Genomic DNA, 70913 nt, shown 5'->3' with positions numbered 1-70913 from the left:
CAGTGAGCTTCTGCCATTTCCCAATATAAAGTTTCTTTCTGGACAGCAGTTCATTCATTCAAGTATTTCTTAAGCATCTCCTGTGTGACAGGCTGTCTCCTGGCTGTGTAGGATTCAATAAAACAAAACAAAAGCTTTGCCCTTATACAGCTTACATTCCAATAGTCCCTATTGGTTAGAAAAGCATAAGTCTGAAATCTTCAATGTGAGTAATGAAATAAATCATCAAGACTGCTGAGTGGGTTGAGCTGGGATTAGACATGATGAATGTATAAAATCAGAAAGATGCTATGACCTTCTCCAGCAGCGCTCAGAAGCCTGGGAAGAGATAAAGTCGGCAATAGAGGGTTGGAAATTAAAATGAGGAAAAAAAAAAAAAAAACCAGCAACTCTTTGGCTTGATTTTCCAGCAATATATTCTAATCTCTAGAGGTTATTGCCACAACTGTTCTGCTCAATTTTAACACAATATAGCAATGCCCAGACTAATCCAGTGGTCAGCTTTTGGCACAAACAGAAACTAGGAAATGAAAAGATTTTAGTGAGGCCTCTAAGCTTTAGGAAAAAATGGGTGTTATCCAGCCTTTGCCATCCCTAGCATCTCACTCAAATAAGAGCATGTAAAATTAGACAACAGATTCAGAGAATGAAGATGCACAGAGACCATCAGAAAGTGACGGCTAACAGGAAGAGAAGAGAAAGTAGATGAATACCTTGCAAGGCAAATGGAGCTAAGAAATACAGGAGTCGGGGAGCACAGACTTTAACTCTTAAGGGGTGAGCATCCTGATTCAGGCTCCTTGTGAACATTTCCAAATTATTACATGGTGCAATAACTTGACATGATAGAGCCCGGAAAAGAAGAGTTATTTATATTTAGTCTACTTCATTTATGAACTCAAGGATAGACGTGATGTTGTCCTCTAGAGAGAATTCTCTGCCCCACCCCCTACTGCCAATGATATTTTTAAGTTGTCATAATTGGAGAAAAAAACTTAAATTATTATGAATATAAACCACATGATCAGTAGTTCTTAACTTTTAGGGTCTTAGGCCCTCTCCCTATAAAAAGAAGTCATTTATTTACACATAAAGAAAATTTTGCACACAATTACAGGACTCTGATGCCTAGCTTTGAACTTCAGCCTGCAATTTCTGACTTATATGTAATACTCTCATTTATTAGTGATACAAAAAATAATAAATACTGTTACTATTCTTATTCCACTTTGCCAAAGTTAGTGAATCTTCCATGATACCCTCTCAGTTATACTTCTTAATAACAACGAGCTTAAAACCCATGTTTATAAATACAGTGTAATCCTGGTTAATCTTCCCCAGCTCCACTTCATTGCTGAGTAATTTATGCAAGGCTATATTTATTCTATATTTACTCATCTGTTCAGTGCACCACCCTGTGGCCTCACCCACCTGGAGACACCCTGGCCTGATCTCAGCTTCTTCCCATCCTCAGGCCTGTGGACCCAGGTCAGAGCATGCCTCCTGCCCAGGTGCACCTGACTGCTGAATCCCTACTTCCCACCTCTACCCAAATTCCCCTACAGTTTTCCTAATTCCAATTTCTTTATTAAATGTAAGAATAATGTCCTCCTTTATGGAGAGGTACTGTGACATCATCTCTGCCCAGAGTGTACTTGAACAGCAGCCCTGATTGTCCAGGAGAGTTTCCAGGACTCGACAGTCACTGAAAAGCTCTCCGTGCAGCTTTTAGATGACTTAATATCTGCATATTACAGCTCATGTCTCTGCTCTAATGGGAGCCTCTCAGGCTCTGCTCAGAGCCCATCTGCTTGCACAACACACAGAATCCTAAGAAATTCATCAATTTTTTGTTGACAAAGATTAAAAGCAAAATGAAGAAAGCTGGTGTATATGGGGATATGAGTAACACTACATTGCCTGTGTGTGTGTGTGTGTGCACGCATGTATGTCATATTTGAAATCCAGGGAGCATTTCACACATATAGTATATCTCAATATAATGGCCATATTTCACATGCTCAATAGCCACTGTGGACAATGGTCACATATTGGATGGCACATCTTTAGAAAGTTAATCACACAAAGGCCTTATATATAAGGCCTCTTAGAGGAATTACTCCATGAAGAAGTGAATCTAGGAAGGAAAAATGGATATAAGAAGTAAATGTAGAGTGATGTCACTTAAGATAGTGGAGTAGGAGAAAACAGCCTTCACCCCCAAACAACAAAACAAATATAGACAGTTATCCACAAACCAAAATAGCCCTGGGAGGGCTCAAAAGCCCATTACCCAGCACTTTGGGAGGCCAAGGCAGGTGGATCACAAGGTCAAGAGATCAAGATCATCCTGGTCAACATGGTGAAACCCCATCTCTACTAAAAATACAAAATTAGCTGGGCATGGTGGTGCATGCCTGTAGTCCCAGCTACTCGGGAAGCTGAGGCAGGAGAATTGCTGAACACAGGAGGTGGAGGTTGCAGTGAGCCAAGATCGCACCACTGCACTCCAGCCTGGGGGATAAAGCGAGACTCTATCTCAAAATAAAATAAAATAAAATAAAGCCCATTAAAGAATCTGCAGCAACACAATAGAGAAAAAACAAACAAAAAAACAAAACAGAATATGTACACAGAAAGGATTGCTTGTGAGACTGGCAGAACAGAGATGCCAGAAAATGGTTAGAAACAAAGAAGAAAGGCAGAGGCTACTGGCATCAGCCATATGGTAGAAGCCATCCTGTCCTCAACAGCCTGCTTCTCGGGGTATAACAGCATCTTCTGCCCTGATGTTAACCACAGCCATTACCACTGGCAATAAGAAAGAGGAAAAAACTCTTGGGTTTTCCCTGCCCGAGAAACAAATGCTGTTGTGTGCCTTCAAGGCAAAGCCACCATCCCCCCTCTTGGGTGTGACCCTGACACATAAGCCTCAGCTGCCTCATAAGTGACTACACTCCAGACACCAGGCTCTGTGGCTGCACCTCACCCACCCATGTGTCAGACACCAGAGACATAGCCATAGAACAAGCTTACATCCCAGAGCCCAGAATCAAGGTCTCTCTGCACATGTACGTGCCCATCCTCCAGGCACCAGCTCAGCTGCCATAGAGAACTAGGCCCTGCCCTGACCCCGGAGCCACTGTAACTCTGACCATGCCTATGCTCCCATTCTTGGCTGACACTTCACAAGCGCTCACATCTCATATACTGTTACCAATGCAGCAGCAGGGGTGCCTTCTCCCAGGCACCAGCAGACCCCAGAGCCATAGTTCCTCCACACATGTCCAAGCTTCAGATCTCAGCTCTAAAGGCTACTCCAGGGTACCATTCATCAATTCTGATGCTGCTGCCAGTGCAAATCGGCCCACAAGCTGGACCCAGTACCAAAAGAGAACTCCTCTCCACAACTTCCCCAGTTGGAGAAAAAAAGTTGAGAGGATCTTAGCAGCTATTACCAGTGAAACCCCTGACAATCTTCACCACCACTGCAGACATCCACACTGTTGGCCACTTGCAATCTTCAGCAACATCAACACCTGAGCTTACAGAGCTGCAGGGAGACCACACAACAGTGGCACCCTCGCTGGTGTCAGAACTGCTACACAGCATCCAGGAAGTACCTTCACACCTCCAAGTAGAAGAAGATCTTTCCACATTGAAACTAGCCCATAAAGTCTGAAAGGGATTGACCTTAACAAATGTGCAGAATTCAACATAAGGCAGCAAGAAACACGAAAAGCCAAGAATACATATCACCACATATTAGTCCATTTGCATTGCTATAAAGGAATACATGAGGCTGGGTAGCTTATATACAAAGAGGCTTATTTTGGCTTATGGTTCTTCAGACTGTACAAGAAGCATGGCACCAGCACCTGTTTCTGGTGAGGCCTCGGGAGGCTATTACTCATGGCAGAAAGCAAAGGGGGAGCAGATATATTACTTGGCAATAGGGGGAGTAAGAGAAAGATGGAGGTCTCATACTCTTTTAAACAACCAGGTCTCATATGAACTAATAGAGCAAGAACCCGCTCATTATCATAGGGTAGGCACCAAGTCATTCATGAGGGATCTGCCCCCATGGTGTAAAACCTCTCCCAAGGCCCCACCTCCAACATGGTGAATTACATTTCAAAATAAGATTTGGAGGGGACAAATATCCAAAATATATTATTTCTCTCTGTTCCCCCAGATCTCATCATGTCTTGCTCATATTGCAGAATACAATCCGTTTCCAGTAGTCTCCCAAAGTCTTAACTTGTTCCAAACATCAACTCAAAAGTCTCATCTCAGAGTCAAGGCAAATTCCTTAGAGTTATGAGGCTGTGTGATCAAAAATAAGTTATTTACTTCCAAGATACAATGATAGTACAAGCATTGGGTAAACATTCCCTTTTCAAAAGGGAGAAATCTTCCAAAAGAAAGCGACAACAGGTACCATGCAAGTCCAAAACCCAACAGGGCAGACATTAAACCTTAAAGCTCCAAAATAATCTCCCTTGACTCCATGTTCCACATCCTGAGCACATTGGTGCAAGAGGTAGGCCCTCCAAGCCCCGGATAGCTCCATCACCGTGGCTTTGTTGGGTACAGGTCACGTGGCTCTGCTTTCATGGGTTGCAGTAGAATGTCTGCAGCTTTTCCAGGCTGAGAGTGTATACTGCTGGTGGCTCTACCATTCTGGGGGGCTGGAGGGTGTTAGCCCAGTTTGCACAGTTCTACTAGGTAGTCCTCTAGTGGAGACTCTGTATGGGGGCTCCAATCCCACATTTCTTCTCATCATTGCCTTAGTAGAGGCTCTCTGTAGGGGCTCTGCCCTTGTGACAGGTTTCTACCTGGGCACCCAGGATTCCCCATACATCTTCTGAAATATAGGTGGAAGCTGCCAAGTCTCCATAACTCTTGCATTATGCGCACCTGCAGATCTAATACCATGTGGAAGCCCCAAGGCTTATGACTTGCACTCTTTGGAGTGGCAAGCTGTATCTGGGGCTGTTTGAGCCAAGGCTGGAGTCTGTGCTGCAAGTATGTGGGGAGCAGCATTGCAAGGTAAGACAGCACAGGGCAATTGTGCCCTGGGCCTGACCCCTAAAACCCGTCTGTCCTTTCAGGCCTCTGGGCTTGTGATGGGAGGGGTGGCCTGGAAGATTTCTGAAATGCCTTTTCCCCATTTTACTGAATATTAGCACTTGACTCCTTTTTAGTCATGCTAATCTCTCTAGAAGAGTTTGTTCCCCAGCCTGCATGGATCCTTCTCTTTTGGATTCCTCTCCTGAAGATGGTCTTTCCTTCTCTACCATATGAGCAGGCTGAGGAATTTTGCTCCCATATCTGACTGTAGGTTGTTAGAAATAGCCATGCCACTTCTGGAATGCTTTGCTGCTTAGAAACTTTTTCCGCCAGATATCCTAGGTCATCACTCTTAAGTTTAGCCATCCATAAAGTCCTAGGACATGAATAAAATGCAGTTAAGTTATTTGCTAGGGAGTAACAAGGGTGAATTTTGCTCCAGTCCTCAGTAAGTTTCTCATTTCCATCTGAGACCTTGCCAGCCTAGCCTTTACGGTCCATATTTCTGTCTGCATTTTGGTCACAACCACTTAACCAGTCTCTAATAAGTTCCAAAGTTTCCTGTATCTTCCTGTCTTCTTCTGAGCCCTCCAAACTCCTTCATTCTCTGCCTGTTACCCAGTTCCAAAGCCACTTGCACATTTTCAGGTATCTTTATAGCAATACCTCAATACCCAGTACTAATGTTTCTGTATTAGTCCATTTTGCATTGTTATAAAGGAATGTCTGAGGCTAGGTAATTTATAAAGAAAAGAAGTTTATTTTGGTTTATGGTTCTGTAGACTGTACAAGAAGCATGACATCAGCATCTGCTTCTGGTGAGGCCTCAGGAAGCTATTTCTCATGGTAGAAGGTAAAGGGGCATGTCACATGGTGAGAGGAAGCAAGAGATTGTGGGGAGGTCCCAGACTCTTTAACAACCAGATATCACATGAACTAATAGAGCAAGAACTTACTCTATAGTTCTTTACTCATTACTGTGGGAAGGCCACCAAGCCATTCATGAGTGATCTCTCCCTGTGATCCAAATACCTCCGGGCCCCACCTTGAAAACTGGAGATTACATTTTAACATAAGATTTAGAGGAGACAAATATCCGAAGTATGCCATGCCATAAAACAAACAAAAAACCAATAATCTCCCAGTAGCTGACCCAAAAGAAATGGAGATATATAAATTGCCTGACAAAGAATTCAAAATAATTGTTATAAGGAAGCTCAGAGAATTTCAATAAAAATACAGAAAAATAATTCAATTAAATCAGAGAAACATAAATGAACAAAATAGATCAAAATCATATATAAAATAAACAGAGATTGAAATCATATGCAAAAATAAAAATTCTGGAGCTAAAGAATTTGGTGAATGTAATGCAAAGTGCAACAGAGAGCATCAACAGCAGAATTAATAAAGCAAAAGAAGAATCTGTGAATTCAAAGACAGGTTATATGAAAGTATAAGTCAGAGGAGAAAAAAGAAAAAACTTTAAAAATGAAGAAAGCTTAAAGAATGTATGGGGCAGCATCAGGAGAACAAATATTTAAATTATGGGTGACCAAGAAGCAGAAGAGAAGAACAACAACAACAACAACAACAACAAAAACCAGAAAGCTTATCTAAAAAAAATAAAAGCTTCCTGGGGCATAAGGGGCACCAAAGAAAATAAATAAACAAATAAATAAAAGTTAGAAATTTCCCAAATCTGGGGAAAGATATAAATATTGAGGTATAGGGAAGTCAAAAGTCTCCAATCAAATTCAATCCAAATAAGACTGCACCAAGCCATATTATGATCAAACTGTCAAAAATCAAAGACAAAGAGAGTATCCTGAAAGCAGCAAGAAAAAAGAAGCATATCACATATAAGAGGGCTCTAACAAAGCTGGCAGTGGATTTCTCAGAAGAAACCTTACAGGCCAGGAGAGAGTGGGATGATATAGTCAACATGCTGAAGGGAAAAATTCCCTGCAAACCAATAATACTTTACCTGACAAAGCTGTCCTTTAGGAAATGATAAAGACTTCCCAGAAAAGAAAAGCTGAGTGAGTTTGTCACCACTGGACATACCTTACAAGAAATGCTAAAGGGAATTCCTTAACCTGAAAGAAAAGGATGTTAACAAGTAACATGAAAACATATAAAAGTATAAAATTCACTGGTAAAAGTAAGTACAGTCAAATTCACAATACCCTAATACTGAAATGGTAGTGTGCAAATCACTTATACCTTTAGTATGAAGGTTAAGGCTGGGCATGGAGGCTCACGCCTGTAATCCCAGCACTTTGGGAGGCCAAGGTGGGTGGATCACCTGAGGTCAGGAGTTTGAGACCAGCCTGGACAAACTGGTGAAACCCATCTCTACTAAAAATACAAAAATTAGCTGCATGTAGTGGCACACACTTGTATCCCAGCTACTCAGGAGGCTGAGGCAGGAATCACTTGAACCCAGGAGGTGGAGGTTGCAGTGAGCCAAGATCATGCCATTGCACTCCAGCCTGGGTGACAAGAGTGAAACTCCATCTCAAAAAAAAGCAGGGGAGGGGGGTGAAAAGACCAAACTATTAAAAAGAATAACAACTACAACGATTTGTTAAGGGATACACAATATAAAAAGATGTAAATTATTACACAAACATATAAAATGTAGTTGGAGGGGCACTGGAGTAAAAGCGTAGAGGTTTTTGTGATCAAGGTTAAGTTGTTATCAGCTTAAAATAGCCCATTGTAACTATTTGATGTTTTATGTAAGCCTATGGTAACCACAAAGCAAAAATCTACAGTAGATACAGAAAAGATAAAAAGTAAAGAATCAAAGCATGCCACTAGAGAAAACCATCTAATCACAAAGGAAAACAGCAAGTGAGCAAGAAAGGAAGAAAGGATCTACAAAATAACCAGTAAACAATGAGCAAAATTACAGTAGTAAGTCCTTACCTATTAATAATTACCTTGAATGTAAATGGATTAAATTCTCTAATAAAAAGAGTGGCTGAATTGATTTAAAAAAAGAAAAAAAACAGACTCAACTACATGCTACCTACAAGAGACTCACTTTGCCTTTAAGAACACACATAAATTGAAAGTGGAGGGATGAAAAAAGATATTTCATACAAATGGAAACCAAAAGAGAGCAGAGATAGCTATATTTACATCAGATAAAATAGACTTTAATTCAGGAGAACATTGACTACATAAAAAAGAGACTAAGTCAAAACTATAAAAGAGACAAAGGTCATTATATAATGATAAAGGAGTCACTTCATCAAGATGATAAAATAATTACAAATATATATACCCTCAACCTCAGAGCATCTAAATATATAATGCAAATATTAATAGACCTGAAGAGAGACATAGACTGCAATACAATAACAGTAAGGGAACTTAATACCTCCACTTTCAACAATGGACAGATCATCCAGACAGAAAGTCAATACAGAAATATTGAACTTGAGCTACACTTTAGACAAAATGGACCTAATAGACATATACAGAACATTCTACACAACATAAGCAGAATATATTCTCAAGAGCACAGAGAACCTTCTACAAGATAGATTATATGTTAGGCCACAAAACAAGTGTTAACAAATTTAAGAAAACTGAAATCATATCAGGTATCTTTTCCAATCACAATGGCATGAAATTGGAAATCAATAGGAGGAATTTTGAAAATTTACAAGTATGTGGAAATTAAACAACATGCTCCTAAACAACTAGTGATTGAAGAAGAAATTACAAGGAAAATTTAAAAATATTTTGAAACAAATGAAAGTGGAAACACAACATGCCAAAACATATGAGATGTAGCAAAAGCAGTTCTAAGATGGAAGTTTATAGCAATAAATGCCTACATCAAAAAAGAAGGATCTTAAATAGACAACCTAACATCATACCTCCACAAACTAGAAAAAGAGAACAAATTAAGGTTCAAATTAGCACAAGAAAGGAAATAATAAAGATCAGAGCAGAAATAAATGAAATGTACTAGAAAAACAGTAGAAAAGATCAAAGAAACTAGGAGTTGATGTTTTGAAAAGAGCAAAATCAACAGAGCTTTAGTTAGACTAAAAAAAGAGAAGACCCAAATAAACAAAATCAGAAATGAAAGATGAAACATTACAACTGATACCACAGAATATAAAGGTTCATAAGAGCCGGCTATGAACAATGATGTGCCAACAAATTGGATAAACTAGAAGAAATGGATGAACTCCTAGATATATATAACCTAGGAAGACTAAATCATGAAGAAATAGAAAATCTGAACAGAGCATAACAAGTGAGAATATTGAATCAGTAATAAAAAGTCTCCCATCAAAGAAAAGCCTCATAACCTGATGCTTCACTGCTGAATTCTACCAAACATTTAAAGTACTAATACCAACCCTTCCCGAGTACTCCAAAAACTTGCAGAGGAAGGAATACTTCCAAATTTATTGAATAAGGCCAGCATTACCCTGATATGAAAGTCAGACAAGGACACTGCAAGAAAAAAATATATTACAGAAATTCCAGGAGGGTGAGCGAGTGCTGTGCTTTCATGGGCCTCTTCTTTATGAAGCAAAGTGTGTAAAGGTTGCCATAAAGGACAAACAAGTGAAATACTTTATACATTACAGTGGTTGGAATAAAAATTGGGATGAGTGGGTTCCAGAGAGCAGAGTACCCAAATACGTGGACACCAATTTGCAGAAACAGCGAGAACTTCAAAAAGCCAGTCAGGAGCAGTATGCAGAGGGGAATATGAGAGGGGCTGCCCCAGGAAAGAAGACATCTGGTCTGCAGCAGAAAAATGTTGAAGTGAAAACAAAAAAGAACAAACAGGAAACACCTGGAAATGGAGATGGTGGCAGTACCAGTGAGACCCCTCAGCCTCCTCGGAAGGAAAGGGCCCAGGTAGATCCTACTGTTGAAAATGAGGAAACATTCATGAACAGAGTTGAAGTTAAAGTAAAGATTCCTGAAGAGCTAAAACTGTGGCTTGTTGATGACTGGGACTTAATTACCAGGCAAAAACAGCTCTTTTATCTTCCTGCCAAGAAGAATGTGGATTCCATTCTTGAGGATTACGCAAATTACAAGAAATCTCATGGAAACACAGATAATAAGGAGTATGCAGTTAATGAAGTTGTGGCAGGGATAAAAGAATACTTCAACGTAATGTTGGGCACCCAGCTACTCTACAAATTTGAGAGACCACAGTATGCCAAAATTCTTGCAGATCATCCTGATGCACCCATGTCCCAGGTGTATGGAGCACCACATCTCCTCAGATTATTTGTACGAATTGGAGCAATGTTGGCCTATACATCACTGGATGAGAAGAGCCTTGCTTTATTACTCAATTATCTTCACGATTTCCTAAAGTACCTGGCAAAGAATTCTGAAACTTTGTTTAGTGCCAGAGATTATGAAGTGGCTCCTCCTGAGTACCATCGGAAAGCTGTGTGAGAGGCACTCTCACTCACTTATGTTTGGATCTCCGTAAACACATTTTTGTTCTTAGTCTATCTCTTGTACAAATGATGGGCTTTGAAGATGTTAGTGTATAACAATTGATGTTTGTTTTCTGTTTGATTTTTAAACAGAGAAAATAAAAGGGGTAATAGGTCCTTTTTTCTTTTTGTTTTTTTTTTTTTCATTTCAAATTTGCTGCCAGTGTTTTCAATGATGGACAACAGAGGGATATGCTGTAGAGTGTTTTATTACCTAGTTGACAAAGCTGCTTTTGAATGCTGGTGGTTCTATTCCTTTGACACTACATACTTTTATAATACGCATTAATGCTATATGACAANAGTCTTTTAGGAACTGTTTTCAGATCTTCAATAAATTTTTTCTTTAAATTTCAAAAAATATATATATTATATATATTACAGGCCAATATCCCTGATGAATATAGATGTAACAATCCTCAACAAAATAATAGCAAACTGAATTCAACAGCACATTAAAAGGATCATTCATCATTATCAAATGATCTTTATCTCAGGGATACAAGGATGGTTCAATGTACACAAACCAATAAAAGTAACATATCACATTAACAGAATGAAGGACAAAAACCATATGATCGTCTTAATAGATGCAGAAAAGGCATTTGACATAATTGAATATCCTTTCAAGGTAAAAACTCTCGACAAATTAGGCCTAGAAGGAATGTACCTCAAAACAATGAAGGTCATATTTGACAAGTCCACAACTAATGTCATACTGAATGGTGAAAAGGCTTTTTCTCTAGGATCAGGAACAAGAGAAGGATGTTCACTCTCACTACTTCTAATCAGCACAGAACTGGAAATCCTAATCAGAGCAACAGGTAAAATAAAGAAACAAAACACATCCAAATGAAAAGGAAGAAGTTAAATTGTCTCTGTTTGTAGAGGACATGATCTTATATGTATAGAAAACTCCTAAAGATTCCATCCAAAAGCTGTTAGAACTGATAAATGAATTCAGTAAAATTGCAGGATACAAAAACCAACATACAAAAATCAGTAACGTTTCTATACACTAACAATGAGCTATGTGAAAAGAAATTGTAAAATCCCATTCACAATAGCTATAAAAAGTAAAAAAAACACTTAGGAATAAATGTAACCAATGAAGTGACAGATCTGAACACTGAAAACTACAAAATACCCATGACATAAACTGAAGAAGACACAAAAAAATGGAACAATCTCTCATGTTCATAGATTGAAGGAATTAAAATTACTAAAATGTTCATCCCACTCAAAGCAACCTACATATTCAATGCAATCCCTACCAAAATTTCAACAACACTTTCACATTAACAGAAAAAATAATCTTGAAATTCCCACAAAATTGCTGAATAGCTAAAGCATTTTCGAACAAAACGGAAAAACAAAAACAAAGCTGTAGGCATCATAGCATCAGTAGGACAGTAACATCCAAGGTGTGGAGTAATCCCAGGATTGAGAAATGTTTCCAATACAAATGTAGGTCAACTTTAACTTGCCTCTGGCAAATGGGAGCCACAGTTGTAGCTCAAAGTGTCCAGTGCAATTCTATCACATCTTGCTTACTCACTAGCTTGGCAGAATCAACTATTTGGTGCATTTTGAGTAGCGGTTGTGAGTTGTGTTTTTCATTTGTGTTTTGTGTGGGTGTCAAGGGTAGTATGGGGGTTAGTATAGGACCTTGCTACCCAGAGGTGATTTATAGACCATTAGTACCTGCCTCAACTCCAAGGATATGAATATGTTACAAATTCAGAATCTGGAGAATCGCCTCGACCCTACCAAATTAGAATCTGTATTTAAATAAAATCTCCATATGCACCTTAAAGTTGGAGAAGCTTTAAGTTTCTTAGAACTGTTAAGTTTAAAGAGAGAGAAGATAGCTATGTAGTGGGCAGAGTAGGATCAGTCCCTAATTTCTACTTGAAATATCCTTGTCTCAGATTCTCCATTAATTTAGAGATACCATTTCATCCCTTATGAGTAAAGGCTACATCTTTTTTACCCTCAACTCACTTGATCAGCAGCCTTAATTATTTAAACTATGGCCCAGACATACAAATAAAAAAACAAACAAAAAACACGTTGGGCGCGGTGGCTCATGCCTATAATCCCAGAACTTTGGGAGGCCGAGGTGGGAGGATCACCTGAGGTCAGGAGTTCGACACCAGCCTGACCAACATGGAGAAACCCCGTCTCTACTAAAAGTACAAAATTAGACAGGCATGGTGGTGCATGCCTGTAATCCCAGCTACTCGGGAGGCTGAGGCAGGAGAATCGCTTGAACCCAGGAGATGGAGGTTGCAGTGAGCCAAGATAGCGCCACTGCTTTCCAGCCTGGGCAACAAGAGGGAAACTGTCTCAAAAAACAAACAAATGAAACACTCCAGGCATGGATGCCTTAACAGCTACATATATATCACAGAATCTGTGTTTTACACATTAGCAAGATCTCAAACCTTTATGATTCCAGTAAACTTAGGGCTACGGATCCCTGACCACAAAGGATTGGAAGCAGCAAAGTAGGGCAAAGGGAAAGAAGTAAAATATGGAGTTGGGGTGAAGTTTACAATGAGAATTGATGGTAGAAAGAATAGCTTTGACATTTTCATAGTTACTTAGATTTATAAATCTGTACACACATCAAAACAATCACTCAGGTCTTAGAGAAATTGTACTCAACCCTGCCTGCATGTTAGAATCACCTACTTTTCTCAAGCCTCAATCTCAGAGATTCTGATCTAATTGGTTTGGAGTGGGATCCAGGCACAGGTGTTTTATTAAAGCTTCCCAGGTGATTCTCAGTGGTTTAGGGTCAGTCATCATAGGGCCCAGAGGCCTAAACATCTGAGTAGCCTCTAAATAGGCTCTTTACAGCTTGCTATAATCATTGACAATCAAAGACCCCAGGGTTGGTTAGGATGACCTTGCTTACAGGATTTTCTTTTAAGAGGAAAACATTCTATATATTAGAGGTGATTTTGACAGAAAATAAGATAGCCTGGAACTAAATGATAAACATCAATATAAGTCCTGTGTCATAGTTGGAGAAATCTAGAGGGCACTGGTGTGTTGAATCAGACACCCCCTATCTCCTCTCTCCCTCTTGACCCTCCCTCCATGTAGCCCAACATTTACCATGCCCATGAATCACCTGGGGCTCTTGTTCCAATACAGATTCTGACTCACTAGGTCTTAGGGGAGGCTCCAGATTCTATCATTTTTATGAGCTCCAGATGATGCTATTGCAGCTGGTCCAGGGACCACACTTTGAGTCAAGGCCATCCTGATGGCCTTGACTACCCCTCAACCCCTTCTTTGGAACCCAAACAAGAAGAATGGCTTTCATGAATTCCACTGGGGTCCTTGATCCAGAACCACTGTGCCCAAAACTGTTAATAGTTAATTCCCTCCTCCCACTAGGCAATGTTATGGGAGGATTGGGGCCTACTGAGTTAGTAACAGGCTTAGAGAGCAGGCAGTTTGGCCCATTCATTACAAAACTATGGCTCTGAGGCCAAGTTGGCAAAGGATTGGCCTAGTTCACAGGTGACCGTAGTAAAGGCGAAACTAGATCTAAATCAGGACGTGAACGCATCCATTAAGGATTCTGTCAAAATGACTGCTTCCTGTAGCTTTCTGTGTGAAACATAGGGAAATCAGACTAATAAAGACTCAGAAAGGAACATAAAATTCTAAAGCTAGGCTTATGGCCTTTATAGCCCTTGGATGGGGCAGATAACATGCCATGGAGGCTCAGAGACAGCTCTGAGACTATGCAATAGCTACTGTTTCCCCTCTTGTGGACTGTTCACTTAAAAAACCTCTATAAGGGCTGGGCGCGGTGGCTCAAGCCTGTAATCCCAGCACTTTGGGAGGCCGAGACGGGCGGATCACGAGGTCAGGAGATCGAGACCATCCTGGCTAACATGGTGAAACCCCGTCTCTACTAAAATACAAAAAACTAGCCGGGCGAGGTGGCGGGCGCCTGTAGTCCCAGCTACTCCGGAGGCTGAGGCAGGAGAATGGTGTAAACCCGGGAGGCAGAGCTTGCAGTGAGCTGAGATCCAGCCACTGCACTCCAGCCTGGGCGACAGAGCAAGACTCCGTCTCAAAAAAAAAAAAACCTCTATAAGTTGCCCAATGAACTCCACGGTCATCCTTAATTCGTTTTCATTTATTGGAACCCTTTCTCAAATAATTTTCCAAATCCCACACAATAATGATATATATTCCTGCTCAATATTAAGAAGCCCTCATGCAAAATTGAAGAAATAAATTGTTCTTACAAAAGAAGGAAAAAGGAATTATATTCCCAGAACATTCTGCTTACCCAGACACACGGACCTGATTCTTGCTCCATTGTTTGTAGCATTCTGGGTCCTAGGGCCATTGATGTGGCTGGGTCAGTGGCCACACTGGCTCCTGGGTATCCCTTCCCTGGCCACAAAAGTCTGTCCCAGCAGCACTATTTAAACTGGACTTGTTATTTCTCACCTCAAAGCTCTGGCCTGGGCTGAGACCTCCCCAACAGAGCTTATTAGCAAGCTTTTCATCGTGCTCTGAGGCTATCTGGGTCTGGAATCAGCCTGAAACCTATAAGTTTGCATATTAAATATTAACACCACTAAGGGCTACAGTGGAAACGAGGTTTGCTGAGCTTAAGGGCTCTCACTCCACCCCCAACTGCCCTTGACTTTTCTCTTCTATGTTGTATTCCTGGTAAATCCCATAATATCTCGACTACCTTAGGCCACCTCAGCCCCATCTTGGGATTAGGCTGTCTGGATAGGCAAAGAGGCAGCTATCCAGCTGTCAGGTGAATCAGATGTCCTCATCAGATCTCGTAATTTCCACTTTTGTGATATTTCAAAGGATCACATATTATTTTCTTAGTGCCTGGTCAGAGAACCGGGAAAGAGCTAGAAGGTGAGACACCAAACTCCATCCCATGGTGATGTTTGAACCAGGTTGGAGCTGGTTTCACATGTTTTTCATTGTGCATGACTTTCTTAATTGCCTTAGTGGGAATGCATTACTGCAAAATAAAGTGAAATTGTTTTCCTTATTGCTTGTAATTTACAGAGGGGTGGTTTTGATAATATAAACCAAGGACTTTTCAAATCCATTGATTTAAGGGTGGAAGGAGGGGTTTCTTTTTAAGTGTTCATTTTGAACTATGCTTTCACTACTAAATTCAAAGCCCAAGGGGAAAAACCCATGTTTCTCCGTTTTGTAATAGCTATTAGATGTCCACAGCATCATCAGACCTGTGGAAAATGCATGCTTTGTGTATGGAAGACGGCGCGTCAGGAGTTGTCCTTTGCCAAGAAATGGACTCTGACACTCTAAGGCACAGGCTGGAGGAGATCCAGGGAACCCGGGAAAGCCCAGGCCTAACTCAGGCCCGCGTGGGTCTCTTCTGATCCCAGAAGATGAGAAGTGGGTCCTGGCTCTGGGCATCCTGGTGTCGACTGTGAGTTCCCAGCAGAGGCCCATAGTCCCGGTCCGGCAGCCGAGGGAAGCGGCGGGGTCTCCCAGAAGAAGAAAGGGCCAAGGTCACCCCGGCCGGCTCTCCAGCAGCAGCGGAGGGCGGCGGTCGGGGTCGCTGCTGGCCGGGGCCTCGAGGAAGCCGCACGTCAGCTAGGGCTAGGTCTCCGTTCCCAGGCGCTGCCACCGTTCCAGAGAGCAAGTCAGGCCGGGACGTAGCGCCTGCGTGGGACCCTCACTTGCCACCAAGACCCCCACAAACCCCGCCCCATCCTGCCTTACGCCCCGCCCCAAGGTCTTCCTCCCGACCCAGGGGCCCGCCCCAAGGCCGTCCTCCCGCCCCGCCGCTTGGTGGCGGCCGCATGCTGCCCGGATATAAAGCGTCGGCCCCACATCCCAGGGACCAGCGAGCAGCCTCGAGAGGCTCTGGCTCTTGCTTCTTAGGCGACCCTAGGGCGCCATGGCCGAGTGCCCGTTACGTGGGGAGGAAGTCACCGACCACCCGGACCGCCTGTGGGCCTGGGACAAGTTCGTGTATTTGGACGAGAAGCAGCGCGCCTGGCTGCCCTTAACCATTGAGGTACAGCCAGCTCTGGAGCGGATGGCGAGGCAGCAGGGGCAGCCCCCGGGAGTTTGGGATGCCCTAGGAAGGGTGAGGCCTTGAGGAGCACCCACTGTGGGGCAGGGAGGATCCCCACAGATGAAGCCACTTTGAGCTGGGCTCTGGAGGATGAATAGGAGTTCTCCAGGCAGGGAAAAAGGGTGGGAAAACCGCAAAAGAATGTCGGCCAAAGGAGGGGACCCAGTGCCTGTGGAGTGTGACTATAATGTTGACTACAGCACCCTTTTCTGGGCTTCGGGGTCCTAATCCTTAAAAATGGGTATCTCTAAGTGACTTATCCATATGGCCGATTATCGGAATCATCTTAGGTGGGTCCCAGAAATCTATTTTAAAAAGAACCCTCAACAGCTCAAAAGAGCACCTCAACCAGGCATAGCAACCACTGCCCTAGAGTGTGAAGTATTTTCCATGACCTCTGTGCTTTATTTAGAAAACAAATTGAACAAGTGATGTCGTAGTATAAGCGCTGGTATTGAATCAATATTGACTTTGTTTTTTGTGTGATGCCTTAAGATGGGTCCTTAGTCCATGTGAAGTTTTTGTTAAAGAAATACATAACTCTTTTACAAGTATTTGGATTTACTCAATGAAAAAGAGTCAAAAAATGTTAAAACTCTTTACACACATAGACTGAAGAAAGCATAAAAATTAAAACAAATTAGAACATGTATGTCCAGTAGCAAACAATCAAAAGTTATTGAGTGTTAACTGTGTCTCTACAGATGGGAAACTGAGGCACAAAAAGTACATTTGTCCAAGGTAGGCGTGCTAGTAGGTAATGGGGTTGGAATTCTAGGCTCTTAACCACCACCAAAATTTGCTTTTTTATTGGCACTTCAATTTTTTAAATATGTTTTTACTTTAATAATCAAGTTAAACATTTACTTTTTTAAAATCAAAATTCGAAGAAATAATGTGCAGATTCAGTGAATTTCTTCTTTTAAATCTCTGGTTGAGAAATCTCTTCTTCAACGTGACACCAAAACCACAAACCAGATAGTTTTTCATGTAATCATGATAAATGCCACACAAAAACCCACTAGCAAACAGTGGGACAGATTTTGCCTCACATCATTGAAAAGGCCAGTACTCTTTTCTTTCTTCTCCCCTGTAGAGACAGGGTCTCGTTCCATCACCCAGGCTGATCTTAAACTTCTGGCCTCAAGCGATCCTCCTGCCTCGGCCTTCCAAAGCACTGGAATTACAAGTGTGAGCCACTGCAACCCGCCAGAAAAAAAGTGTGCTTTTCATGGCCCTGTCTGGGTGGCTAGACGCGTGTGCGTGTCTGGCCCAGCCAGAGTCCTTGAGAGGAGCATGCATGGCCTAAGGAAGTGAGCTTCAGGGAACAGTGATGACTGTCATTTCATACTCGGACTCCTGCCCAGACGGGTGGGTGGCTGGCAGGAAGGACTCTGGTTTTCTGTGCCTGGAGGAGCCCTGGCAAGCGGAACCTGAAAGTATGCCCTGTCCTTTTCTTCTCCTCAGATAGAGGATAGGTTACGGGTGCTCTTGCGTCAGGAAGACATCCTCCTGGGGAATCCTATGACCCCCAGCCAGATAGGCCCAAGCTTGCTGCCTATCTTGTGGCAGCTCTACCCTGATGGACGATACCGATCCTCAGACTCCAGTTTCTGGCGCTTAGTGTACCACATCAAGGCGAGTGTGTTTCTCCCAGGGATCCATCGGGTGATCTTGGGTTTCCCTTCCTCCGTGTCTGGTCTTAGTGGTTTATCTTCCCTCCATCCCAGTCCCAAAAGCATCAAAAATTGGGGGAAATGTACAACTGAGGATTTCTAAAGGACTTTCCCAGAGAGAAGATAGATCCTCCGAGGTATCTAACAGAACCCTACCTCCCCTTCCTCCCAGCCCCCCAGCTGGCCGCAGGAAGACATCTCTGGTGGACAGCCACAGGCTGAAGGCTGGTGGGAGGAGGAGCCGTCTCCGAGAGCCCCTGAAATTCACACTTGGGTTCCTACCTGCTGTTTCCAGCTAGGGGAAGGTGCAGGAGTGAGGAATGGAGGGAGTGGAGGGCTCTGGCTGATCAATGCCTTCTCTGTCTCTCTGCCTCTCAGATTGACGGCGTGGAGGACATGCTTCTCGAGCTGCTGCCAGATGACTGACTGTGGCACGGTGAGCTCCACTGACTGGGGCTTGACCCCTCTTAGTCCACAGTGGCTGTACCAGAAGGAAAGACCACCCCTTCTCCATGAAGGCAGTGCTAACCCCTCCCCGACTGCTGCCATCTCAGGGCTCCCAGGGATGGGAGAGTCTTCCTGGAGGCACCTGTGTCTCTCCCTTACCACTTGGGGAGCCAAGGGCTTTGTAGGCAGCCCCCTTTATCGCAGCTGCTCATATCTATACAGTACTTCACAAGTTTCAGCCAGCACTTTCATTTCCTATTGCCTTTCTTTTCTGAGACGGAGTCTCGCTCTGTTGCCCAGGCTAGAGTACAGTGGTGCAATCTCAGCTCACTGTAAGCTCTGCCTCCTGGGTTCACACCATTCTCCCGCCTCAGCCTGCCGAGTAGCTGGGACTACAGGTGCCCGCCACCACGCCCGGCTAATTTTTTTTTTTTTTTAGTAGAGGTGGGGTTTCACCATGTTAGCCAGGATGGTCTCGATCTTCTGACCTCGTGATCTGCCCACCTCAGCCTCCCAAAGTGCTGGGATTACAGGCTTGAGCCACCATGCCCGGCCTTACCATTGCTTTATTAAATAAGCACTGGTGCTTGATAATATAACTGAGCCAGATATTAGATATGTTATTGAGTTTTGAGGAAATAAGATTACAAAACTCCAAAATGAGTTTTGAGGAGTACAGTGAGTGACATCTTCAGATTGCAGAGCCAGGTGTCAAAACCGTATTCTGACCACAAGCCTTCTGCCCTGTTCAGAATTTGCCTTGGCTCAGAAGGCCTCTGGGGGCCATCCCTGACCACGAGGCTTCCCACTTAGACTTGCTCGCCACTGCCTGGTCCTTTCCTTCACCCTTGACTCTGTCTTCTCTTGTCCTTTCCCAGGTCTCGCAGCACCTGTCTCCTTTCGCCCCAGGGCCTGAGCCTGGCCAGCCTACAATGGGGGCATTGTGTTTCTGTTCACCTTCCTTTACGATGCCTGTGTCTTCTCCTCCACCACGCTGGGGTCTGGGAGGGAACGGACAGACAGAGGATGAGCTCTCCCCAGGGCCTGCTGGACCTGCCCGTAGCCCACTCTGCTCCCCTCAGCACTACCACTCCTGCCAGGGAGGACTCCATTTGGCAGAGCTTCTTCCAAGTGCCCACCTTTACCTGTGCCTCAGCTTTTCTCAGCTGGCTGATGGTTTTCAGCCTCTTTCCGCCCCTGCTGTCCCTCACAGCACTACTGTTTCATGTTGCACAGTCACTCAGCTCCGTGAACTTGTGAGAACCCAGCCGATTCACCTGAGCAGGGCCTCTGAGACCCTGGACCAGTGGTCTCACTTGGTGCTTTGCCTGCAAACCCTGCCTGAACACAGGTTCAGGTGCAGCTCAAGAAAAGGCCCGAAAGGAGCCCTTGTCTGTGCTCAGGACTCAGAAGCCTTTGCGTCAGTGGTCCACAGCCCAGGACGCAGCAGGAGGCCAGGCCGGCGAGCCCTGTAGACGAACCCTCAGAACCCTTGGCTTGCCCACGTGGAAAAGGGATAGAGGTTGGGTTTCCCCCCTTTTATAGATGGTCACACACCTGGGTGTTATATGAGGTTGTATGTGTCAAGAATACTTTTTGTAATGATTGATTAAATGCAAGATAGTTTATCTAACTTCATGCTGAATCAGCTTCTATCCTTGACTTAGATTTTGGTGAAGAGAAGTGAGAATAGGCAGCCACCAAATAAAAAATACTCATGGATTTATTTATTTTACTTTGGAGATAAGGGACTACGATTTTTTTCCCATGTAATCCAATGCTTCAAACCCCAGTGTTCTTGGAGGCATATGTTGAGAACCACTGGAGTAAGCAATCTCAGAAACGTCGGCAATGCCTGGTATTCAGGAGCCCCTCCTGCCTCTATCTGGTCCTGCCCTCCTCACCCTCTTCATTCCCATGTGCCCTCGGCTCCAACCAGCGCTGCCTTCTCCTCGCCCAGGCATTCACCGGGCTCTGTCCTTGCACGGATACTTCTGTCCTCTCTGTTCACAATACCAGCAGAAGCCCCTCCTGCCTGAAACTGTCCCTGACCACTCAGGCCCCAAGCAGACTCCCTTCCCCACCTCCCATGACCTGCAGTCACAGCAGATCCCACCCCATGCCCTGTCCTCTTGCTCCCTTCTCAAGGCCCCCCTGCCCCTCCTGTATCTCCATAGACAGTAGCTGGACCTCAAATATTACCAGGGGATGCCTTCCAGAGAAGGGAATCCATCCTGTGTCGAATCCTGGCCCTCCCATTTCCATGTATCTCTAGTCCACAGCTTTCTTGTCACAGATGAACTTAGAGGGTTCTTCTGAGGATTCAGCGGGATGTATAACTGCAGTTGTTTTAACAGAATTGTATAAGAAAAACACTGCTTCTCCCGCTTTACAGTCTCTGAACCCAGGTTTCTTAACCAGCACTAGACAGAGAAGAAACACTTGATGCCCAATGTGCCAGGGTTTGTGTCTCCTGTAACCCAGTCACCCTGCACAGCCCAAGGCAGCAATGGAGTTTGGTCTATGGGAGCAATTACTGTACAGATGCCTCTCAGCAGGGCCAAAACATGGAAAGGCAGAGCAGGGGGGCCATAGGCGATCAGGCAGCCCCCTCATTTTAGGAATAGGAATGCGAGGACCCAGGAAGAGGAAAGCTTTTGTGCCAGATTCTTTTGTTGACCAAATATTTGACCATCACCATGAACAGTGTCAGGAACTGGGACGTAGCAAGGAGAAGGCGAAGGCCCTACTCTCATGCAGCCTTAGTTCTGGGAAACGATAAAAAGAAGGTGCGAAATCCCAGAAGAACATAGAACAGGGTAACAGAGTGTAGGGAGTTCGATTGGCTGGTAAGGAAATTCCTGTCTGTGGATGTGGTATTTAAGATTGGGCCTTGAAAAAGAGGGAGCTAGATTCTCAGGAAGAGGGGATGGCAAGCGCTGTGCAGATTTGATTTGCTGTGGAAATTAAAAACATAGCAAAAGGATTACTTCTTACTAAAAGAAATGCTGTTTTGTAAGAATAAATGACCCCAATAAATTAACTAAATGCAATGCAGAATCTCAGTTTTCCACCAGACTGACTCTAGGGTTTTGGCTGGAAACACAAAGTTGTTTTGCCAATGCATTCTAAATACCTCATAATTTTCCACATATATATTTATATATATATAGAGAGAGAGAGGGATGGAGTTTCACTGTTGTTGCCCAGGCTGGAGTGCAGTGGCGCAATCCTGGCTCACTGCAACCTCCACCTCCCAGGTTCAAGCGATTTTCCCACCTCAGCCTCCCAAGTACCTGGGACTACAGGCACCCACCACCACGCCCGGCTAATTTTTTTTGTATTTTTAGTAGAGACAGGGTTTCACCATGTTGGTCAGGCTGGTCTCCAACTCCTGACCTCAGGTGATCCACTCACCTTGGCCTCACAAAGTGCTGGGATTACAGGCGTGAGCCACTGTGCCCAGCCTCCCTCTACATATTTTATTGCATACACATTTATTTATATTTTTTTAATTTCTTTCAATAACATGTTGCAGTTTTCAGAGTATAGGTTTTGCATTTCTTTTGTTAAATTGATTCCTAACTTTACTTTTTTTATTATGATAAAATCTAATTAACCTGGCATGGTGGTATGTACCTTTAGTGCCAGCTACTTGTGGGGCTGAGGCAGGAGGATTGCTTGAGCCCGGGAAGTCAAGGCTACAGTGAGCTGTGTTCCTGCCACTACACTCCAGCCTGGGTGACAAAGCAAGACCCTCTCTCAAACAACAAAAAAGCGCAAACAAAAAACTAACATGAAATCTGCCCTCATAACAGACTTCTAAGTGTACAGTACAGTATTGTTTATTATATGAACATTGTTGTACAGTAGATCTCTAGAACTTTTTCATCTTGCATGACTAAAACTCTATGCCCTCCAAAGAGCAACTCTTCATCGCCTCCTCTTCCCCAGCTCCTGGAAACCCCTACCCTTCTTTCTGCTTCTAGGAGTTTTACAACTTTAGCTTCCTCATCTAAGTAGGAATCATGCAGTATTTGTCCTTCTGTGACTGATTAATTTCACCTAGCATGATGTCCTCAAGGCTCATCCATATGGCAGGACTTCCTTCTTTTCTAAGGCTGCATAAAGTTTCATTGTATGTATGCACCACCATTTCCTCCTTCATTCATCCACCAGTGGATAGGAGGTGGTTTTCACCTCTTCGCTATTAAGTATGGTGCTGAAATGAATGTGGGCATGCAAATATCAATTCAAGATTGTTTCCTAATTCTTTTGGATGAATACCCGTAAGTTGGATTGCTGAGCCATATGGTAGTTCTATTTTTAATTTTTTGAAGAGTCTCCATACTGTTTTCCATAACAGTTACAACATTTTACGTTCCTACCAACTGTGCACAAGGGTTTGCCACAGCCTCACCAGCATTTGTTTTCTGGTTTTTTGATAACGGCCATCCTCACAAGTATGATGTGATATTTATTTTACTTACTCTGTTCCAATCTGGATGATTTTTCTTTTGTCTTCTTGCCTAATTACCCTGGCTAGAACCTCTAGAATTGTGTTGAATAGAAATAGTGAGAGTGGGCCAGGCACGGTGGCTCATGCCTGTAATCCCAGCACTTTGGGAGGCCGAGATGGGTGGATCACCTGAGGTCAGGAATTCAAGACCAGCCTGGCCAACATGGTGAAACCCCCGTCTCTGCTAAAAACACAAAAATTATCCCAGTGTGGTGGCAGGTGCCTATAGTCCCAGCTACTTGGGAGGCTGAGGCCAGAGAATTGCTTGAACTCAGGAGGCAGAGGTTGCAGTGAGCTGAAATCATACCACTGCACTCGATCATGGGCGACAGAGCAAGACTCTGTCTCGGGGAAAAAAAAAAATAAAAGAAAGAAAGCGTGAGAGTGGACATCCTTGCCTTGGTCCTGATCTTAGAAATCTCCATCTTTCACCATTAAGTCTGATATTAGCTATGGCTTCTTCGTAAATGTCCTTTATCACATTGAGGAAGTTCCCTTCTATTCTTGGTTTATTGAGTGTTTTTTTCATGCAGGGATGTTAGATTTTGTCAAATGTTTTTTTCTGCATCTGTTGAGATGATCATCTATTGGAATGTTGGTGTTTGTCCTTTATTGTACTGATATGGTGTGATACACTCATTTTTTTTGGTATGTTGAACCATTTTGCATTTCTGAGATGAATTTTAATGGGTCCTAGTGTATAATCCTTTTTATATGCTGTTGGATTTGGTTTGCTAGCATTTTGTTAAGGGTTGTTTTTTTTTTTTTTTTTTTTTCCCGAGACAGAGTCTCGCTCTGTCGCCCAGGCTGGAGTGCAGTGGCGCGATCTCGGCTCACTGCAAGCTCCACCTCCCGGGTTCACGCCATTCTCCTGCCTCAGTCTCCCGAGTAGCTGGGACTACAGGCGCCCGCCACCGTGCCTGGCTAATTTTTTTTGTATTTTTAGTAGAGACAGGGTTTCACCGTGTTAGCCAGGATGGTCTCAATCTCCTGACCTTGTGATCTGCCCGCCTCGGCGGGATTACAGGCATGAGCCACCGTGCCCAGCCTGTCCTTTCATTTTTATTCATATAATTTAAGCAGGAGGGAAGGAATTACTACTGGTCTGCAACTAAAGAGATCAAGAATGTTGCAAGAATAACACAATTTGCTGTATTATTAAAAAATCAAACAGTTGGCTTGAGATGCTCACCTTAAAAAATATGACATATAATCACAAATAATTAGGTCGATTTTTGCTCAAAGTTACAACTGCCTTTTTTCAACATCTCTACTTTCTTTGGTAACTGTTCAACAGGGTGACAGGCACCCCCACCTACGTTTGCTTCAGGCTATCTCAGAATGAATGTAGTCAGATGCTAATGTCACAATAGGAAAAACTAAACTTGAAGTAAAACTGTATCATTAGCTTAGTAATTACTTATAACAAAGGTCTTTGTATATATAAGGAAAACAGTAAAATATGTATATTATGCATTTTTCTCCTTGAATTTCTAGAAAATCCTTTCGTAAAGATGGATTTGTACATACCATATTCTGAATTTTATTAATCTGTTTCTTGATATTTTTTAAATGAACATCACCACCTTTGTTACAAGAAGCTTAGGGGAATGTGCCCAGTAGTTGGCAATGCTAGGCTGAAAGTGTGTGATGTCATACAGAATCACGAAGCTGGGGTTTTATTCACTCCTAACCATCTACGATCTTACCCCAGGAGAAAGCCTGGCCAACCTCATTTGGCACCTAAGGTCAAGATAATAAATTCTGGATTTTTTTTTTTTTTTTTAGGAGGCCAGGGGTGATAAGTACATACTGTTGTGTAATGGTTACACTAAGCAAAAAACACCAGTCACTCAGAATCCTTTACTGTAAAGTGTAGATAACATTGTGTGGTATGCCTTGATTGAGGAATTAAAGGTAGTTTAACTGAAGATGTTGAGGAAACTTGGTTCTGGTTTTAGTATACCAGAATAACTTTTTTTCAATTTTACAGGTTGGAAAAACTAGAGGAATTAGGGGATACTTTTTTATGGCTTCATTTATAAGAAGAAGAGAACTTACCATAAATACTTTGTGAGATTTGTCCTGTCTTAAACTTGAATTATAATATGAGTAATGCTTAAGGGAATTTAATAAAGAAGGAAAGCTAAAAAAAAGAGAAAGGCAGTTGGTCCAAAAAGTGAACCCAGTGGACTAGCTAGTGTGATGTGTGATTAACACAGATTATCTCCTTTAGGCCTTACGAAGAAGTACGTACTCTTGTTACCCCCAAGTTCGTGGTGAAGAAACAGGCTCCGAGACTAGAAGTTACTTGCCCCAAGTTAGTAAGTGGTGTGGTCTGATGTTGCCAGAATCTACCGTTTCTCCCTTCTGGTATTTGTTTATTCAACTCAATCTTTGGCCCTGAGCTAGGTGCAGGGTGTATGCGTTCTAGTACAGAGGGAAGTCCCATGATGGAAAGAAACAGAGCAGAGTGATCGGGAAGGCAGAAGAGCTTTGTGTGGACCCTTCAGGCAAGGCCCCTCTGGGAATTCCCAATTTGAGGTCGCTTTTTCAGCCAAGTAGAACAGATGGACTGACACAGCTATCTCTGATCCAGGGGAAACCAGCTTACTAGAGAAACTTGATAGAATTGCTGAGCAGATGTGGCCTTTTGAGGTTTGCAGGCAGGAATTCAAAGTGGAAATTGTCAGCCTGTTTTTATGAGTATTTTGTCTATCAATATTTTTCTGTCAGGTTTAGAAAATAAGAAGGCAAAGTGGGTTCCACCACATGTGGCATTTCACCTGGCAAGTGATACAGAAGAGTGGGGCAGACGGTCTCCCGTGTGTGAAGGAGTTTTTGGAACACAGAATCTAAGCTGGTGAGGGATGAATGAAGTGTGGAAACAGCCATAAAGAATTTAGATATTCAGGAAAGAAGTCCTTTGTGTCAGTGTTTCTCCACATACTTACCTGTGTTTTCGCCATGGTTACGTTGTTTTGTACTTTATTTTGTTGTTGTTTCTGCTAGGCAGAAATGTTTTATTTTTTAACATTGTCGTCATATATATTGCTTTTCTTTTGTGTATTCTGGGTTTAGGTTTTTCTTTTTTTTTTTTTTTTGAGACTGAGTCTTGCTCTGTCTCCAGGCTGGAGTGCAGTGGTGCAATCTCGGCTCACTACAACCTCCGCCTCCCGGGTTCAAGCGATTCTCCTGCTTCAGCCTCCCGAGTAGCTGGGACTACAGGCGCCCGCCACCACGCCCAGCTAATTTTTTGTATTTTTAGTAGAGACACGGTTTCACCATGTTGGCCAGGATGGTCTCACTCTCCTGACCTCGTGATCCACCTGCCTCAGCCTTCCAAAGTGCTGGTATTACAGGCGTGAGCCACCGCGCCCGGCCCAAGTTTTTCTTAATAAGGACTTCTCTGCTCCACAATAACAAATTTCCTTCATGTTTTTGTCTATCTTTTTGTCGTTTCCTTTGTTTAAGTCATTAATCTATCTGGAATTTACTTTTATATGAGAAATGAAGCAGTGATCCAACTTTTTTAGGTAAATGGCTAGCCAGGTGTCATGACACTGTTTAGTGACTAATGTATCCTTTGGCAGTGCATTGAAATGCCACCTTGATTGTGTAAGCAAGGCAAAAGTTCACTGGTACCCTCTTAGCATTTTCGGCTGGGCTAGAGAATTCAATTGACGTAAAACAGATTCATAGGAGAAAAGCGTATTGATTTAACACAAGTTTTCTGTGACACAGGAGCCCTCATAGGAAAACAAAGACACAAAGAAACAGAGTTAAACACTAATTTTGGACAAAGAGTAGTATATGGTGAAAATGTGACCAGGCAAGGGGCTTTGGGCTAGGGGAGTTACTTGTGGCTGAAGAGAAAGGTTCATTTATAATGTTAGTTTATACAGAATTCTCTCAGCCTCAACTCTCAGCCCCAGTGATGTGTTACTTTCATTCTGATAGAGGGAGGACATCTTCCACATGGAGGTTTCTCTTTTGCTTTCAGGAAGAGAAAGGAGAAGGCAGAGTGCTCTTCGTGCATCTGTTCTTTATCAAGAGCCATTAGCATAAAATAATCGTTATGCCCAGGTGGCAGTTCTACCAGCCTTCATTCACGTGCTAAACTTCCACTTGTATTTTCAGTTCTCTCTCAGCCTCTGTTCCATTTTCACTGCTCTGAGGCCTGCACCTACGTGAGCACCACCAGGGTTAGTTGCTGCAGCTTTGGGTTGCTTGTTGATGGCTGCTAACCCTAGTGTGCCTTCACAGCTCTCCTCGTTCAGATTTTTCCCAGCTTTTCTTACATCTTAAATTCTCCATATCAATTTGAGGTTCATATTGTCCAGGTACAAAACTCTTAAGTTCTTTGTTGTGATTGCATTACATTCATAAATAGGCTTAGGGAGATATATCTTTGCGATAACGAAGCCTCCGATTGATTTAGGCAACACTTTTCCATAGCCCTATGTACCACTAAGAGCTTTACAAATGCTTACATAACCCGATATGTTCATCTGTACAACAGCCCATGAGATGGCTATTTTTATTGTCCCTGTTTTACAGATGAGGAAACTGAGGCATAGAGGTAAATTGTTCCATTTACATTACTATTTTAAGATTTTTAGGTTTATTCAAGACTTGTTTACTGTCCTTCAGAATTTTAAAATTTGCTTCCTGTAAGTATTTTACATGTGATCACCTATTTTTTTTTTTCTAACTGACTTGTGTCTATATAGTAGAAAACTGTTGGGGGTTACATGTTAAATGTATAAACACTTGTTGAATTCTCTTACTGGTTCAAATATATTCTGGAAAGGTTGTTTTTCTTATATAATTCAGAAGGTCTGCATTGCACTTTTAGAGGTTTTATTTTTTTTGAGACAGGGTCTCACTCTGTCACCCAGACTGTAGTGCAGGGGCGTGATCTCCCCTCACTGCAATTTCCACCTCCCAGGCTCAAGCAATTCTGCTGCCTCAGCCTCCTGAGTAACTGGGATTACAGGCATGCACTACAACCGCCCAGTTAATTTTTGTATTTTTAGTAGAGATGGGGTTTCACCGTGTGGGCCAGGCTGGTCTCAAACTCCTGACCTCAAATGATCCACTGGCCTCAGCCTCCCGAAGTGTTGGGATTACAGGCGTGAGCCACCACGCCCAGCCCCTTTAGAGCTTTTACATGGCCGTTCTGTTTATTGTTCTATGACCTCTCCCAACTGTCCCCTGTGAAGGATGAGGATATAGTATCCTTGTGCTTTCTCTCTCCTCCTGTCCATATCTCCTGCTGCCAATTTTGGTTAGTTTTCTTATGAGTCTTATTTCTTCTAGTTTTTCCTTTAAATAATATGTTCCTAGCTCTGTGACGTGATCTTTCAACTGTATTTTCTGGACTTCTTTCCACGGGAAAACCTATGTACTTTACCTCTACCTTCTCTCTTCTCCCCTTCCCAATGTTTGGAAACACTGTTGTTATTTTTGTATTTCCTGGAGGTCAGAAGGGTGGGACTAGAAGTTCCAATCCTGTAATCACATGGTAGGTTGAAGGGGGTTTATTATGAAGAACAAAAGATGCTCCTCTCACTCCTATCACTTAGAAAATTCCAGAGGTTTCAGGAGCTCTATGCTAGGATCTGGGGATGGAGACCAAATCTGTATTTCTTAATGTATCACAATGTTACAGAAACTTAACAGCAAAAGGAGCCTGGGCCAGAGCCTCTGGACCCAGGCAATGCAAAAGAGTCCACTATTGAAGGGGCTACTTTGTCTGGGGTATATACCCTGGAGTTCCTTATACGACACAGACACATGAGGAGTTTAAGAGCAGAGGTCTAATAGGTAGAAGAGGAGAGAAAGAGAAACAGCTTCCTGTATATAGGAAGGGGTCTCCAAGTGGAAAAAAGACAGTTGGTGGTGAATGCTCCAAGTTTCATGACCCAGTTGAGGAGGTGGTATCCGATTCATATAGGACTCACACATTAGTTTTGGCGGGGAAGGCTGGTCACCCCACACGATCTTACGCAAATAGGCTTCCCAGTTGATTGGCCCCATCTTGTCTGCTCCTTACAGTACATGTGGCTGACAGAGAAGTCTGCTACCTTGCACATGTCTAGTCCTTCGTTCCTGCCAGCATTCACCCGTGCAAGCTCCCGGCTTGCAGGCTGCTATTAGAAAATGATTTGGGGCTGCTTTCATTAAAAAGAAAAGGCTGGGCTGGGCACGGTGGCTCACGCCTGTAATTCCAGTAGTTTGTCAGGAGATCACCTGAGGCCAGGAGTTGAAGACCAGCCCGGCCAACATGGAGAAACCCCATCCCTACTAAAAATACAAAAAATTAGCTGGGCGTGGTGGCACATGCCTGAAATCCCAACTACTTGGGAAGCTGAGGTAGAATCACTTGAACCCAGGAGGAGGAGGTTGTGGTGGGCCGAGATCGCGCCATCGCACTCCAGCCTGGGCAACAAGAGCAAAATTCCATTTCAAAAAAAAAAAAAAGAAGAAGAAGAAAAGCCTTACTGACGACTCCCATGCCCTTGCTATCTGCCTAAATAATTCCTTTTTAACTCCTATATCACTACGGTGAGCTGGGGTGAGAGGTTCTCTGGAGTGCATCTTCTGTGGGGCACCGCCATGCCCCATCCAGCACTGATGCCAAGTGCCAGGGCTGACCTCAGCAGAGGCTTGGGCGTGGACCAGCCAGATGGCAGCTGGAAAGGGGTCACAGCAAACAGCTGGGGCAGAACAAGCAGTAGGATCCCAGGTGAAGCCAAGTCACCCAGGCCCTGGGAGTCACCAGGCACAGAACATGCTTTGTTCTGCTGCAGACCTCAGCAGTGAGGCCAGGAGAGCACACAGACCACCAGCAAGTGCAGGATGGCACCCAGGAGGGGCAGCATATCCCAAAGTGTGCTTCCCTGGGGACCAGCCTGGGGCTGGGGGCCCCTCCCAATGCTACAGGACTAATGGCACTCTAAGGTCAAGGAGCAGAGGTGTCCTAGGTGGCAGGGATGAGGGCCTATTTCCCAAGGAAGAAGCAGCACCCAAGCTCTGCTTCCCACGGAACTGATGGCTTCCTTCCCTCATCCTGGGAGCCTGAAACTTCCCATATGAAACTTTCCCCCTTGCAGTTTGCATGCTGGGTTCTGGACAGAAATAGTCATAATTAAGCATTGATCAGGCTGCACTTAGCCCCACTTTCTTGTTGCTGAAAGTCACGTAGCACTCTAGATGGTGACCATTTGCATACCTGATGTTTCTACAGATAGGATTTCTGACTTTAGGATTATAAGACTGTTTAATAATTTATTTGTATCCCCTTTATTCCTATAGACAGGATCTCTGACATTAGAATAAATCACTTAAGATGTTTTTCAGAGTCTAAATTCCAGCAACCAGTTTGAAGACCCCCACAGAGGACCAGATCAGCAGGAGAATACAGCTGCTTCATCTCCCTGTCCCACGATGTCATCCTGCACTTTTCAACCAATCAATAATCTCCACACTTCGGCCCATTCCTAATCCAAACTTCTCTGGGAGATGGATTTGAGGTTTCCTCCTATCCCCTCCTTCGGTGACCCTACCATTAAACTGCTTTCTCTGCTGCAACCCAGTGTTGGGATATGAGGACATTTGACAACAAACCTATTACAATTATACATCAACCCCAAATGTCCAGGCACTGGACGGAGCATTCCCAGGCCCCACCCACCTGGGAGCCAGGAAGTCTGTGCAGCCTTCATCATTGCACTTGTGCCCAGCCTGCCCTATAAGGCGGCAGCTAAGGGACTGAATTCTCTCTCCTGGATGCAGACACCCACTGTGTGTCCAGCAGAGCCCGCTCCTTTCTGGGGGCACGTTTCTGTGGGTAGGTAAACAATGCCTCCTTCCCTCTCTGGCTCTGTAAATTTCCCATTTAACAATAAAAACCTTCCCTAGGCCGGGCACGGTAGCTCACGCCTGTAATCCCAGCACTTTGGGAGGCCAAGGCGGGCAGATCACGAGGTCAGGAGATCAAGACCATCCTGGCTAACACAGTGAAACCCCGTCTCTACTAAAAATACAAAAAAATTAGCCAGGCGTGGTGGTGGCCACCTGTAGTCCCCAGCTACTCGGGAGGCTGAGGCAGGAGAATGGCGGAGCTTGCAGTGAGCCGTGATCACCCACTGCACTCCAGCCTGGGCGACAGCGCGAGACTCCGTCTCAAAGAAAAAAACAAAAAATCAAAAAAAAACCTTTCCTAACTCTTGATTGGTGTCATCATGAAATCCTCCTCTGTTGACTGGGATGCATGCTGCATGACACACCCTCTCCTGCATACCCCCGACTCAGGCCAGTGGGAGGGAAGGCAGGCTAGGGGAATAGGGTTCCTGAAAGACCAGGCTGCCAGATCAACATAAGCTTCTCAGCAGAAGGTACCATGCCAGCCTGCAGTACTCACCCCAACACCTGTTCACGGGGCCTCCCTTTAACCGTGCCAACACTGTGGAATCTCAACTCTTACCCCAAGGCTCCCTCTTCATGCCTCTTGTGTACACCACATGTGCAAGTGTTTATCTAGGGTAGTGATTCTCAGTCAGGGCAATTTTGCCCCCTCAGGAGCCATCTGGCATTTTTGGTTCTCACAAGTTGGGGTCAGGGGATGCTTCTGGCATCCAGTGGGTGGTGGCCAAGGATGCTGCTAGACATTCTACAATGCCCAAGACAGCCCCTCGCCGCAACACCACCAGGCTTGAGCAAATCCGCTCCAGGCAAACACTGGCGTGCCTTATGTACCTTGCTAAATTGTGATTGACGCTTCCTAATATTTTGTCATACAGAAATGCTTCACTTGAAAAAGTTTGTCTTACACTGTCTTTTTGCTTACACCTGTGTCTTACTTGGGTTTTTTGTACCCCACGTTCATGAACATATTTCCCCAAACTTTCTATGAATGCTTTTACAGATTGATTTTGTAAGGTTGGGATTTTTAGCCCATGGGTGATTTTTTCTTGTGAATGACATGAGGGAGGGAATCCCCTCTCCTTGCCACCACTGCATGGTCACCCTGACCTGCACTGTATCGTCCACTTCTTCCTGGTCACAGTAGTGGCCCCGCTCAGTGCCTTGGCCCCCTGCCCCATCCCTCCCTGCTCAAGGACTCTGCTCCTCTGTCATGTCATCTCTCCCGCACATGGGCCCTTCCTCCCTTGCACCTGCATTCTGCATCTCCTGCACTGACACGCTGTTGCACTGTCTCGCGTTGGAAGCTCTCCCTTGCTCCCGGTTCTCCTGTGACCACCACGGGCCTTCCTGCCCTTTCACAGCAGGGCTTCACCCAGAGCCTGCACAAGTCTCCTCCCCTTCCTTACCTCCCGCCGGTGTCCTGCTGCTGAATGGATCAATTACAATTTCCTTCCCAGTGTGGAAAAGTATGAAAGGAAACATTAAAATGTTACCTTAACATTTCGGTACCAGAAGCTGCACTTCTATGCTAGAAAGAGGCCAAAGAGAAGCTCCAATTCAGCACAAAAGTGGACAGTGCGCAATAAAGTTTAATTAACCAGTACTGCAAGGCCACCTTCATGGACTGGCATCCCTTCGTGAGCTGAAAAACTGAACAAGCAGAAGCACAGGCCAAACCCATCCTTCCACGCTCCCCACTGTGCAGATGGGCTCACTGAGGCTCTGGGTACACTACTGGCTCAGCACTGGATCTATTTCGGGCCAAAGTGTCAGCAGAACTGATACCCACAGGGCATCCGAGTCCACATCCAGACTGGGCTCCCTCTGCGGCCATCTCTTAAACCGAGCCACTGCCTGCTGATGGTGAGTTTCCAATCACGAGCTGCACTGGGGGTGCCGGAGGCCTGGCTGGGCACACATCCCAGTGGGTATGAAGGGAATTTGGGAGTGGCATCTAGAAGATCAGCATGAGGGGCACAGAGGAGAAAGAGAACCCACAGCTTGCAGCCAGCAGGGGAAACTGGCTCAGCGCACAGACAGGGCCCCTAGTGAAGTCCATCCAGGCCAGTTGCCCGAAGTGCAGATCCGAGTAGGACAGGACAGGACGCATAACTGAGGAAAATGAGAGAAGCTGAGTGTTCAGGGGCCCCACTGCCTCCTGCCCTCAAGGAAGCTATGCTGGGTGTGCAAACAGAAGAGCAGGTACATGAAGATCCTGAGGGGGCACGAGGAGACACCAGGCCAGAGAGGCAGGGCCCGCAGGGCCTGGGAGAAGACCAAAAGAGATAGTCAGTGAACTATGGAGGAGCCTGGCACCCCATCCAAGCTGCTGGGGTCAAAGGCAAACCCAGTGCCAGCCCCTCCAATGGACCAGGCCCTGCCTGGCCTGCTCCAAGCTGCAGCCCATCTGGGAGGAGCCCTCTGTGGGTCAGTGCTGGGTCCTCGAAGGCCACCGTCACATGGTACCTCAGTGCCATGGTTAAACCTAGGGACCCGAGATCATTAGATGTGAGCTTGATCACTGCTATTTCCTGGCTGTACGGTCTCGAGGAAATCATTCCCATCCCCAGAGTCTTAGTCTTTTCATTGTGAAATGGGTCATTAACATGTACACCTCACAGAATTCTCACAAGGATTAAATGATTAATCTTATTCGATGAGATCCCATGCTTTAGGAACTTATTATAGGGGCCCACCCACAGTAGACCATCACATCCAAGGGGCTGGGGAGCAGAGGTGACAGGTGGCTATGTAAGAAAAATCTCGGGAAACAGCAGGGAGGAGAAGGAGGCCATGCCGTCTTTCTGAAAAGAGGAGAGGTATTCGCGCTTTCGTCTGATCCCTGCACTGAGAGGCACGGGCCCCCAACATACCAGCCACTCCACTGTCAGTCTTTCCTCTCCGGCTGATATGTGAGGACCAGCTGCTCCATGGAGTCGATCTGCAGGAGAGGGAGCAACCAACAGAACCTCTGGGAGATGCTCCTCCATTTGGCCTTAAGGGCCGCCCATGCAGGCTGGCAGCAGCAGGCAGGGGTGAGGCAGGTGGGAACTCCGGCTTGTGGATTTCCTTAGCCCAGGGAAGGCAACCCTCCCTCCCTCACCCATTCTGCCTACATCCCACATGGGAACTCATGTACTGATCCACCCATCCACATTCAGGCCTCCTTGAAGGAAGACTTGAGCGACAGGAAGAGGAGAGACAAGAACCCCGAGGGGGCCAGGGGTACAGAAGAGAGAGGGCCACGGCAGTCACCAGGGGGCCACCTATCGCTTTCACCTGGAACCACCACACACTTGCCTGGCCATGGTCCACTATTTCCCAGAAACTGGAATCCGCTGCTCGGTACTTCCTCCCGGGGTAGAGCTGCCACACGGCGGGCAGCTGGGAGAAGGGCATCTGGCCAGAGGAGAGTGGCTCCCGGGTACGCACTGCCATCTGCCACAAGTGCACCGTGATGCTGGGTTCATACTGAAGGGACCGGAGAGGAGGTGGCAGATCAGGGATAGGGTTCCCTGCCAACTGGGCTGCATACTAGCAATGCAGGCCTAGATGCCCCAGCCCGGCCAGTGGACTGCCAGGGTCAGAGGTAAATGTTTTCAGAATTCCAGACCAAGAGCCTTGGCACTGGTGCCTGTGGCTTCATCTAGGATGACTGGGGCTCTTCTGGCCCCCTCTGACATGCACCCTGCCTTGCCCCACTGCAACCCCCAAATTTAGCCACTGTTTCCAACCTGTCACCACCTTGGGTTAAAGCTAAGTATTCTCTTGGGGCTCCATCTCTGCCATTGCCATAATTTTTTAAATCTTCGTTTTAAAAACAAGATATCCATGGACTCCTGGATCTGAGGGTGATAGATTTTCCCCCCAAAATATACTGCAGTTCTGATCATGACCTTCACATACTTTTTTTTTTGAGACAGAGTCTCGCTCTGTCGCCCAGGCTGGAGTGCAGTGGCCGGATCTCAGCTCACTGCAAGCTCCGCCTCCCGGGTTTTATGGCATTCTCCTGCCTCAGCCTCCGGAGTAGCTGGGACTACAGGCGCCCGCCACCTCGCCGGGCTAGTTTTTTGTCTTTTTTTTAGTAGAGACAGGGGTTTCACCATGTTAGCCAGGATGGTCTCGATCTCCTGACCTCGTGATCCGCTCGTCTCCACCTCCCAAAGTGCTGGGATTACAGGCTTGAGCCACCGCGCCTGGCCAGACCTTCACATACTTATAGTAAATATACAAAATAAGGCTGGGAGCAGTGGCTTATGCCTGTAATCCCAACACTTCGGGAGGCCGAGGCAGGAGGACTGCTTGAAGCCAGGAGTTCAAGACTAGCCTTGGCAACATAACAAGACTCTGTCTCTACAAAAAATAAAAAATTAGCTGGCCATGGTGGCATGTGCCTACAGTCCCACCTACTCGGGAAGCTAAGGTGGGAAGATTTTCAAACCCGGGAGGTAGAGGCTGTTGTGAGCTATGATCACATCACTGCACTCCAGCCTGGGAGACAGAGAAAGACCCTGTCTCAAAATAAATACATAATAATAAAAATAACAAAATTAGGCTGGTACTGGAAGTTAGAAAGATGAAAAGTAAAACCAAAGCTTCCTATGTTATGCAACAAAATGGAAAGTCTTTTACACAATTTTCTAAGTGTTTGTCGTTAGTGATAAAACATCTTTTGAATTAAGAATATTAGCGCTGGGCTGTCATGTTAAGCTGGGCTCAAGACCTGATGAAATCCCAGCACACTTTGGGAGGCCGAGACGGAGCGATCACAGGTTCATAGAGTATCGAGACCATCCTGTCAACACGCTGTGAAACACCCGTCTTACATAAAAATACAAAAACTAGTCTGGAGCGAGGTGAAGCGGCGCCTTGTAATCCCAGACTACTCGGGAAAGACACTGATGGCAAGTGAGAATGCGGTAACGCCGGAGGCGGAAGCTTGCAGTGCGCGGAAAGATCTGGCTCATGGCTACTCCAGTTACCAGTGGCGACCAGAACGAGTCTCTGCCGTCAGAAAAAAAATAAAAAAAAAAAAAAAGAATAGTTAGCGCTTTATCAAAAGACATGTTGTGAATGATTTTTCTCAGTCTGTTGTCCTAGCTTTTTTATGGACTGCTTTTGCAAAGAGAAATATTTTAGATTATGTGGCAAAAATCTCTCCTTCTCTGTGTATTCTGACTTTAGATCAGAGATCAGCAAACGAAGTCCGGCTTGCCATCTGCTTTTGCAAATAGAGCTTTATTGTAAATAAACTAAGGCTCCTTCCCTCATTCCTTTACCGTTGCCTTTAGCTGCTTTTGCACTGCAACAGCAGAGCTGAGTAGCTGCAAGAGCATAGCTCTCAAAGCGGAAAATGTTTACCATCAGATCCTTTACAGAAAAAGTTGGCTGCTCTTTGCATTAGATGTGCCCAGGAAGCTTAATTCCCACCCTAAGACATCGATCTATTTTTAAGAAAGAGGGAAAAAAATACTAAGTAGGTCCCTTATCCCACCCATGGCTAAGTTACTTGAAGAATCCATTGTATTTCCCCTGAATCATTTAAAAAAAAAAAAACAAAAAAAAAACTTAGAACTGTTTTTAAGAGTACAGTTCGGTGGCATTAAGGGCATTGACATGTGGAACCGTCGGCACTATCCACCTCCAGAACTTTTTATCTTCCCAAACTGAGACTCCATACCTGTTATTAACATTAACTTCCCATCCCCGACTCCCTCCAGCCCCTGGCAGCCACCATTCCACTTTATGAATGAGACTACTCTGAGCACCTCATACAAGAGAATCTGTCCTTCCGTGACTGGCATATTTCATTTAGTATAATGTCTCCAAGTTTCATCCATGTGTCTGACTTTCCTTCCTTTTTAAGTGTGAATACTTCATGGTTTGTGTTTTGTTTACCCATTCATCTATCAATGGACACTGGGGCTGCCTCCACCTTTTGGCTAGTATGAATGATACTGCTGTGAACATGGATGTACGAATACATGCTTAAGTTCCTGCTTCAAAGTCTTGTGGGTATACACCCAGAAGTGGCATTGCCGGATTGTGCCGTAATTCTCTTTTGAAGAATCCTCATCCTGTTTTCCATAGTGGCTGCACCATTTCACAGTCCCCTCCATTAACACTTTCTCAGGCTTTTGAAAAACTTAAAATATTTGCTCCACAATTTTTGCAGGCTTTATTTAGTGTATGTACAGAAAAGCCTTTCCATGTTCTCTACCAATGTTTTTTGAAAGAACCTATTTGAAGATTTTTTAGGAAATGTGTTATATTGTTTAAAACATCAGTGAACTGGCTGGGCGCGGTGGCTCGCCTGTAATCCCAGCAGTTTGGGAGCCAAGGTGGACAGATCACTTGAGGTCAGGAGTTCAAAACCAGCCTGGCTCACATGATTAAACCTTGTATCTCCTAAAAATAACAAAAACAAATAGCTGTAAAAAAAAAAAAATAGCCTGTAATCCCAGCTACTCAGGAGGCTGAGGCATGAGATTCACTTGAGCCTGGGAGCTGCAGGTTGCAGTGAGCCGAGATCACACCACTGCACTCCAGCCACACTAGAGCAAGACTCTCTCAAAAAACAAACAGGCAGTGAATTGTTTACAATGACCTAAATGTTTGGGTTTTTTTTGTTTTTGTTTTTTTGAGACGGAATCTTGCTCTGTCACCCAGGCTGGAGTACAGTGGCGCTATCTCGGCTCACTGCAAGCTCTGCCTCCTGGGTTCACGCCATTCTCCTGCCTCAGCCTCCTGAGTAGCTGGGACTACAGGCGTCCCCCACCAGGCCCGGCTAATTTTTTTTGTATTTTTAGTAGAGACGGGTTTTCGCCGTGTTAGCCAGGATGGTCTTGATCTCCTGACCTCATGATCTGCCAGCCTCGGCCTCCCAAAGTGGTGGGATTACAGGCGTGAGCCACCGTGCCTGGCCCTAAATGGCATTTTAAATATCCGGATAAACTTTCACCATATTATACTAAGGTACAGCCAGCTCCCCATTTCCGTGGATACTGCACCCATGAATTTAACCAACCTCAGATTAAAAATATTTGGGGGAAAAAAAAATTCCACAAAGTTCCAAGAAGCAGAGCTTGAAGTGATGTGTAGGTGTAGCATTAGGTGTTATTAGTAATCTAATTTCTAATTTCAAATATAGGAGAGGATTGTGCTGAGGTTGTATATAATTACTACCCAGGTCATTTTCTATCAGGGACTTGAGCATCCACAGTCGGTCCTGGACTCAATTCTCGCCCTCACCAGAGACTCTACTGTATTTACTTTATTCCTCAAAGACCGGCTGTGATCTAAAGCCCTCATCTAGGGCCGCCTCCTGAGTCATTATCGTTATCACCTGGGGAGCTTTTGAAAAGTAAAGAATCTAGGACTCCACCCAAGCCTCCTGAATTAATTTCCAGAATCTGTTATCAGTCAAATGCTTCCCCAGGCCAGTCAGGCGGTGAGCCACGTACAGGAGCATGTCTGTGACTCAGTTGCCACAGAGGCATGTAATTCTCGTTTTGCAGATTAGTAATCTGAAACCAATCTCACATTCATCCTATTGGCCCACCTGGTGCCTCCAGGTTGCAATGCTTTTGCTTATACTACTACTGCCTCCTTTCTAGACCTGGAGAACTCCTACTCATCCCACAAAGCCCAGTTCAATAGCTGCCCCATTTGTGAGCCTTCCCAGCATACACTGGGAATGGCACAAAGCCCTGAGCTACCTTAGCCTCGGCTTCACCACGCAGTACCATATTACCTCATGTGGATAAGTTTGTGCCTGTGGTCCCTTCACGGGGGTGTTCCTGGGGCCAGGGCATTGCTGCTCTCCTAGACCTGCACGGAAGTGTTTTCCAGTGCGGGTAAGAACGGCCCCCTCTGACCCCCACCGCGGTCCCACACGGGCAGGGGTCAGTGCGCAGCGCTCCCACAGCCTCCCCTCGTGCCCAGGACTCACTGTGCTGCCCTGGGAGGCGCTGCCCTGGGTGTTTGAGGCCCTGGCCCATTCCCTGTGCGAGGGATTGAACCGCACGACCACAGTCACCCAGGTCCTCCCCTCCTCGTCTTCGTAGATGCCAGGCTTCTGGATCCACAGACGGTCAGGGGGCGTCCCCAGACGCACAGAAGCTTCGGAGGCCATGGCAAGTCTGCACCTGGAGCCCGCCTCGAGGCTCACATGCGTGGACCTTTCCAGGTGGGCAATCTCCTTAAATGCAGCAGTTCCGGGGTGGGTGGGGGCGGGGCCGGCAGTGGAGGCGGGGCCCAGTCGGGGAAGGGGGAAGGGGGAAGGAGGGGGGTAGGAGGGGAAGGAGGGGAAGGAGGGTGACGTGAGGAGGGCTGAGGAGGGGGAGGAGGGCGAGAGCGGGAGGAGGGATAAAGGTTGCTTAATATGTGGGGAGCCCCTATGCCATGTCAGGCATTTTCGTAGGGTATCTCACTGACATCTCCCAACAACTCCATAAACTAGAGACTGTCACCCCCATTTCATAGATGAAGTATCAGAGGCTTGAGTGGCTTAGTAACCTGAACGAAGTGGGTAGCAGAGGAAGGGGAGGTAGCAGAAGCAGAGGAGGGGGAGGGGGGAGGAGGGAGGAAATAAAAGCAACCTGCATCGGGGCTAGGCAGGGACGAAGCCAAAGAGCAGTAGGGTTAGGAACCCGGCCTGGGTCTCCTGGAGGGGCAGGGGCTGGACTGGGAGCTGCTGGGGGCAAAAGGGCAGCTCCCGGGGATAGAGCTGCCCAGGCTTCACCCCAGGCCTCTGCAAGGAATTTGGCGCCAAAGACCTATTCCACCTCCCTTCCACTGGTCCCGGTCCCTCCTCAGCTTCCTCTCTGAGCTCCCCCTGCCCAATTTTCTGGCAAGTGATTCCCCTCCTTTGCTCCTTGCGACCCTCTGCCAACCATCCTGCCCCAGATCCTGAGCTGGCATGCACGACCCTAGTCTCTCCCACCTCTGTGGCCATTCCTTTAACAGGACTCCGTGTCAGGGATCCTTCTTTGAGCTTAGAGCTTAGAGGCATGGGGGGCGGGGGGCGCTGTAACCTCTGTGGACTCTTGCCCCTGGAGGTATCTGGTGAAGGCGCATCCTGCACAAATCAAGCTCCCTCTCCTTAGAAAATAAGCCAGGGCCCTATCAGCATCTGAGATCAGGATCAGATAAAACCGACAGAAACGAGGCCACGTGGCCACCTGGCCAGCCCATCCTTGGCCACGGGACCCAGAGTGCCCACTTGGCCTGGTCGTCTTATTTGCTCAACTTTGTCAAGAGGCCACAGAAGCTCAAGAACATAGCAAGGTCCGTTCTATAAGCACCCTGGGCTGCTCCTAAATGCACCATGAATAGGAACCTTTTCCTTTTGAAATCCACATGCATGATTCTTCTAGTTCAAGTGAAAATTAGTATTGAGATGGTGCCATTCTGCTGGGGAGATGTGAAAATGATTTCTGGACAGTCCTGATCCAGTGTAAGTGGCAGGTAGGATAACCACTTTTGAAGAACTCACCGGGCAGCTTCTGTGGAGGTCTGAGCCTTGTTTTCATGGCAATTCCACCTCCTTCCCCAGTGTTTTTCCAAGAAACCAACACTTGGGGTGGGAATGGAGTAGGCCAGGAAGACAAGGGACATCACAGTCTCATATAATGTGATGTGGAATCACATTATATGTGGAATCATGTACGTATGTCACCTTTGCCGCATTCTATTGGTCAGGGGTAGGTCCTACCCTTACTCAAGATTATGAATACTAGGAGGCAGGGATCATGGGGACCCCTGGTCTCCTGGGCCCCCCGTAGCCTGTTTGCTGTAAGTACCTACCCTATGGGACTCCTCTGAGGATCAGATGAGGCTGTGTGTAAAGTGTTAAGGCCTGACACATAGTTAATACTTGAAATACCCTGGTCAATAGTTATGTTCTCAGACGAGTTCCCTCTCCCAAGCAGAATCCATCAGTCCTATCCTTGTAACCCCGATGCAGTTACTATTTATCTCTATCACTTTCTATTGCAAATATATATATTGATATTCTCAACCTCATTCCCTGATGGGCAGGTGCGTAGCTGTCAGTGGGGTTGGAGGTAAAGGTTGCTTAATATGTGGGGAGCCCCTATGCCATGTCAGACATTTTTCATAGGGTATCTCACTGACATCTCCCAACAACTCCATAAACTAGAGACTGTCACCCACATTTCATAGATGAAGTATTAGAGGCTTGAGGGGCTTAGTAACCTGAACGAAGTGGGTAGCAGAGGAAGCATATGGACCCAGCTGTTCCTGGTTCTAACATGCATGCTACTTGTTGTCTGCCTTTGCCAAGTTTGGCTCATTACATGGAAGAGGCAGAACCTGGAGTAGGGAGATCCACAGTGGCTACTGAAGAAATGTTGGTGGGCTCTGAAGGTGCAGACAGAGAACACCTTCCCATGAGTGGGTGGTCAGAAGGTAAGTAGAGTTCTCCATAGGCAGAAAGAAATAACTACCAGTTAGCCTCAAGGTGGAAAATTGATTGCTTCACTGATCACCCTCCTTGGCCAGGTCTCCCACTCCTCAACCCTTGGACCTGCTCTGAAAAAAGCCCCGGAGCTGCAGGTGAGAACAGTTTGGTCCCTGGTCCTTCAGCTGGCCTTTGTCCATGTCATGTCTGAGATAAGGCTATGTCTTCTGGCCAAGTTGTCCATCTCTGGTACCTGTGACCTGAAGGATTCACTCTTGGGGGTAGGTGCCACCAATGTCTTTGAGAAGCACTTTGATCTCTCCAGAATTTCTCCCAGGATTGCCTGGTACTGACAGTGCACTCATGCCTGGGCGCAATGCTCTCCTCTTCCAGCAGAGGGAACCCTTCACAAGCCCCAAGCCCCCGGGGACATGGAGGCTGGACACCCGCTTGCTGGAAGGATTCCAGACCACAAACAAGGAGGCACTGTGCAGGGATTGGAAGGCTGGGTAAGAGTCACTGATACCTCTGCACAGTTCTGTTCAGCTCCTCCTAGGTACTGGACCAAAATGGCAGGGCAGACAAGATGCCAAAGGCAGACAGCCTAGACAGAGCGTGGTATAGATGGAACTGGCAAAGTTATCCCACCAAGGAAGCAGCATGAGTAGACCTGGACAAGAGGTAAGTCACGGTGTGTCTGGAGATCAGGAATAATGAGGATTATCCAGGCTCATATGATAAAGAATAAGAATGTGGTGGTGGTGGGGTGGTGGGGGCAGGGGTGGTGCTGATGCTCCATTGTAAGGATCAAACACGCCAGTGCCAGCGGCTGGTTTTGAATGAGGAGCAATGAATGTCTGAGACAAGGAGTGACATAAGTATGCACTTAATGTTTGAACTAATGATGAAACCAAAGAGTGGCTTAATAATCAAGTAGATCATGACTACTAGAGAAAAGACTGGATGGAGACTGTGCAGATAATAACAAAATAGGGAACAGCTAGAATTTGCAGAAAAGGAGATGAAAATGGCCAGTTGCTGTATGAGAAGATGCTCAGTCTCACAAGTAATCAAGAAAATGCAAATTTTAAAAGTGAGATACATTTTTAAAATCTATAGTAGTGCCAAACAAAAGCACTTGGCAATATCAAATGTTGGAAAGTGGCGTCATTTGCCTTATTGACCAGGTCCCTTCTTCACAGGAGCTGGTGAGGGAGAACCAGGCTCTTCCTCCCGTGACCACCCTGGCCGGTCAGTTTCCACAGAACTAGCACACCAGGCTGGGCAGGCCAGCGCAAGTTTCTTTACTGAAAGTTGGGTCCATTTCAAAAGGACAATTTGGACACAGAATAGACAAATGTTAGAGTTTGAGAGTTTTTCCTTGAGTTTTGCAAGACAAAACATCTAGTAACTTCAGTATTCACCAGGAAAAATTCCCCAGTGGCCTCTCCCTCCAGCCCTTTCTCCTGCCTGCCTTCAGGATCACCCCTTGTCTCATAGGCTTTAATTTCTCAGGTATCCTTCTTGGATAGATTCTATCCTGCCCACAGGTGAGCCCTCTCTTCCCATGCCAAGTTTCCACCTAACCCTTGGTCTGGAGCAGGTGCAGGCTTCGGCCAGGTGGAAGCTGCTGGGTGGGTGCTATCTAGCCTTGGATGCTTGGGTAAGGAGAAGCGGGGTGAAATTAGGGTGATGGGCTCCAGCCTGTTAGCCAAGGTTGAGCCTGGCTTCTCTCATTCAAGTTTCCTCATTGGCAAGAACTATAAGCCTGCCAGTTCTTTTATTAATAGATCTATAAAGTTGACACTTCTCCCAAGGGCAGACCTTTTCTTTCCCATAGGACAAGACAGTCTAAAACCAAACTGAGGAAACAACACTTTATCCGTTAGCACGGGCTTGTCCTGCCCTTGCAAACTTTGGTCTCATTATTGTCAGAGGGGCTTTTGATTTCTCCCCAGCTCCACTGAGAGGGGGTGGGGAGAGCTGGATTTATCCTTCATAGCTGAGCTTTGTTGGAAGAGGACCAAGGGATAAATTCATTCAGCCCAGCCATTCTTTCTCCTTCCCCATATAAATGGAGAAAGACGGTTCCTACAATACAATAGTATTTTCCATTTGCAAATGAGTTGGGAAGCCAGGGGCACATAGCATCAAGCCTATGGCAGGAACTCTTGCCTCCCTTTCAGTCAGAATAATTGTCTCCCACCTTTTCTTCAGACTTCTGTTATCACATCAGCCTCACTCTGACTTGGCTTACAGCATGTAGGTTTATATTGCCTGGATCCTATTTCAGGCTTTCTATCTCTGTCTCCACCGGACTCTGGGTCCCAAATGAAAAGGGGACCTGGAATATTTGAAACTGAAATGGGAGAGTTCCCTGACCCCTGTCCCATGACGTGTGACAGGGGCATAGCTCTTATGTTCAGCCACCACATCCTCAAACCCCTTACCGGAGGGGAAGCACACAGATGGGCAGGTGCAGGAGCCAGGGTGAGCACTTTTTGGGCTCCGGCCCCACGGTAGCATCTATGGGTGGGTGTCTGTGACTCCCGGAGTCCAAGTGGGCACATGTTACAGCGTTCTGTTAGCCTTGCTGTCCATGGATGACTTAAGTGTTAGACAGTTCAGTGGGCCCTCTTGGTACCTAGGTCTTTGTCAAGTGTCCAGGAAGAATCAGGTCACACATAAACTTGAAGGATGAATGCAGGGGGTTCATTGAGGGGTGGAGGTGGCTCTCAGCAGGATGGATGGGGAGCTGGAAGGGGGATGGAGTGGGAAGATGATCTTCCCCTGGAGTTTGGCTGTCTAGTGGCTAATCTCCTCTCTAACTGCCCCCAGCCAAATTCCTCTCAACATTCAGATGTTCCTTTTCTTCTCTCTACTGTGCTATTCTGCCATTCTTCTGCTCTTCTGTTTGTCTCCTCATCTGCCTCTGGAGCCTGGGGTCTGGGGTTTATACAGGTATAGGATAGGGGACATGGCAGGCCAAAAGGCAACTTTTGGGCATGAAAACAGGAATGCCTCTTCCCATTTAGGGCTGCAGGTTTCCAGGTTTGAGGGTAGGGCCTTTGCCAGGGAACCACCCTCTTCTACCCAGTATTTCTGGGTCTCCTGTCTGTATCAAAAGCATATAGGGTTTGATGGTGAACAGCCCCAAATCCAAAGGTTAGTTTTACCTCTGACTAGTTGTGTGACTTTGACCTTATTACTTAACCTTTTTGAACTTCCTACTCCTCACCTGTAACACAAAGATGCCATCTACCTTACTATGTTGTTGTAAGAAATGGTAATCACATTTGTAAAGTCCCTGGCACACGGCAGATCATCAATGATAATTGATAATTGATAATCAGTTGGGGGACAGAGACCATTTCTTGTTCATCTCTATGTCCTCAGCATCAAACCAGTGCCAGAAACATTAGAAGGGCCCAGAGAGTATTTGTTGGATTGAAATATCCTTTAGTCAAATTGTTTCCTGGGTCAACATGAACCCAGAGGTGTGCTGAAAATATAATTCATTCTGACTCCCTTCCTGCCAACTCCTCATAGAAAATGTACTCAGGAATGAAAGTGTTCACAGCAAAACAAAGGCCCTGGGTATTGAGAGTTTTCAGTAAAATAGAAAGGTCTGAGGGGTCAGGAGAAACAAAGCATCAGTCCGCACAGACGGTCCCCCGGGGTCTCTGTAATTATCATGTCTTCTTTTGCAGGTCTGCTGTGTGACTGGTCTATTTAGGTTAGCAGAGTTGCCGAGGTGAGAGGTGCACTCTGATTGGCCATGGAGCCTGCCCTTGTGTGCCTGGAGCTTTTCCTGACCGTGGTACGAAGCTTCCTCACGCAGTGCATGAAGATCCACCTGCATCTTCCCTCTGCTGCCTCTCCCTCTGGCTTTTTGGGCTATGGTTTTAAATGGTTCCTCATTTAATCCATCAGAATGACCCAGAAGGAAGCAATTGTTTGTAAATGGGTCACTCCCTCAAGCATGGTGGCAGCCTTCTTATGATGAAGAAATTGGGTCTTTGCAAATATTAAGTATCTAACTGAAGGGTAAGGGGAGAGAGGCCCCCATGTGTTACGAGCTCTCCATGGAAAATGGGCAGTGTTCCTATCTTTGTTTTAGAGATGAAGAACCAAGGCTCTGAAGGCAACCATCAGGCTGGGCGCGGTGGCTCACACCTGTAATCCCAGCACTTTGGGAGGATGAGGTGGGTGGATCGCTTGAGCCCAGGGGTTTGAGACTGGCCTGGGCAACATGGCAAAATCCCATCTCTACAAAAGGTAAAAAATTAGCTGGATATCATGGCGCGCGCCCCATAGTTGCAGCTACTCAGGAGGCTGAAGTGGGATGATCTCTTGAGTTCGGGAGGTTGAGACTGCACTGGGCCATGATCATGCCACTGCACTCCAGCCTAAGAGACAGAATGAGACCTTGTCTCAAAAAATAAAATAAAAAAATAAAATAAAAAAAATAAAAAAAAAAAGTGACCATCACTTAGCCAAGATCACAGAGGTAGCTAGCGGAGGAGCTGGAATCTGAACTTCAGCATGTTTGATTCCAAAGTTCAAACTCTCTTCTACTATACCACAGGTACCTGGTGGACACTGTAAACCCTATTCACTGATCGACAGAAGTCAGAAGTCAGGGTGGTACTCATGAGGTGGGGACATATGCCCCAGTAACTCAGCAAGCCTCTCAAGTTACATTGACAAATACTAAATGACTCATCTAATCCACACAGAGCATCTGGGGCCCAGCTCCAAGCTACTCCATAACAACAGAGGGTACCATCTTATTTATACTCAGGCCCTGTAGGATCCAACTTGTCTAGGAGATATTCTGGGGATGAAATGGAGGGGACCTCACTACACAACTCTAATAAATAGAATGCCTGATTTCCAAGGCCATGGTTGCTTGAATATCTGAGGTCCCAGGGATGCCAGCCAACATGCCTGGCTTTCTGGGGTTGGGAGAGGAAGTAACCCACCTCTCCCTACTCTCTGTAAATACAAATATTATGAGGACCCTCCCATCCTTAGAAACAAGCCTGCCCACCACCATCTTTTCATGATGGTCAATATAGTATGTGGGTTAAAAACACAGATTCTGGAGCCAGATTGCCTGGGTTCAAATCTCAGCTCCGGTATTTACTAGCCATGTGAATTCCAGCAAGTAACTCACCTGTCAAAAAGGTATAATGAAAAGACTACATACCTCATATAGTTGTAAGGAATTTATTAAATGAGCTGAAATGTGCTGAGTTCTTAGAACAGTGCCTGGCACATTCTAACTGCCTTAGGTATTGTTATTACTGAGTATTGTGCTAGCTCTCCAGCCTTCCCTTCAAAGCCAGACTTCTCAGAAAAGTCTAGAGGCACTAACCCTCAAGCCTGATTCCTGACACAGACCATCTCATAATCTTGTTTCTGCCAACCTGCCCACAGCCTCCACTGAAATTGCTTTCTTAAAGGGCCCCAGGCGCCTCCTTCCTGAAGGTGATGGATGATCAGTTCCTTTAGCAGAAGTCATCCCAGTAACTCTGCTGTCTGCCACACTGCAGCCCTTCCCACCTTCTCAACCCTCTGGTTTTCCTTTGGTTTCCGTGCCTTGACACTGGCAATTCTCACCTTTTGACATACCAAAGTTTAAAATGTTAGGTGGAATTAAAATTAACCATCATCCATCTCCTAAAAGCTTTCCCCCCAAACTTCTTTTCCTTTTTTAGACAGGGTCTCACTCTGTCAGCCAGGCTGGAGTACAATGGTGCCATCATAGCTCACTGAAGCCTCGACCTCCTGGGCTCAAGTGATCCTCCCACCTCTGCCTCCCGAGTGGCTGTGACTACAGGTGCATGCCACTGCACATGGCCCCTGCCAGACTTCTGGTAACAGCATGTATTTTGTCCCCACCATTCACCTTTCTCATCAGAGAGATCTGGTAAATGAGGCTTCACTGAACACACAGAGCCCAAGATGTGATCGTTTAACAACCATCCATCTTTATCCACCAAACTAGATTCCCTAGTGTCCAGAGAAAAGGTTGTTCCCATTTTCCTTATGCTATAGGGACCTGCTATGGGAGGCGGACAGGCATAGGGGCAAGACAGAAGCAATGAACAGCCACTGGCTGGTCTCACTGGGTTATAAAGTGTGTTAGCTGGACTCTCTGGGCAAAAATCAAAGGTCTCAACTCAGATCTTACACAGACGTCCAACATACAGCCAAGTCCATGATCCTGTGACCCGCCAGGTTCATCATCCAGCCCTTCTCCTTTCTAGTGTCTAGAACCATTCATCTCCCTGCATCCTCAGCCCTGAACCAGCCCTGAGTCCAATTCTACCCTGATTTAGAGAAGGAGAGTGGATTAAAGACCTAGTTTAGAATTCAGCAACTCCAGCCTGTCTGCTGGCCATACTAGTGTTCGAAGTCCCCACTTTGAAACTAGGATTCGAGTCCCCACACTCTAGTCACTCCATCAAAGATTTGCCTTAATACCAACAGTTCAGGGAGAATTTTCTGCCCCCAACCCCCAACATACACATACCCCTACGCACAATGCATGCATACATGTACACACACTCACTCATCCTTTGCAAACACCAGAGGCCTGCATCTGACTCACAGCTGTGCCTCAGGCCTCGAGTCCTGATGACAGTCTCTCTGATGCTGAATGGATAGACACAGACCATGTCACCTTGGGGTTTACAGTAGGCCTGGCACATACCAGGTGCCTGAGAAATGTCAGGAGAGCCAAATTCTTGCTCCCTCGTGCCTGCTGCAAGAAAAGTCCTAAGGAACAGGATAAAGAGTATGTCCTTGGGGATGAGACAGCCTAGCTTGGATTTGGGTTCTGGCTTTGGGATGGTGAACACATTCCTCAACCCCTTTGCACCTAAGTTTCCTCAAGGTTGCAAGGATTAGCAACGACATATGGAAATGTGTGCTGTAAAAATGCCTGCCTGGGTTTGATCTTGAGAAACGGTGCTATGAAAACAGAATATTATAATTCCCTCCCCTTTCAGAGGGGAAATAAATCAGAAATATACATTTTTCTTCAGGAAAATAATTACTTGTAATGAAAATAAACTAGGAAGAAATTATCGTACCTTTGTGTATCCAGTGCAAAAATGCCGCGTCTGCTCTGAAATATTTGTAAGGCCTTCTGGGTTATAAAATGCGTTAGCTGGACTCTCTGGGCAAAAATCAAAGGTCTCAATTCCGAGCTTTCTTCTGAGTTTTTACCCTCCCTAAGCTACCTGATGCTCAAGGTCCAGAAATGCAAGAGATTGCTCAGCTGTGCACTCCATCTTTGCCTCTTGATAAAATATAAATCAGGCTGGGAGTGGTCGCTCACACCCGTAGTCTCAGCACCTTGGGAGGCCAAGGCAGAAGGATCGCTTGAGCTCAGGAGTTTGAGACCAGCCTGTGCGATATAGTGGGATCCTATCTCTACAAAAATAAATAAATAAATAAAATATGAATCAGAACCCTATATTCTGTGCAGACTCCTAGCTTTGTGAAGCACATTTTATATGCCTCCATGAAGCCATAAAACCTGGCAAGTGTAGGAGTTTGCTGAATGTTACACATGTACTCACTCGAGATATACGTGTACAGAGTTCAGTTTTGTTTGGGATTTAAAAAAAAATGTTCTCTCCCTCTGTCCTCCTCCTCCTCCTTCTCCGGTTGTTTCCCAGCACTGTGAATAACTCCAGGAGCCTTCAGTGTTTGAGGGGGCAGCTTCCTGTGTGGATTCTCCCTGTTGGAGGGAGGTGTAACAAGTTTCTATTGATAAAAGTGCTTTGGACAATTTCAGAAACTAAAATTCATCTCAAAACAAAATAGCGATTTTTACTGCTGTCGTTATTGTCAAGTCCTCGTATATCAGCTTTCCCCCAGACAGTGGCAGTCACCCACTTGCTAAGATACCAAATTTACCTCTTCTTGGAGTCTCCCTCCTTCTGCTTTCTGTCACCTTTCATTTCTTCAATAAATATTTCTCGGGCTCCCACTTTGTGCCGGCATGGTCCTGGACGCAGCAGATCCAGAGGTGAATGAGACAGGCACGTGCCTCCCTGCTTCATCCATGTCCTTTCTAGTGGGGTGGCAGATGATGAACAAAACCAACTGATGTTACTCTAGATGGCAATAAAAGTGTTATGGCACTGTAATGGGCTGGAGGGATGGCGGAGGGTACCATGTCAGACCACAGGGCCAAGGAAGACCCCTCGGAAGAGGGTATTTAGGCAGAGAGCCAGCTGCATGATCTGGCAAAGGGGGCACAGACTCCCAGGAGACAGAAAGACAGCATGAAGGTCCAAGAGCAGAACAAGCCTGGAGTGTTTGAGAAACAGAAAGGCCGGTATGAGGAGGGGAGGGGGATCTTAGATGAGGTTAGGAGGTAAGGACAGGCAGCAGGTCACACAGGGCTGCAGGCCAAGGTTTCATTCCAAGGACTGTGAGAAAACAAGGAGAGCAGATTAAAAAGATCTGTCTTGTGGCTCCGCAGAGAAGGCACTGCACGATTTGAGAGCAGAAGCCAAGACCACTCGGGAGGCTGTTGTGAAAGTCCCAGTAAGAGATGAGGTGGCATGGACTGGAATGGGGGAGAGAGAGGTGAGAAGGCGCTGGAGGCAGGATCTATTTCAGAGCTGATAGGACTTGACAGTGGGTTGAGGTGGGTGTGAAGGAAAGAGAGGAAGGAAAGCAGGCCCTCTGCCTCCCCAGTACGTGCTTCGCCAGCCTTCCTGACCAGCCAAGACCCTGGCCCAGCTCCCACCTCCACCCAAGCACCAACCTGATTTCCCTCCTCACAGGCTACATGTTCCAGAGCCCCCCTCCTCTCTCACCTGCACTCTCACCTCCCCAGCTTCTGTTGTAACTCCAAGAAGGAGAAGGAGGGAAAAAAAGGACGTGACTCGAATCTGCAATGGCAGCTGCTCTTGGCCCAGTGTGAATGTGTCTGGGATGTAAATCTGTTCCCTCTCTGGATAAAACAGGAAACAATTACTCATGCAGATGAAAAACTTTTATTCCCCTCCTTGACAGCTAACATCTCAAGGAGCCTTTACTATGTCAGTCCTCAGTTGAGATAGAAGCAAATATTTAACATCTATAGTCTCTGGGATAATGTAAGACAGCTCCTGGTTTAATAATGAGCTTCTGATTTTTGGCAGGACCACGGAGATACAAGGCAGGGAGAGGAGGAAGGCAAAGAACAGCGAGAGAGGTTCTAGGGAAGTGCACCTGAGAATTGCATGTGAAAATTATTTCAAAGTCGGGGAAGTCGATATGGTACTGGGTACTGGTCTAGTTACTGAGATGATACAGGGGCTCCTGGGAGAGATGAGCCCTTAGCCCCTGGGCAGGGGACAGGGACCAGAACTGGAAATTACAGCCCTGGGTTCCAAGCTGGAGCTCATTTCATTCAATCATTCACTCATTTAACAAATCTTCATTGAGCATCCACAATGTGCCAAGCCCTGTGTAGATTTTACTTTAGGTACTGGCAGGAGTGGGAGGGGATTAACAAGTAAACAGAAAAATTATGATGCAGAGTAAGCATTAGAATAAACCAGCACAGATTTGGATGCTGCTAATAAGAGCCCAAAGAAATTGCATCTAAGCAGAGGCCTTAGGAGGAGGTGGGCAAAGGCAGAAGAGATGGAATTCCAGGCAGAGGGAACAGCATATGCAAAGGCAGAAAGGCAAGAGGTGCTCAGCAGGCCCAGGGAGTTGCTAAGAGCTCAGTGTAGCTGCAAAGTAGATTGTAAAGTGTGGAAGGCAGCTTCTAAAATAGCTCCCAAGTTCTTCACCTCCTGCAGTTTATCCTTTGCATGGTCCTTGAATGTAGGTATGACCTGTGCATTGCTTCTAACCTGTAGAAAACAGGACAAAGGTGGCCGGGCGCGGTGGCTCACGCCTGTAATCCCAGCACTTTGGGAGGCCGAGGTGGGTGGATCACGAGGTCAGGAGATCGAGTCCATCCTGGCTAACACGTGAAACTCTGTCTCTACTAAAAATACAAAAAGTGCTGGGTGTGGTGTTTGTTTATTTATTTATTTTTCAACTGAAAAAGCTTAGTAGCCCAGCCCTGTGGTTATCCACTAACTCCAAAGTTATCAACTAGTGCTTAAGCTAGTTACGGGCTTATAAACACCAGAATTCTAGCTCAGCTCCAACAGAGATTAGTCAACAGCTGGCAAAGAGAAACACAGACAGGTGGACAAGAGCCAGAGAACACCAGAGACAAGAGCGAGGCTGATTAGGAAGCCAGAGCTGCGAAGCCAGACAGCCAGCAGCCTCTTTCCAACCCTGTTCCTCCACTACATCGTCACTCAGGTTTCTCTTTTCTTTGCTGCTTTCCTGGCTCACTTGAATCAATTCACAGGTGACTCCATACACCTGTCTGCCTCTGCACTTCCGACCCCAGTGGGGTCTTCATCCCTTTCCAAAGGAGGCTGGAGAGTGAGGATTGCTTATCCAACTCTGGCTGAGGGCAGCTTCTGGAACAAAGAGGCTGCTTAGAACACGCCCATGGAAAGAAGTTTAATTGAATCCTTTGGAATTCCCCGCTTGTTGATGCTGGGGTGAAGCAGAGATATTCCATTCCATGAGGCCCATTTTGTAGATGGGGAACTGAGGCTAGAAAACATGTCCCTTGAGCCCTGTTTTTAATGATGACAAAGAGACAGTGGTGTGTAGTGCAAAAGGCCTTGAACCACAGATGCAGAGATCTGGGCTTTACTTGTACCACTGTCAGGGACGCCCTGGTTGACTGCAGACAAGCCACTTACTCTCTGAATTTAGGAGAAAATCAGAAATTGCTGATTCATCACTCACTCAGCAAACATTTCTGGAGCCTCTTTGACGTGTCAGGCCTGGGAATAACTATTGAAATATGTGGGCTCCAAACTGTAGCCAGATCACATCATGGAAATCGGGTTTGGCCCTGGCTTTCGGTCACGTTTTCTCACTTGCTGTGTCTTCTTCACATATGTGTAAATGAAAGAAAAGCAGGCCTGTTTTTCAGGCTGCTATGCAGATTGAATAGTAATGTAGGATGGTGCAAAGAGCAGCCCTGGCCTGCAGAGGCCCTCAAGCTGTAGACAGCATTGGTCAATGGACTGCTGCAAAGAACCAGCAACAGGCAGGACACTCAGTAGACCAGGGTCCACTCTGGAAACACTTCGTCCAAGCCACACACCTCTGGAAACTTAGCAGGAAGGCTTAATTTGAAACATTTGTGGTCATACTTCAGGAAGTCACTTGTAATTTCCATGATCTGTAAAAAGGTGAACTTTCACACTCACATTTAATAGCTTCATTCTAACACCTCAGGTACCCCATAAACACATCACTCTGCACCCACAAAAATTAAAAATAAAAAAATTTTATATTGTTTTATGATATAAAAATAGCTTGAATCTAATCAAAACTATAGACAAAATCATGAGTTTGATATTCTGGTAACTTTTTGGAAATACAGAAATGCATATTAATCATTACAATTCTCTATCTTTGCAGCAGTTATAGCCTATTGGGAAAAATTCCGAGAAATAGAAAAGCATTACAGATGGGATGGAATCATTAACAAGAGGTAGATTATGAAAATTTCCAAATGAGGGGCATGAGTAGTAGGGGTGACCTCAGCTTCCAAAGGGGTCTCTGGCCATAGAGTGAGGCAGGAGATTCCAGGTGAGCCCAGACAGGAGCAAGGAGGGGGTTGGGCTTGTGACCAGAGCTGGAGTCTGGGAAGGGCCTCCACTGGCCACCCTGAGCACGACGAAGCTGTGGTACAATACCCAGCAGGGGCCTCACCACGCGCAGACATGGGCCCTCACCCCCTCCTGAGCTTCGAGCCCCCAGGGAGGCAGGCAGGAAGTGGTGTTTGCAGAGAGCGTTCAGCAGAGTGCCCAGCAGATGCCCTTTGTGCAGATGGTACATTTCCCAGGAGATCTCTCTCTGTGCCCTGCCCTCCGGCCCCACCCCTGGTTCCAGGGAGGGCCACACCAGGGCAGGATCCAGCAGGACAGCAAGAAGCCAGCTCCCTGCCTGCCTGACTACACGGTGCCTGTGGCTCTCAGACAGTGCAGTACTGGAGCAGTGGAGCTGCAGCCAGCCAGAACCCGGTTCAAATTTCAACTCTGCCTCTTACTAGTTGGTTGACCTGGGCACTTCCTTCCTTTTCTGGCCTCTATCGCCTTCTCTGTAAAACTGAACATGAATACCCGTCTCATTGGACATTGCATCCACCCGATGTTTACTGGGCATCAGTTATGAGTTAGGCACTGTTCCTGCTGTGAGATCCCAATGACACCTGGGGAGATCGATCATCATACTCAATAGAGCTTTCATTTATCATGTGCGTGCTTCCTCTATACCAGACCCTGGATGAAATGGTTTACAGCTAGTATCTCGTTTAATCTTCACCAAAACCCAAGCAGAGGTCGAATCATCCCATTTAACAGTTCAGAAAAAGAAGGCTCAGGAGGTGAAACAAGCTACCCAAAGAGTTTCAGCTTAGCACAGCACAGCTGGGATGGAACCAAGGCCTGTGGGACACCAGCCTGCCTCGCAGTACCTCCCAAGGAGTCCACACCTGGGACATTCTGGGGAAATGCCTGGGATTAGCCAAGGTCCTTGATCCCCTTCCCACACTGTGTTGCACACAGGATGGGGCAAACTAAGTGTCCATACCCAGTCAGGAGTGACTGGTGGAGGGTAGAACAGCATAACCAGGCATTCCACCTCACATCCGGGTCCTGCCCCTAAATCTCAGTGGGACCTCAGCCAAGAGGCTCCCCATCTGGGCCTGGGCAATGAAGAGATGACAGTTGATAAAGATCTTTGGAGAGTTCTCTGAGCACTCATCAAATATAGAGTCACCATTTGGATCAGAGGGAGCTCGTGTTTCTGGCCTTGGATGCTGGCCTGCCACTCTCTAGCTTTGTGACCTTGGGTAAGTGACTTAACCTCTCTGAGCCTCGATCCAACTCAATTTTCCTGTCTGTATTCTGGGGATAGTAGTAATGCCTTCCTCACAGTGCTCAGAGGTTAAAGGAGATGATAGAGGCAAAGTGCCAGAGCAGGGTGTCAGGCCCCAACGGGGTACAATGACATGCTGTGACCATAAGAAGAGTGGACATGGTGGTAACCCCATATCCCTGTATCCTCCTGGCCCCAAGCATGGGGGGCAACACCCAGTAAACCTGTGGAATTGAGTTGAATCTACCAACCCCAGATAAGAACCCATGTGCAGTGACATGAACCCACTTGTAAAGACCTCGTAGGAAAAAAATATGCTTTGTCCACAGTCCAGGATGGGAGGCCCAGTGGGGGCTTTATTGAGCAGGGCAGAATCTATTTTCTTTTTTCTTTTTTGAGACGGAGTCTTGCTCTGTCGCCCAGGCTGGAGTGAAGTGGCACGATCTCGGTTCACGGCAAGCTCTGCCTCCCGGGTTCACGCCATTCTCCTGCCTCAGCCTCCCGAGTAGCTTGGACTACAGGCGCCCACCACCATGCCTGGCTAATTTTTTGTATTTTTAATAGAGACAGGGTTTCACCATGTTAGCCAGGATGGTCTCGATCTCCTGACCTTGTGATCCCCCCGCCTCTGCCTCCCAAAGGGCTGGGATCACAGGCATGAGCCACCATGCCCGGCCCAGTGTCCATTTTCTTTCCCTCCATGTTAGAGTCAAGCCCATGTAGGGAGCTCCAAATGCCATGCCTTTCCCTAGCCGGTGACTGCTGTTATGCCGAACCCCTATCTTCTCCAATGGGGATGGCAGCAGGTTCGAGAGGCTGAAGAAGGGACCCAGGCCTGGTGAAGGAGACACGGAGTTTTACTGGGGCTTACATGCAGGGGAGAGCATTTAGCAGTGGTAGGCTGGGCAGGAGAGCCACACAACTTGCAAAACGCATGCAGCGTATATAGCATCTTCACTTAGCACCCGCCCCCAACAGTCTCCACCTGGTAACATTTACCTAACCCAAAACAAGGGGCCTTGATCCCCTGTACTGTCTGTGTTGCACAGGACCGGACAGGAGCTCAGATGTTCGTCATAGATAAGGAATGGGAATGAATCTCCAGGTTGGCCACTTCCAGATTCATTAGCTCAGAACTCCAAACCACATTCACCTGCACCTGCCACAAGGGTCATTCTTAGGGGATGCTTAAGTTATTGCTATCAGGTGTGTTCACCGTAAGCGGCTTTTGGGGAAATCGCCTGCTGGGTCTGGATGAGCAGGACCATCATAGGAGAAGGTCCCCCACGGTCAGAAGAGCCTGGTGATCTCAAGCACATCAGCTCTCCGGGCCTTACCTTCCCCATGCATCCATCCAGGGACCTCTTCCTCTGTGTCACTCTGGGCTCCATCCTCTTGGTGCATTTGGAGTCAGATGAGACCTTGGTTCAAATCCTTGGCTGGAGGGATGCAAGATGCACATGGAAGGAGAACCAATTCACCCTGTCCAGGCTCTTCTAGAGCAGCTGGTCCCCTGCTGAACTGTCTAGCTGACCCTAGACACCAGAGCAAGCCCAGCCAAGGTGGGCCAAGCCAGGCCCTGATAGGCAGAAACACTCAGCTGACTTGAGACATGTGGGCAACAGTAACTGCTCGCTACATTTCTTGTGGCTTGTCATGGAGCAATAGCTCACCGGTGCAACCAAGAGGCACCAGGGCAGTGCGTGCGGTAAGCAAACAGCCGTCCAACTGCCAAGGAACATTTCATATAGGAAGGCAGTATACAAAGGCAGGAAGCCTTGACAGCACCTGCACTTTACCAGCAGCGTAGCTGTGAGGCCTGGTGCTGTGGGGGTCCTTCTACCACGAGAGAAGCCAGCCTGGGGACAGAGGATGGAGGAGACTCTGTTCCCCACTTGTCCCCTTGTGTGCTCCCACACGGCACAGATATTTGATGCTCAGAGCTGTGCCAGGCATCTTACAAAGGTGAAGGAAAGGAAAACTATATAAATGGGGATGCCAGCTCAGTGCCCTGACCTGACGAACCAGTGCTGGAAGCTTCTGTTCAGGGATAAAAATAAGTGCTTCTTATTTCAGCTACACTAGCAGGCTGTCTTTTGCCTGCTGCTGAAACTCCTATCTGATGCACAGCGGCTGCCTGGTCCCTGCAACTCCCTGATTTCTGCAAGACCAGGCCAGACACCAAGAGCCTCCCATTCTGTCCCCATGCCAGAGGTCTGTGCCTAGTTGGTGCACTTCTGAATGCAATTAAAAAGCTGGTTTGAGGCCAGGTGCCATGACTCATGCCTGCAATCCCCACACTATGGGTGGCCAAAGCAGGTGGACCGCTTGGTCAGGAGTTCAAGACCAGCCTGGCCAACATGGTGAAACGCCGTCTCTACTAAAAATACAAAAATTAGCCTGGTGTGGTGATGTATACCTGTAATCCCAGCTACTTGGGAGGCTGAGGCAGAAGAATCACTTGAACCCAGGAGGCGAAGGCTGCAGTGAGCCTAGATCGTGCCACTGCACTCTAGCCTGAGTGACAGAATAAGACTCAGTCTCAAAAAAAAAAAAACATTGTTTGGTGCTCAGCCCAAATGTGGGACATTTTGTTTCTATTTTATTTTTTTCTCAATTGATTCTTTATGAAAAGTTCTTAACCTGCTCTGCCTTTTAAAACACTCTGTGTCACCGCCCCCCCCCCCCCCCACAAACAGCACAATCCAACAAGGTGCTGGTACTATTTCAAATTGCTGTCCACTTAAGATTAAAGTCCAAAAAGAAAGAGAGAAAATAAATAATCACAAGGCATGAAACTGACCACACCACTGTTGTCCCCTCTTTGGCTCCACACACACTCTCAGACTTCCTGTTTCTGATTGCAGGCATATAGCTGGAAGGTGAACCGAGATAGTATGAAAACAGGTGGAACCGGCTGCAGCAAAAAGAGCACTGGGGCAGGAAACCTGGATCCTGTGCTGCTCGGATGGACTCGGCTGTGTGACCTTGGACTTGGCCATCCACTCTCTGTGCTTCAGTTTTCTCCTGTGTTCAGGGCATCCTCACTAAGTCCTTTTCCCACTCTGCTCCTCTGTGAATTGAGTGAGGATCTTTCTCTTTCATTTCAGCCTCCATCTTGTAAACCAAAAAGTATCTGAGACAGGTCTCAATCGATTTAGAGATTTGTTGTGCCAAGGTTAAGGACATGCCTGGAAGTAAAAAAAAAAACAAACAAACAAAAAAAAAAACACGAAATTCCAGCAACAGTCTCTAGTCTGTGCCTTTCTCCAAAGATGATTTTGAGGGCTTTGATATTTAAAATGGAAAAGCAAGCTGGAGGGGAGAAAGGCAGGATATGGTCACATGACTGAATCCACATGTTACAAAGGAAAAGGAGCAGGTAGGGGATAGTCAATTATGTATTTGTCTCATGCTCAGCAATCAGCAGTTTACGTAAGATAAGGTGAACATAGAGAAGCTACCTGTGGAGCTATTTAACCTTTTATCTGTAGCGATCTACTTAGGAGCAAAAGGAAAGGCAGCTTCTTGCATGACTCAGCTTTCAGCTTTTTTTTTTTTTTTTTTTTTTTTTGGCCTTTTTGGCATAGTGAATTGGGTTCCCAAGTTTTAATTTTCCTTTCAGAATCTGCAGCTGCAACCATGTCCCATGAGTGTAGTAAGGCTTAGGGTGTTTTTGGAGATGAGCAGGCCCAAGTTTTAATCCAACTATGATGCCCAAATGCTAAGTTAATGTTGGACAAATATTTAACCAACCTGATCTTCAGTTTGTCATCAGTAAATGGGGAATAATAATAATACCTTCTTTTGATAATTAGAGACAATGCATATGAGATATAAGCACACAGCAGATGTTCCATGGCTGGTAAATATTCTCCCTCTTCTTCTTTGTGTAGTCTGCTTGCTGTGTGTCTATGGAAGTCAGATGAGCATTTGCCCAGAGGCTGGGTAGATGGAGCCCACAAGCTCATAAGAATAAAATAACTAGAATGGAAACAGAAAATTAGATGTTCCATATGTTGTAACTCATTTTTGGCTGGAAATTATAGAGACCTCGGTTGAGTGTCATTAGATACTTGGAAAGGATGGGCAATGATTAGCACAGGTGGCTGGAGATGAACTCCCTGAACCGGCCCTGACATCTTGTTAGAGAGAGAAAAGCTCACATAGGTATGAGCCTAGAATTTCAGTTAATATGCATTTATTCCGTATCTTGTCATCACAGAGTTGAGTTTCGCAGTCTGCTAAGAGCAAAGAACTTCCCAGTAATATTGAAAGGTAATAGTCCTAAGGACCTTGAAAAGCCACATTTGTTAGGGAGTTTATTGCAGAATAGCATGCTTATTCAGTAAAAGTGGAAAATCACCTTTGTGATTGATTTCACCGGACAGCGCTAGTGATACCTCCCCCCATCATGACTTCCACTTTCGCATTCAGTCACCTCCACCTGTTGTGCATCTGGCAGAAACAGGAAAATGGCTAATGATATCTTTCCCCAGATGAGTATTTGTTTTGTATATAAGAATAATGTGACCAGACGCGGTGGCTCACACCTGTTGCGGGAAGTCAAGGACCCTGAACGGAGGCCAAATTAATACTTTTATAATTTCTTACACCTGTCTTTACTGTAATCTCTGAACATAAATTGTGAAGATTTCATGGACACGTATCACTTCCCCAATGAATATCCTTGTGATTTCCTATGCCTGTCTTTACTTTAACCTCTTAATCCTGTCATCTTCTTTGTAAGCTGAGGAGGATGAATGTCACCTCAGGACCCTGTGATGATTGTGTCAACTGCACAAATCGTTTGTAGAGCATGTGTGTTTGAACAATATGAAATCTGGGCATCTTAAAAAAAAAGAACAGGGTAACAGCGATGTTCAGGTAACAAGAGAGGTAACTTTGAACTGGCTGCTGGTGAGCTGGACGGAACAGAGCTATATTTCTCCTCTTTCAAAAGCAAATAGGAGAAGTATCGCTGAATTNCCTTGTGATTTCCTATGCCTGTCTTTACTTTAACCTCTTAATCCTGTCATCTTCTTTGTAAGCTGAGGAGGATGAATGTCACCTCAGGACCCTGTGATGATTGTGTCAACTGCACAAATCGTTTGTAGAGCATGTGTGTTTGAACAATATGAAATCTGGGCATCTTAAAAAAAAAGAACAGGGTAACAGCGATGTTCAGGTAACAAGAGAGGTAACTTTGAACTGGCTGCTGGTGAGCTGGACGGAACAGAGCTATATTTCTCCTCTTTCAAAAGCAAATAGGAGAAGTATCGCTGAATTCTTCTTCTCAGCAAGGAACATCCCTGAGAAAGAGAATGCGCCCTGAAGGTAGGCTTATAGACGGCCCCTTTTAAGGCATTCCGTCTTTTATGGTCAAAGCCCAAGGGATGAAATAAGTCCCAGTCTCTGTAGCGCTCCCAGGCTTATTAGGTGGAGGAAAATTCTTGACTAATAAATTTTGGTCAGAGGTTGTCTGTTCTCAAACCCTGTTTCCTGATAAGATGTTATCAATGACAATGCATGCCGAAACTTCATTAGCAATTTTAATTTCACCTCATCCGGTGGTCCTGTGATCTCACCCTGCCTCCATTTGCTTTGTGATATTTTATTACCTTGTGAAGTATGTGATCTCTGACCCATACCCTATTCGGGCACTCCCTCCCCTTTTGAAAATCGCTAATACAACTTGCTGGTTTTACAGCTCGGGGAACATCACGGATCCTGCCGACATGTGCTGTCTCCTGCGGACACCCAGCTTTGAATTTCTTTCTCTTGTGCTCTTTCCCTTTATTTCTCAACCCAGCCGAGACACTTAGGAAATAGTAAAGAACCCACGTTAAACATTGGGAGCGGGTTCTCCTGATAACGCCTGTAATCCCAGCACTTTGGGAGGCCGAGGAGGACAGACTACGAGGTCAGGAGATGGAGACCATGCTGGCTAACACAGTGAAACCCTGTCTCTACTAAAAATACAAAAAAATTAGCTGGGCATGGTGGCAGGTGCCTGTAGTCCCAGCTACTTGGGAGGCTGAGGCAGGATAATGGCGTGAACCAGGAGGTGGAGCTTGCAGTGAGCCTACCTAGATCGTGCCATTGCACTCCAGCCTGGGCGACAGAGCGAGACTCTGTCTCAAAAAAAAAAAAAAAAAGAATAACGTAACTTTAAACGAGTATAGAATAACAAATCATCTCAACCACAGTAAAGCTCCTGAGAAGAAGTGAGCCAACAGCAATCAGGTCCAGCTGCTGAGGCCACAGGGACTTTTTGTGGGAGGCCTCAGAGACCATCTGAGAGGAAGGGTGTCCGAATGAAGAGTGGGAGAATATCTCAGCCCAGAAGCTACTCCATTTCTTAATCTAAAAACACAGAGGTCTGTGCTTTTGTGTGGATTTGTGCCAGGTCAATTTAGCTAAGCTAGAAATACGTTTTCCAGAATTTCCTTTCCTGTATAGCTGCAGGTTACCAGGGGCCCAAGAGAAATTCACTGTGAGATTTGCAAGCTGAAACAGCAGTCACATTCTTCTTGTACTCAGAAGGAAATCCAGCCGAGCATTCAGCACGGGTACTCCACAAGTAAACATCAGGGGACGGAGCAGAGAGGGGCCAAGGGCACACTCGCTAGCCTCAAGGTTCAGGGTTAGACCCCTGGGTTGGTGTGGTCTGCTGCATGATGTCCCCACAGATCTAGCCAGGTCTTTGTCTCTGGAACCTATGAGTGTTACTTCATGTGGCAAAATAAACTTTGCAGACACTGCTTAAGATTAAGTTATAGATCTTGAGGCCAGGCACGGTGGCTCATGCCTGTAATCCCAGCGCTTTGGGAGGCCGAAGCAGATCACCTGAGGTCAGCAGTTCGAGACCAGCCTGGCCTACACGGCAAAACCCTGTCTCTACTAAAAATACAAAAAAGTTAGCTGGAGGTGGTGGTGCACACCTGTAATCTCAGCTACTTGGGAGGCTGAGGCAGGAGAATCGCTTGAACCCAGGAGGCAGAGGTTGCAGTGAACCGAAATGGTGCTACTGTACTCCAAGCTGGGTGACAGAGTGAGACCACATCTAAAAAAAATATTAAGTTCTAGACCTATAGATGATCCTGGATCGCTGACATAGGCCCTAAAAGTCATCACACAAGTGTCCTTATAAGAGGGACAGAGGGACATCTGACTGCAGAAAAGGAAAGGCAACGTGAAGATGAAAGCAGAGGGAGATCTGAGGATGCTACACTGCTGGCCTTGAAGAGGAGGAAGGGGGACCATGGGCCAAGGAATGCAGCTCTCCAAGCTAGAAAAGGCCAGGAAGCAGATTCTCTCCTAGAGCCTCAGGAGAGAGGACGGCCCTACCTTGGTTTCAGCCTAGTAAAACTCATTCTGCACCTCTGACCTCCAGAACTATCAGACAATGTTTGCAGGCACTCAGTTTGTGGGATTTGTTACAGCAGCCCTAGGAAGCTAACATCCCTGTTAAGGTTCAGGGTCGTTCCCAGACAGGGGACTAGGAGTAGGATCCATCCAGCGCTGCTCCGATCTTGCTGTTACCTTTAGGAGATCCCAGGGAAGAGTTTGGAAAAGGGGAGGCTTTGGGTGTGGAATAGTTAAGTGACGTGTCATACAACCATACCAGAGGACGCTGTGTGTGTGTGAAAAATGACATCCCCTAGAGGTTGGATGATGCAGGGAAATGCTTAGGATGTAATGCCAAACAAAAAGAACAAGGAATTTTTTTAAGTATACGTAGTAGAACTCGACTGTGCTAAAAAGGGGGGCAAGTCCAGGCTGAGAGCAAACAAAACAAAATATTGCAAAATGTACCCAAAGGCTATCTCTGGCTGGGGGGACTCAGGTGATGACTGTTTACTTTGTACTTTTCTGTGTAGGGTCTCATTTAGGAGGATTCAGGCCTGCAGAACAGCAGCTGCTAAATGAGCAACTTATAGCCAGAAGATTTTCAAATGTCAGCAGATCAGGAGCTCTGAGATAACATCGGAGGCCTCCCAGCTGCTCGTGGGACCCTCAGGGTTGGACCATGGGAGGGGAGGAGGGGGAAGAAGAGAGTGTTGGAAGAACTAAGGAGGCAAGTTACAGACAATAATCTGCCAGCAAACAGGTTTTCTAACCCGCCTTGCCTGTGGCTGCGCCTTGCCTGTGGCTGCGGCACTGTTCTCTTTTTGCGAGGGAAGTGGGAATACAATGTTTGCCTTTCCCATTCTCTAGGTCTCTGAATTGTTGGGAAACACACATCCAGGCCAACAGCAGGCTCATTTTAGCAAGCACCATTTCACACTGCTGCCAGCTGGGGCTGGATGGGGCTGGCGGGCATGGCAGCCTTCTCCCTGTCTCCAGAGCCGGGCTGAGACTACGCCACTGCCTCCAGGCTGGAAGGTGACTTTTATCTCCAAAAGAGCTGATCCTAGTTCTCTAGTTCTCCACGTGGTTTAGACATGAAGAAGCCCAGGACTGCAGGAAGAGAGAGCAGTGCCGGCAGATCGCTGGGTGAAGCTGTGTCTATCTGGTGCCGCTGTGAGTCATATATTGGCAGGGTCCTGTGTCCAGAGGAGCCCTGGGCTGCCCAGCGGAGAGAGCTGTCAGGACGGACCCTTCTAAACCAGAAGCATGGGTCTTGGCTGCTGGGTGAGGAGCGGATCTGCCAGTTCCAGGCAGCGGGATCAGAGTGAGGAAGGGGCTTCTCCAAGCTTTGTACTAATGGGAATTAGGCTGAGAAGGGACTTCCAACCTAGTGGAGCTTGGCTGGAGGCCTGGAACAGCAAAACTGTCTTTTGGCACTAAAAAGTAATAACGTGGAAAGCTGAGAAAGAACGAGGCTCTGAGCCTGCCTACCAGGCAGCCTGGGCAGAAGTCAAAGAATTCTATTTTTATCAAGAAGTGCCACGTTCTATTACACTACTCTAAAAGAGATGCTCATTTTTAACATGGCAAGGAAGTCTCGGTCAGGGGTAGCTCTGAAAGGAAAGGTCTGAGTTGCAGGGTGTGTGTGCACATATGTATATGTGCATATGTGTGTGTACATCTGTGTGCATGTGTGTGCATACATATATAATATATAAATATATTTAAATATAAAAATATATAAATACATTTATATACATAAATATATCTAAATATATGTATGTAAATGTATACACATATATGTGTGTGTGTATATATATGCATGCATGTGTACATGTGTGAGCACCTACAGGGGCTGTTCAGAGAAGCCAGAAAACGTGACTACAGAGATTTTTAACACCTGCAGCCTGGCTGGATTGGAGGCATGTGCCTGCTGGTCACTTCCCCTAGGCCAGAAAAACAGCCCAAGTGTCATACCCAGGACCCTGCATATTCACTGCAAACTCCAGAGGTCCCCAGTTGAGCTCACTGTCCTCCTGTCCAAGTCTGCCTCTCCTGTTCTGGGTCCTACTTAGCCCTGCACAAACTGAGGCACATCCGAGATGCTGGTTTCCCCTTGCCCTGCATTCAAAGTGGGGCCAAATCCTCTCCACCCGTTCCTCACCTCCTTCTTTTGACCCATCATCAAAATAAACAGGACACGCTACCATCTACCACACTCTCCTCATTTGTTCCCTTTCCTCACACGCATGGGCTACCTGAACCCCACACCTGAGCCCCATCCCTAAGCATCCTCCTTCCTTCCTCCTGGTCTTGTACTTCCAAATCTCAGCAGCCACCATGGCTTCCCAGCTCCGCCCACTGATGCCCCAAAATAGGGCGGACTCTGGACAAATGTGATAGAATAACTTCCCGCCTCTATCTCCTCCCTACCTCCTAAACTCTATGAAAATGACAGTAAGGGAATGAACAAAATAAAAGCTGTTAACCCACAGGGATGGAGAGAACATGACCTCAGGCAATGGCAGACAGGATCAAAGCACCCAACACTTGGGAGCAGCCTCAGAAGAGTTGAGGACAGTGTATGGTAAAGGTGAAGGGGGTGTGGGAAAGTGGAGGGGCAGGGTGGGCATCGAGAACAGAGACTCTCCAATAAATCCTGGGTTTGCAAACATCAGGCACCAAGAAGAACTGGCACTGAAAGCATGAGGTTGACTGAAAGTCAGTATACTGGCTGGGCACAGGGGCTCACACCTGCAATCCCAACACTTTGGGAGGCTGAGGCAGGAGGATCACTTGAGCCCAGGAGTTCAAGACCAATCTGGTCAACATAGGAGACCCCCATCTCTACAAACAATAAATTAGCTGGGCATGGTTGTGTGCGCCTATAGTCCCAGCCACTTAGGAGGCTGAGGCAGGTAGACTGCTTGAGCCTAGGAGTTTGAGGCTGCAGTGAGCTGTTATCATGCCTCTACACTCTAACTTGGGCAACAGAGTGAGACCCTGCCTCTACAAATGAAAGTCAATATACGGTTACCAGCTAGCACCCCAATCCATTTCCCTCACCTGCTCAAGCAGACCACACCCCTCCTCCCACCTCCCTCAGGAGACCCCAAATGATTGTGTGGTGAAACCACACCTGTCCAGTCTTGAGGACACAAAGCACAGGGGAGGAAAGGGTGGGATCCCAGCTGAAAGTGGGGCTGTGTTTAAGGGAAACACTACATTGTGAACTGCGGGGGCCTCTGCTCCCTTCCCTCCTGGCAAGTTCACAGCCCTCGCAATCCCTTAGGATGGAAATGGAAAGGTTCATTTCTGGAGAAACTGAAGGTGCCAGAAGGAGATACTCTGCCCGCTGATATCTGGGGATCCCCAACAAGAAGTTGGGCTCATCATTTTTGCTAGGCAGGGTTCTCCAGAGAAACAGAACCAGTAAGATACATAGATGACAGATGGATGGCTGGATTGGTCAACAGACTGACAGGTAGATAGACAGAACACATAGACTGATGGATATAGATTTGTTATAAAGAATTGGCTTATGTAATTATGGAGGCCGAGAAGTCCCATGATCTGCCACCTTTAAACTGGAGACCCAGGAGAGCCGATGGTGTAAGTCCTAGTTCACAGAGAAGAGAAGACCAACGTTCCAGCTCAAGTGTTCAGGCCAAGAGAGCAAATTCTCCTGCCTTTCTGTTCTATTCAGGCCTTCAAGGGTACGGTGCCCGCCCACATTGAGGAGGGCAGCTTGCTTTATTTAGTCCATCCATTAAAACGCTAATCTCATCAGGAAACACCCTCTTAGGCACACCCAGAAATAATGTTTAACCAATTAACTGGACACCCTAAGAACCTGTCAAATTGACACATAAAATTAATTATCACACCATCCAATTACTCTCCAAAAAAAGCACTCTAGGTGACAATCCCACCCATATACAGTTTGAAAAGTTCCTAAGCATCTGCTCTGATCTTAAAAAGAAACAATGGTTCAGGAGAGATTGAGGAAGAAAGTCAGAAAGAAACTAATTGGGAAAAGTAAAAAAAAAAAAAAAGTATCTGCAGAAAATGAAAACAAGGGAGAAAATACAACCTTCAAAAATGAGATATAATATGCTCAGAAAGAAAACAGGAGAGCCCACACATCAAACAACAATGGAATGTTTTTAAAAAGGGAACAAAAAAAAAGCTCTTAGATTTTTTTAAGGCATGAGCAGAATGAAAAATTCCTCGACCAAGAGTTGAGGAGAGTAGAATGAAAAGACAAAAAGATGGAAAACAGGAAGAAAGAGACCAGATAATTAGAGGATCAAGGCAGTCTGGCATCTGACTCCAGTGTGTTCCAACATAAATAAATAAAAGGTGCACGTGCAACAGCACAACTCCAGAGGATGCCATTCATAGAACATGGGGTGAACAGTGCCCTGGAGTCGGACGCTGCAGAGGCCCTGATCAGAGGGAGAGAAATCAGGCAATCAATGCTACAGATATTTTTGCAAAGCCAAAGGACACATGTTTCCAAGTTGAAAGGGCCAGTGAATACCCAGCACAGTGGGTAAAAGAGACTCACACTAGAGCACATCATTGTCAATGACAATCAGAGACTGAATGCAGTGGCTCATGCCTGTAATCTCAGCACTTCAAGAGGCTGAGGCTTGAGAATCCTCAGTAAGAAGTTGGGTTCACCTTTTGTATTAGTCAGGGTTCTCCAGAAAAACAGAAACAATAAAATAGATGGATGGATGGATGGATGGATAGATTGATAGGTAGAGAGACAGACATAAGACATATACAGATGGATATAGATTTATTGTAAAGGATTGACTCATGCAGTTGTGGAAGTCAAGAAGTTCTATAATCTAGAAAGATTGCTTGAGGCCAGGAATTTGAGACCAGCCTGGGCAATATAGCGAGATCACATCTCTACAAAAAATTAAAAAATTAGCCAGCCATAGTTGCACATGCCTGTTGCCCCAGATACTCAGGAGGCTGAGATAGGAGGATCATTTAGGCCCAGGAATTCGAAGCTGCAGTGAGCTAGGATTGCACCACTGCCCTCCAGCCAGGGCAAAAGAGTGAGACCCTGCCTTTTAGAAAAAAAAATAAAAATATTAAAGAATGTCAGAGAAAAAAAATAGTTCAATAAAAGTGATAGCTAAATTAATTCAGTTCATTAATTCAGGAACTATTTTAAGTATTTTTTTTTTTTTTTTTTTTTTTTTTTTGAGACGGAGTCTTGCTCTGTCGCCCGCTGGAGTTGAAGTGGGCCGGATTCTCAGCTCATGGCAAGCGTCCGGTTCCCGGGTTTACGCATTCTTCCTGCCTCAGCCTCCAGAATCGGTAGCTGGGGACTAAGGCGCCGCCCCATAGCCCGGGCTAGTTTTTTAGTATTTTTTGTAGAGATGGGGGTTTCACTGTGTTAGCCAGGAGTCTCGATCTCCTGACCTCGTGATCCACCCGTCTCGGCCTCCCAAATGTGCTGGGATTACAGGCTTGAGCCACCGACCCGGCCTATTTTAAGTATTTTATTTGTTTTTTTTTTTTTTTTTTTTTGAGACGGAGTCTCGCCTCTGTCACCAGGCTGGAGTGCTGTGGCCGGATCTCAGCTCACTGCGAGCTCCGCCTCCCGGGGTTCGCCATTCTCCTGTCTCAGCCTTCCGGTAGCTGGGACTACAGGCGCCGCCACGATCGCCGGCTAGTTTTGTAGTCTTTAGTAGAGACGGGTTCACCGTGTTTAGCCAGGATGGTCTCGATCTCCTGATCCTCGTGATCCGCCCGTCTCGGACTCCCAAGCGTGGATTACAGGCTTGAGCCACGCGCCCGCCGGCTATTTTAAGTATTTTATGTATAACTTCTAGTGAGAAAAAAACTGGTCTCGTTAATAAACATATTGGAATTTAAAATGCCATCAAATCTCAATGGCCATGCTGAGTGCTAGAAGATGAGGGGACAATGCCTTCAAAGTTCTGAGGGGAAATATTTCCCATCCTAGAGTTAGTGAACCAAAAAGTATCCGAGACAGGTTTCAATCCATTTAGAAGTATATTTTACCAAGGTTAAGGACACGCATGGAAGAAAAGGACACAGAATCATAGAAACAGTCTATGATCTGTCCCTTTCTCCAAAGATGATAGTGAGCGCTTCAATATTTAAATGGGGGAAACAGACATGGAACAATTCATCTCTGGAGGGGATAGAGGAAGAGTATGGTAATCCACATGTTGCAAGGGGAAAAGAGCAGCTAGGGAATAGTCAATTACATGTCTGTCTCCTGCTCAGTAAATGGGCACTTCACATAAGATAAGGTAAACATAGAGTAGCTACCTGTGGAGATATTTAACCTTTTATCTGTAGCCATCTACTTAGGAACAAAAGGAAAGGCAGTTTCTTGCATGACTGAGCTTTCAGCTTCTTTTTCTTTTTTCCTTTTGGCATACTGAATTGGGGTCCTAAGTTTTTATTTTCCTTTCACAAGTTCAACATCCAGTCACATTATTAATCAAAGGTGAGGGTCAAACAAAAACATTGTCAGATAAGGAGGGGCTCAGAAAATGGGCCTCCTGTGCACCCTTTCTTAGGAAGCTACTGGAAAACAGGCTTTAGCAAAAGAAGATAATAAGAAAGAGAAAAATGCATGTTAAAAGATAATTTTCAAAAACAAGTTAAATGATAACTCAATATAGATATAAAAATGAATGTGTGCTGTATTAGTCCATTTGCACACTGCTATAAAGAACTACCTGAAACTGGATAATTTATAAAGGAAAGAGGTTTAATTAACTCACAGTTCCACATGGCTGGGGGAGACCTGAGGAAACTTAGAATCATGGCAGAAAGCAAAGGAAAAGTGAGCACCTTTTTCACAAGCTGCCAGAGAGCGAGAGAGAGAGAATGAGAGAGAAGGGGGAACTGCCAAACACTTTAAAACCATCAGATCTCCTGAGAACTCATTCACTATATGGGAACATCATGGGGAAACCCGTCCCCATGATCCAATCACCCCCTACCAGGTCCCTCCCTTGACACACAGGGGGATTACGATTCAAGATGAGATTTGGTGGGGACACTGAGCTAAACAATATCATGTGCTAAAGATTATATTTAACTCCCCAGTGAAGAAACTGAAGAGGTGTGACAGCTAATTCAAATGAGAATCTGAAGGTCAGGCACATTTATTGATCAGAAATACTGAAACAGGCTGGGCACAGTGGCAAATGCCTATAATCCCAGCAAGTTGGGAGGCCAAGATGGGAGGATCACTTGAGCCCAGGAGTTTGAGACCAACCTGGGAAACACAGAGAGCCCATCTCTATAATTTTTTTTTAATTAGGCAGATATGGTGACATGTGCCTGTAGTCCTAAGCTACTTGGGAGGCTGAAGTGGGAGGATCTCTTGAGCTCAGGAGGCTGAGACTACAGTGAGCCATGGTTGCACCACTGCACTCTGACCTGGCACAGAGGGAGACACCCTAAAAAAAGAAAAGAAAGAACAGAAGAGAAATATTGAAATGAATGTGCAAAATGGAAGCAAACTGGGGGATTTGGGGGGAACTGAGGAAGGGTTGTCTCTCTTCAGAACACAGGCATTTGCATGTCCATAGACAAGAATTATTTTTCATTGCTATCAGTTATCTGTAGCTTTGAGAACTGTAAAACAGGTCCCATAGAATTGGAATCAGATAACCTGGAGGAGTATGCCCTAGACACAGAAAGATTCTGTTCCTTGCCTCCCACTGAGGCAGAGTGTTTTCTACAAATGCAATCCAGGTAAAGAAGAATACCTGTTAGGAAGCCTGGGAAGAGCATTCCGGAGTGGGGTTGGGACAGGCTGAGAGATTCCAATCAACTTGTGCATACACAGCTGAACAAACTCAACAAAACATGTTTTTGTTTTTTTCAGACAGAGTCTCACTCTGTCACCCAGGCTGCAGTGTAGTGGCGTGATCTCGGCTCACTGCAACCTCCACCTCTTGGGTTCAAGCAATTCTTCTTCCTCAGCCTCCCAAGTAGCTAGGACTACAGGTACCTGCCACCACACCTGGCTAAGTTTTTGTAGTTTTTAGCAGACACACAGTTTCACCATGTTGGCCAGCCTAGTCTTGAACTCCTGACCTCAACACCACGCTCGGCCTAAACAAAATATGTTTTAAAAGTCTTCTCCCAGGCTGGGCATGGTGGCTCACACCTGTAATCCCAGCAGTTTGAGAAGCTGAGGCAGGGTTATCGCTTGAACCCAGGAGTTCAATACCAGCCACGGCAACATACTGAGACCCCATCTCTATAAAAATAAAATAAAAATCTTCTCCCTGTAATCCCACCACTTTGGGAGGCTGAGGTGGTAGGATCACTTGAGGCCAAAAGTTTGAGACCAGCCTGGGCAACACAGTAAGACCTCCATCCCTACAAAAAGTTTTAAAATTAACCATGCATGGTGGTGCATGCCTGTAGTCTCTGGTACTTGGGAGATTGAGGAGGGAGGATCGCTTGAGCCCAGGGAGGTAGAGGCTGCAGTAATCCGTGATTGCACCACTGCACTCCAGTCTGGACGACAGACTGAGATTATTAACAAATGAAGAGTCAAGCTCTGTAAAATATTTGAAGAGATTTATTCTGAGCCAAATATGAGTGACCATGGCCTGTAACACAGCCCTCAGGAGATCCTGAGAACATATGCCCAAGGTGATTGGGGTATGGCTTTGTTTTATACATTTTAGGGAGACATGAGATGTCAATCAAATACATTTAATACATACATTGGTTCTATACAGAAAGGTGGGACAACTTGAATTGTTAAGGCAGAGGTTGGGGGCTCCCAGGTTATAGGTAGATTTAAAATTGACTAGTTGACAATTGGTTGAGTTTATCTAAAGATCTGGGATCAATAGAAAGA

At 45.9% G+C, this 70913-nt stretch overlaps 2 protein-coding genes, 2 long non-coding RNA genes and 1 pseudogene across 7 annotated transcripts; 3 read left to right on the top strand and 2 right to left on the bottom strand.

Annotated features, from left to right (window-relative positions):
• Window positions 1-9790: 9790 nt before the first annotated feature.
• LOC108519152 (mortality factor 4-like protein 1 pseudogene) lies at window positions 9791-10724 on the top strand (annotated as a pseudogene). Its single transcript, XR_001882543.1, has one exon. The product of XR_001882543.1 is annotated as a mortality factor 4-like protein 1 pseudogene (transcript).
• Window positions 10725-16379: 5655 nt separating this feature from the next.
• TCL1A (TCL1 family AKT coactivator A) lies at window positions 16380-31278 on the top strand. Of its 3 annotated transcripts, none has more exons than XM_017857969.1 (4): window positions 16380-16629; window positions 18157-18327; window positions 18744-18801; window positions 30686-31278. In XM_017857969.1, the coding sequence occupies exons 1-3, from the start codon at window positions 16510-16512 to the stop codon at window positions 18789-18791; spliced, it is 339 nt and encodes a 112-aa protein (XP_017713458.1). In that variant the 5' UTR covers window positions 16380-16509; the 3' UTR covers window positions 18792-18801; window positions 30686-31278. The 3 variants fall into 3 exon arrangements, with proteins under 3 accessions (XP_017713458.1, XP_017713457.1, XP_017713456.1); XM_017857968.1 differs by lacking the exon at window positions 30686-31278 and adding an exon at window positions 19691-20445; XM_017857967.1 differs by lacking the exons at window positions 18157-18327; window positions 30686-31278 and adding an exon at window positions 19691-20445 and having other exon boundaries at window positions 16537-16629.
• Window positions 31279-32832: 1554 nt separating this feature from the next.
• Window positions 32833-39444, bottom strand: TCL1B (TCL1 family AKT coactivator B). The gene is made up of 4 exons (XM_017857966.1): window positions 39215-39444; window positions 34564-34734; window positions 34137-34204; window positions 32833-33528 (listed from the first exon to the last, which is right to left on the bottom strand). The coding sequence occupies exons 1-3, from the start codon at window positions 39395-39397 to the stop codon at window positions 34151-34153; spliced, it is 408 nt and encodes a 135-aa protein (XP_017713455.1). The 5' UTR covers window positions 39398-39444; the 3' UTR covers window positions 32833-33528; window positions 34137-34150.
• Window positions 39445-41804: 2360 nt separating this feature from the next.
• On the top strand, window positions 41805-45886 carry LOC108519148 (uncharacterized). Its single transcript, XR_001882540.1, has 3 exons — window positions 41805-41967; window positions 42080-42367; window positions 45397-45886. It is a non-coding gene; the product is annotated as an uncharacterized LOC108519148 (long non-coding RNA).
• Window positions 43938-50665, bottom strand: LOC108519150 (uncharacterized). The gene is made up of 3 exons (XR_001882542.1): window positions 50533-50665; window positions 49622-49778; window positions 43938-44441 (listed from the first exon to the last, which is right to left on the bottom strand). It is a non-coding gene; the product is annotated as an uncharacterized LOC108519150 (long non-coding RNA).
• Window positions 50666-70913: the final 20248 nt, after the last annotated feature.

This window comes from Rhinopithecus bieti, unplaced genomic scaffold, assembly GCF_001698545.2.
Source record: "Rhinopithecus bieti isolate Rb0 unplaced genomic scaffold, ASM169854v2 scaffold_41913, whole genome shotgun sequence".
In the NCBI taxonomy this organism is placed as follows: Eukaryota; Metazoa; Chordata; class Mammalia; order Primates; family Cercopithecidae; genus Rhinopithecus; species Rhinopithecus bieti.
Note: the sequence above shows the minus strand (reverse complement) of the source record. Positions and strands in the feature narration are given on the sequence as shown.

Excerpts from the sequence above, each read along its gene's own strand:
- TCL1B (XM_017857966.1), bottom strand. The coding sequence starts at position 39,397 with ATGGCCTCCGAAGCTTCTGTGCGTCTGGGGACGCCCCCTGACCGTCTG. Across the intron at positions 34,735-39,214 it reads GCGCCTCCCAGGGCAGCACA|TATGAACCCAGCATCACGGT; the intron begins GTGAGTCCTGGG and ends CGGTCCCTTCAG. Across the intron at positions 34,205-34,563 it reads AAATAGTGGACCATGGCCAG|ATCGACTCCATGGAGCAGCT; the intron begins GCAAGTGTGTGG and ends CCTCTCCTGCAG.